This window comes from Ascaphus truei, chromosome 3, assembly GCF_040206685.1.
Source record: "Ascaphus truei isolate aAscTru1 chromosome 3, aAscTru1.hap1, whole genome shotgun sequence".
Taxonomy (NCBI): Eukaryota; Metazoa; Chordata; class Amphibia; order Anura; family Ascaphidae; genus Ascaphus; species Ascaphus truei.
Window position 1 is genome coordinate 237,907,849 of NC_134485.1, and position 59,654 is coordinate 237,967,502.

General features: G+C 42.7%; 1 protein-coding gene across 1 annotated transcript; it reads left to right on the forward strand.

Annotated features, from left to right (window-relative positions):
* Nucleotides 1-303: 303 nt before the first annotated feature.
* Nucleotides 304-51,030, forward strand: IL1RL1 (interleukin 1 receptor like 1). Its single transcript, XM_075593373.1, has 10 exons — nucleotides 304-352; nucleotides 8,558-8,786; nucleotides 9,902-10,079; nucleotides 10,355-10,520; nucleotides 12,338-12,403; nucleotides 13,627-13,747; nucleotides 13,856-14,004; nucleotides 29,018-29,161; nucleotides 47,393-47,557; nucleotides 50,524-51,030. The coding sequence occupies exons 1-10, from the start codon at nucleotides 307-309 to the stop codon at nucleotides 50,829-50,831; spliced, it is 1,572 nt and encodes a 523-aa protein (XP_075449488.1). The 5' UTR covers nucleotides 304-306; the 3' UTR covers nucleotides 50,832-51,030.
* Nucleotides 51,031-59,654: the final 8,624 nt, after the last annotated feature.

Here is a 59,654-nt window from a genome sequence, read left to right on the forward strand (position 1 = left end):
GGCATGTTTTGCAGCCAAACAATTTAAGACAACTTTCCTAACTACAATGTGATCATCATCTATCATCAACTTAATGTTCTAATTAACCGACAAATACACTTTACACACTGTTCACTGGCTAATCAGGAGATACACTTAACATTACATTTGCTTTGATGTAGTTACAGTACTGTAAAGTCTGCTCTTTCATCCCTGTACATTACTTACATAAAAAAACTAATATAAATCCCCTTTAATGTGTCATTTTTAATAACTTATTCTAATCGTAACAACTTATTTTTTTTATATTTCTTCTCTAGCTTTGCAATGGAAATTTTAAACAGGACTTTTCTTTTTGCCTTTTTACTTATATGTAAGTATGCATTTATGAAACTACACTTTGTTGTATAATATTAACTGGTAAGTGTTATCTTTTTCAACAAGACTGACCATATGCGTATGATTATTTTTCCAGACATGCAATAAGATGTAACCATAATAAAGAAAAGCCTAGCACGAGAGTTGATATGGCAAAATGTGAAAATGAACAGCTTAATTAATTATATTAAAGGAATGGCAGTGTGCTAATATAATCTTAGCTTGTTAGGTTCAAGAAACAGTATCCAATAATTCCCAAAATGTTAAAACTCTCTCTGGTATGTTCCCAATGGGACCGCACAAGAGGCTTTTGAAATCTCAGTCATTTGGAGGATGTAAGGCAGATGTGCTAATTTTTGATGAATGTTTCTATTTTTTTTTCCAAACTTAAATTTGATTGGTTTTTACAAATTATAATTAGGATGGGTGGTTGTAACGTGGGGGGAGGGGGGTACAGAGAAGGGAGAGACAGGGTGTGTGGTTTTTTTCATCCATTTAGTCTCCAAACAGGGAGCAGACTGTTCAACATTCAATAGCATTGCTTTAACAGTTTTTACCATTTTACTGACCCTTAACCATCTGTCAAGGGCAGCTGTCAGAAGTTAGGATTGACTTTGTTCCCATTAGGTCACCCATTGGTCCCATATCGTCTGGAATCTATAATATCTGTCCTAGACCAGACTGGAGAGTTTTTCCATAATCATTATATAATTTAGTTTATGTATTACTGCCGTAAGAGTTGGGGCAATGTCCAGAAGTCAGGGAGCGCAGACACCAGGATGAACATATGAGGAGAAAAAACAATAACACAAATGATAGTGCAATCCTGTAGGGTAAAAAAATATTCCAACTGGGAATGGGGACATGCACAGTGGATAGAAACAAAATATAGACAGATAGCCACTGCTATAGTCCTATGGGGTAAGAGGCTGGAATATGATCAGGTATACACATGACACAGTGGTTGAAATCAAGAATGGCCACACAAATGTGGAAAATGATAAAAAAAGGGTTTAGTAAAATGACATCAGGAGGCACACGGATGCAGTGGGAACTTACAATCAAGCCCCAGAAATCAGGCAATGGAAATAGAGCTTAATCTTTGTCCGTTGTGGGAGAGATAACCTGTATGCGTAGTAACTGCTGCAGGGGAGTCAGGCTGCGCCGGCGCTTCCTCCACTGTCAGCCTCCGCAGGACTTCCGGGTTAGATTCTCTCCACCAGTATTCGGCACCACGTGACTGCGTCACACTGTGTGCAAAGCAAGCTGCTATAAAACAGGAACCAGAGACTCAACGCAAGTAGACTTCTGCGTTTCGCTAACAGCTTCCTCAGGAGTCTGTGGTGCCTGTAAGTGGCTGGCCTGCTTGATATACAGAAGCACAGCCAATCGGGAGTCAAGTGTGATGTCATCCTTCCAATCATCTGCCTGCATCATTTCCACCAATGGTGGTATGGATTGCTCGATTCTGCACCTATCATCCTTCAGAGGGGCGGGACTAATGTCCGTGGGCAAAATAAACACTAACAACAATTTTAATGGGTGAAAAAACAGATATGTGTTCCCTTAAACTTTGGGGAACAGGCAGCAATAAAAAGCATTAAAACCTTTAAAGAACTGGCAGGATTCAAATACATTTTAAGGGTTAATTCCCACAGCATAGGCTTAAGTGCCAACTTGAAGGGGAAGTTTAAAACCTATCATGCTCCAAAGGTCAGAGCTTACATACGTCATAATTATGCATACATAATAATAATTTTAATAAAACACATAAGGAACACACTGCATGAAAAAATGGTCATTAAAAGGCTAGAGGAGTTAAAGGCCAGCAACAGTTAAAAGTTAAACATGGGGAAAAAAGTTAAACTAGGGGAAAAAAAGGGGGGTGGCAGTATGGACAAGGGGCGTGGTGACGTAAGAGTTGGGGGTCATTTTGCTTCTAGTGTCTAACAATCACTGCCTTGGCTGCCAATAGGATTTGTATTGTTAAAAGGTCCAAGTTCCTTTCCAAATCCTCCACTGACCTAAGAGTCAACACTATCTCTATGGTCCATGGCAGGGGTGCGCAAACTTACCTACATGCGCCCACCTGTCTCCTCTCCCCTCTGGCTCGGGTCCCTCCTCCTTGTACGGCTCCAGCATCAAATGACGCCGCTGGCCATGTTATGTCACGTTGCAATGGCAACATGACATCACATGACCCCGCATGTCATTTTATGTTAGTTGCCATGGAGACGCGTCGCTGGAACTCCAGGTAAGTGAAAAGCCACAAAGGCCTCATGCGGTCCCCGGCATTTATTTTAATTGCCTTCGGCAAAGCGCGGGGCCTTTGTAACAGCCGTGTTTCCCCCCAGAAAATCTTGCGCCCTCACTTTGCGCACCCCAGGTCCATGGTATATCTATTCCCGTGACTCTGCTGATTAATCTCCGGACCTTACCCCAGAATAAAATGATTTTGGAACATGACCACCAAATATGTTTAAATGTGCCTAATTGGCCATAGTTGTACCAGCATAAGGGTGAAGCTTTTGGGCAAAAGGAGTGTAGATGGGCTGGGGTATAATACCATCTGTGCAATATTTTAAGATTAGTTTTCCATTCTAGGATGTTTTTATTTGTTTGTACACTGGGCTGCAAAAGTAGGATCTGGTATAATGGATATATATATATATATATATATATAGTAGGATCTGGTATAATGGAGTGATTGTCCCTTTGTGGTACTCTCCTGTTAGATACTAATTCTCAAATGTGGTAAGGGGCCTGTTTATATTTTTGAGGGGATGCAATGTCTCAGTTGTAGGAATTGGTGCAGATGTGTGTTTGGGCTTCCATATGCCACTCTTGGTTCAGCGAACGTCTTATCAGCTTTCTGTATATCTTTTAGTTTTGTCAGCCCTTTACTATCCCAGTTCTTAAATATGTTTGATTGGTAAACTGGAGGTAAGTTGGGGTTGGACCTAATCGGTGTCATTGGAGAGGTAATAGACGAGACAGAATTATACTGTATCTGCAATGTTTGACCCATATTTTTAGAAAATGCGCTATGACTGGCTGTTTCCTGGATTGTGTAGTCCTAGAGTCTTTTTTCAGCTACAAAAAGTCACCATATCAGTGCTCTCCACTTCTGACCTTTCTATATCCATGGTTCGGATTTTACTTTCGCTGACCAATATATTAACGAGCTCAGCCTAGCTGCTTCATAGTATTTAACCAGGTCTGGTTGTGCTAGTTCTCCTAGGCTCAGTGGCAGCACCATTATTTGTTTCTTAATTCTAGATTTTCTGCCATTCCATATAAATTTAGTGATTCCCTTCTCCAGGTCGCTAATGTACTTGTATTGGAACTGTTATTGGTAGAACCTGGAACAGATATAGCAGTCTAGGGAGTAAGTTAATTTTAACCAATACTATACTCCCTGACCATGAGATCTGATATCCCTTCCAACTCTTTAGGTCTTTTTTCAGCTTTTTAACGAGTTCAGGGTAAGGTTTTTATGATATACACTCCCAGATATTTTAACCTGTCCCATTTCCATTCTATAGGGAACTCCTTTGTCATATCATTCTCAGCGTCTTGGGATATATGCAAGCGCAGAGCTTCTGGTTTGGCATGATTTATTTAGAAGTTTGGCAAGTTGCCAAATTCTTCAAGTGAGGCAAACAAATTCTGCAGGGATGATTTTGGGCTGGACAAAGACAATAAAACATCAGCAAACACAGATACTTTGTATTCTCTGCCCCAATGGGAACTTCCCTTATCCCAGGATTTAGTCATATTTTGGAGGCCAGTGCTTCAATGCATAGTACAAACAGCAGGAGGGACAACGGACATCCATGCCATGTGCCGTTTGTAATTTTGATTGATGCGGATGAAGTGGCTGATGGGTTAGAGTACAGGGCTTTTATACCATTAATGAATCTTTCATGGAGACCCATCCTGTTCAAAACACAAAACATAAAGGGCCACGCTACCCTGTCAAAAGCTTTTTCCACGCTCAAGCCTAAGATCAGAGTTGGTCTTAGATTTTAATTACTATGGTGTATGATATTGATGAACCTATGGATGTTGTGCGAGGCTTGGCGCTCTGTTGTAAATCCCACCTGGTCAGGGTGGACTAGGGAATTCAGGACTTTATTTAAATGAAAACCACCAAAGGAGAATATACACTCTCTAATATAACAAATAATCAACAGTGTTGGATATATAGTATATATATATTAACCTAAGTACCAATTTGGTACTGGGTGCAGTCTGAGTGCTGAACTGAAATCTATTTTCAAGGTTTAGAGGGAAGGCTGGTGTTAACAGTCAGTCTCTAAAAAAGAAGCACTCTAATGATGCACACCAAGGTTTATTTAAAACTTAACATTTAATATGTCTGCTATTAATACTTTAGAGCACATGTGAACAAATACATTTTTTAGTTTTATTTAATTTTCTTTAAAACATTTGTGAGGAGATAAGTGACGAAACGTAGTGTGCCTTTGGTGTGTCTGATATCAATTTTTTTTTAACACATAACACCAAACTTAATGATGTCTGATATCATAAACTTGTCCAGAGCTGGGTCTATGGCGCTGTTTTACTAGTAACCCACCAGCAAATGAATGAGATGTAATACCCACTATACCACTATGATGAGACCGAGATATGATTTCTAAATATAAACGCTGTGACTGACACAGCACAGCTCTAACATCACTGTATACTTTTACTTCTAATCTAGTGCCTAAGATACAGCATAATTGGTATGTGGGAGTAATGCAATTACTGGTGGGTTGTAGCAATGCTAAAGAATAAGGCTTATTGGCATGTAGATAGATAAGTGGTGTTATTATTAGAGTGTGAGTAGATGTCCTTGCATATGTGTGACACACTGTGTCCTATTGCAAAATTATACCATGCTTTTGTTACAAATACACCCTGCATTTGCTACAGTAAACTGACACAATGTTGTGTGGCAGAAACCAGGGGATGGTAATAAATTCCATATATAGGGCTTCCAGGATACTGAACAGTTTCTATCCTGTTTATGCTGGAAGTGCAGCCTCATAATACATGCACTCCATCCCACAGTTTGGCAAGTGCTGGAACTGAGGGATGAGGGATCCAAACCAGAGTTTGTCTGCTGTCTGATTTCTGTCACCTGTCCTGCTAATTTGAAATCAGGTATTTAAGACTGATTTCCTGGTTCCTCTTCCCTCTCCCCCAAGAGCCTGGAGGCAGGAAGTCTGCTGGAAGCAGAGAGGGGAAAAGTCTCTCCCCAAACAGGTTAAATCATTCAGCTCTTTTTTGTCTAAAGCTGCAAAGTTCCTTATTTTGTTGTTGGAAGTGGAAAAGCCACTTCAACCCTGAGTCAGGGAAAACCTTAGTTAAGTTATTGCTCAGGTGAGCAGGTTTGGATTTTGCTTGTGTTTCTATTGTATGCACTGTGGCAGTCTCAGTGCCTGGGACTGAATAAACCAGGCATAGCCTGTTTAAAGGAACAGCACGTGACGCCTCGTCATTTAACCTACCCTAAAAGACCGTGTCAGACGGCGGAGCCCCGGAGTAAGCCGTTTGTCACAGTTGCTATACACGTAATGCACTATTAAACCAATCTTAGGTAAACACTCTTACACATCATAGTGCCAATAGCACACCAAAACAGCCTTGCTTGCTAAATACTGTGTCCTATTACACTATCATACCATGCCTCTGAGCCAGAGATATGAGCTGAAATAACAGACTTATGCACAGTAACCTACAATGGCTATAATAGCTGGCACAATTGATACAAGCAAGCAATGCACTGCTACAAATCAAATGTAAATCTTGCACACAGCAGTGCTAGTAAAACGCTGATACAACCTTGCTGGAACACACGGCATACAGCTTACAGATCCTCCTCCTGAATTGACGTGATTATTTCAATGAATTGCAAGGGTTTGGGCAAACAGTTTGATGTCCATATTTATTAATGATATAGGCCTGTAACTTGGGCATAGTGAAGGGTCTTTTCCTTCTTTCGGGATTACTATTATCAAGACCTCTAACATTTCACAGACAAACGTTCACCTTTTATTATTCTGTTGAACCATCTAACAAAATACGGTTTTAATATTGAGTCAAATTTTTTATAATATTGATTTGAAAACCTGTCCGTGTCTGGGGCTTTGGATGTTTAAGTTTTTTAATAGTGTCTGAAACCTTCTCTGTCGTTATTGGGGTGCCTAGCATGTTGGCGGATGGGTTGTCAATCTTGGTTAGCTTACTTGTTTCTAGATATTCGTCTATATTTGTACCCAGGTCCAAGTCTTCTTGATCAGACTTGTTCTAATTGTATAGGCTGCTGCAGTAGTTCACAAACTCCCAATTTATTTCTGTTGGATTGTAGGTCAGGGCACCTTGAACTGTCTTAAAACTGTAAATATTTAGGCTAGACAATTTATTTCTTAATTTTGCAGCTAGATATCTGTCCGCATTGTTGACCTTTTCGTAATAAAGTTGGTCAGTCCAACGCATTGCATTTTCCGTGTCTTCTATCAGGATATTTTTAGTTTGATTCTATCTTTATCTATTTTGGATATCATCTGACGGGTTGTGATGAAATGCCTCTTTGTTTTCCTTGAGACTATTGTTTAGCCTATCTATTCTCTTATTATTCTCTTTCTTTCTACAGTATGTGAGTCTATGCTAATAATTTTGCTATGTTGGGTAGCTTTGTGGGCGGCCCACAGTGTATTTTCTGCTACTTGGCCATTGTTGTTTTCAAGACAGTATTCTCGCAGAGCTGCGCTAATAGCCTACTTAGTCTCTGGGATCCCCAGTAGAAGATAATTTATTATCCAAGATGTGTTAGTTGATCTCTGTTTTTTATCCCTCTCACCATTACAATCACTGGGGCGTGATCTGACCATGTGATATTATCTATCTCAGCTTTGATAACATTACTAGCCAGTTCTGTCGATAGAAGTATGTAGTCAATTCGTGTATATTGGTTATGGTGAGCCGAGTATCCTATAGTCATGGCGTTCATCATTCTCCATGCGTCAACCAGACACCTTTCATTTATATTGTTTTTCAGGGCCATAGTGTTTTTTTTTAACTTTGAATGGTGTTCTTTGTTAAGAGTTCTCGTCCTGTCCCTTGTACTGTCCATAATAGTATTTAGGTCCTTATCTATTATTACATGGCCTTTACTATGGTTAATTCTTCTGTACCAACCTTACCAACGATGATTATCATTCTACCCGACTTATCTTTTTTTATTTTTTCAATTGCGAAGGGAACGTTTGGTTTGATCAAAATTGCCACTCCTGATTTTTTGTTTTTCGCTGGTGAGTGATACATTTAATGGAAAATGTTGTCTTTTAATCTGGTTACATCCTCCCTATTTAAGTGTGTTTCCTGCATAATACATATAAACATCACCTAGCCTAGATTTAAAATCTCTAAGCATCATTCTTCTTTTCATAGGAGAGTTCAGGGCTTTAACATTCTGTGAGACTATTTTTAAGTTACTAGCCATTTTTTAATTGGTAGTTTAGATTGTTTAGCTCTGGCTTTGTTCGCTGGCATTTTGACCTCTTTGCGGCCTGCTCTGTGGAAGGGAGCTTAAGGCGCCCTGTGTAAAAATATTAATTATTTGTTTGAGCTGTAATGGATGCCTAATTACACACACCCTCCGGTGGACGCGGAACCCCTGATCGCGATGGCCATTTTTAAAATCGCGATACCGGTTATAACGCGGTCTCGTTTTCTGTGGCCCCCGAGCACCGCGTTATAATGGGGTTCAGGTGTATATAAATATACTGTGTTACATTCCCTGCTGCAGGAGAATGCCATGGGAAACTGACCATAACATTCGCAGCAGGGGGACAAAATCCACGGGCACACAATAAGCTAAATATGAGCTACTGAGTGTTTATCAGTACCTTATTTTTCCCTCAACGGCTGTATTTAGTAAACCGGTCCTTTAAAACTACCAATCTGATGAAACTTGGGAAAAAAATGAGACCCCAATTCTCCCCAAAACTGACATAATATTAGTCTGATCCCATTTATGAATCAAAGGTTTTAAGCACTTAAAAACAGGGCTTTAGCAGAAATGGTACTGCATAGGCTTGATTAGTATAGTCTGTCAAATTCATATCTCATTTGAGAGTGCCCTTTGTCGTTAGTGAAAATCTAACAAATTTGTACTATTTACTCTCAGTCTCAACCAGTCAAGAGTTACATTCCACAAAGAAGTTTGCAAGAGAAGGTGAGGCTTACATTATTAAATATCCACGTAAGTATGCAGCGAATGGCACCACGTGGTACCGATTACCCAACAATGAGAGCATTTCATCGGATAAAGAGAAGCGAGTACATGCCTTTGGAAGATATCTGTGGTTTTTGCCAACAGCAGAAAATGACACAGGGCTGTATAGCTCTGTTGCACAGTAAGTATCTTTATTCTTTACATGTGCAGTGTGTATGTACAAATGTAGCAAGACATACTGTTTTCAGCATCCCCCAGGACCGTGACCGCCTCAAAGCCAGAGGATTATTGCTGTGGGGGATCTGATCCAAAAGCATAGACCCCCCGCATTGGCACCATGGCAGCATTGTCTCCGAGAGGCATGGCGTTAAGCTTTTTCAGGCGCGGCATTTTCTAATTCAGTGCATGTGTTTTGGTAATATCTAAAAAGAAAAAAAGAGTAAAATAATACAAAGTTCCCCGATTATACAGTAGGTGTGTGTGTGTGTGTGTGATATGGAATGATACACAGAAGGCCAATTATTTATGGGTGTACTGTAACTAGAGATGTGCAAACTTTTTGACTCTTCGATGTGTCGGAAGTCACCATTTTCATTTGAACTTTGAATTTTGCCAGACAAATAAGTATGCTGAAATACAAGTATGGGTTTTGCTAATGAGGAGGGGTAGAGAGGGTCGGAGAGAGGGATTTCATCTGTACTCTGTCTCTGTCTGTGTGTCTCTTTGTATGTCTCTTTCTCTGTCTCTGCTGTAAAACGTATAATTTACGGTACTTTCTTGTCTGGCGACATTCAAAGTTCAATGAAAATGTTCTAATTTCTCTCTGAATATCAGCCAAATGTTTAAGGGTAAAGGTAGAGAGAGAATATTGTCAATTTTTCATACTTAAAAAAAAGTTTAACAGCAAAGAAAGGGGGGAGGGATGGGGAGTGATCAACTAAATTATACTGATTGTGATGTAAGTGCGTGATAAATATCGATAATTGTAAGGGACAATAGGTGCGACTGTGAATTGAAGTGAATCAGGGAAACAGAGGAGCACAAAATCGTTTGTGCTCCAAAAAGAAAATTCACGTATGTGCTCTTTTTGGAGCACAAACGATTTTGTGCTCCTCTGTTTCCCTTAAAAAAAAGTTTGATTGAAGTGAACTTTGGCAAATCCGCACATCTCTACCTGTAACAATAGTCCTATAACGTTCTGGAACAGTGATCCCTGAATGCTCATTTCTCATATCAATCAGTAGTATCAATGTAGTTTGTTGTAGCTCAATACTTATTTATTTTTATTTTTTTCAGAATTAACTCACGTTATAATAGGAAAACCGTAAATTTGACAATATATAAATCCCTACCAGGACACTGTTTTGGACAGCCCGTTAATATAGGGATTGACAGGGCGAAGCCTCCTACTGAAAAAATTGTTTGTCCTGAAATCGATTTATATCGAAAAAAAAGCAGACTTATTTGGTACAAGGTAAAAAAAACTACTAACAACAGTCCCCATATTATATTCCAAGAGACGAGCCTCTCATAGCCTAATATCTTTGATTTCCCTCATAGATGTTTTATTTGTTCTTGTATCATGTTACCTGTATTCTACATTGTTTCTATTATTTTTAATTAAATATTATGTGCAAAGTTTGTGTTACACGAGAATCAAAATACAAGTATACCAGTACTAGTACTGTAGTAATAAAATGTTTCCTTTATTAACACAAAAATAATAAGTTCTTAAACTATTTAACGTAGGATTGCAAACAGCTTCACGGATCAAAGTACCTAATGATGGGAGATGATCTCACCATCAGTGAAATTAATAAGACCGATGAAGGATACTACACCTGTAAATTTACATATACGCGTAATGGCAAAGAGTACAACGTCAGCCGGACAAAACAAATTAAAAAAGTCATAGGTAACCAATAAACTTTTTTTATGTTGCTGTGCATGTTAAATTAAACTGTTTCCCTTATACTAGTTGTGTTAGTGTATTAACAAAAACTGGAGAACCATGGGTTCCTGCTAAATCAATGGGCAAACATGAGCTGATACCTACCGTATTGTATTTGTCCTGCCTGCAACTTCACAATCAACGCGAGTATAGTATTAATTGCAGTAGTGGATACTATTGCTTTATACTGCAGAGCATAACTGTGATTTTCTCACTAGGGGCAGTCCAACCTAGCACCATGAACTAAAGACAGTGACAAGTTTAGTTGGTTAAATTTTCAAAAGCTAATTGACACCTTTAAAAAAAAATGTTTACAAATTACGGTCTTATGCCACTAAGTAGACCTCTGTCTGAATTGGTCACATGATGTATCTTTGCACACTTTTGCGTAGTTTGTGCATCACATTATGGGACTGAAAACTTTATCATGGTCACCTTGTTCTCTGTCATACAGTACTGGCTGCAGTTTCCAATTTTGTTTTGCTCTCGGGAGCCGCTGGCTGCTGCACTCTGTCTTTTTTCAGCTGTGGATGTGGTATTGTTATTGTCTGCACCATTTTCTGTAATGTCATTTAACATCTCATTTGATTTTGCAATTTGATCTCCAAATAGAGTAGAACTGCAAGCAGTGGCGTAACTACATTTTTTGGGCCCCCCTGCAAAGAATTTTCAATGGCCACCTAAATTTAAACAAAAAAAATGTTTCCGCCAGGGTTCATATGTTTGGCGGTCTTCAGATCATCTCCCCCTCTCAAACACGACCTTGCTCTCACATCCTAACTCCCTCAAGTATTTCTCTCCCTATCCCCATGTATTTCTGTCCCTCCCTCACACTTACCCCATGTATTTCTCTCCTTCCAGCCCATTTATTTATCTCCTGCCCCCCATGTATTTCACTCTCCCCCCATGTATTTCTCTCCTCCCTCATACTTCCACCCCATGTATTTCTCGCCCTCCCACACACTTCCCTCCATGTATTTCTCTCCCTCCTGCCTATTTATTTCTCGACCTCCCCCTATGTATTTCTCTCTTCTCCTTCCATGTATTTCTCTCCCCCCATGTATTTCTCTCCCACCCACAAACCATCCCCCCATGTATTTCTCTCCCACCCTCCCTCTTCGCCCCCATGTATTTCTCTCCCTCCCCTACACTTCCCCTTACACTTCCCCCACATGTATCTCTCCCTACCTCACACTTTCCTCCCATGTACTGTATTTCTCTCCCTCCTGTCTGCAAATAGCTATTTTTCATGTCCTTTAAGACAGACTTTATGTAAAACATATTATTAAGCAACAAAGCATTGTCATTAAATCCTACAGTCTGAAGCAATACATATTCTTGGCTAACAATCTGCATTATGTGTAAGAAACTTGATTAAGCTGTGGATGCACCTATATCCAGCAATAACGCAGAATGCTGTGGAGAGAAAACGATAAAGAATTTTAGTGTAACAAAGGCAATAGTCTGAGCCAATTTATGTCCAAGTATTCCATAACATGTGTCTGCGGCACCTATTATGTCAAATGGTGGTCAATGCAGGATTGCAGTACAATCAGCCGTATCGGACCATGGTAAATTCCGGTTTATGAGCTTTGCTGAGAGAATTGGTCTGGGTCCCACCTCTAGTTTATGATATTCTTATTTTTACACTTGTATTGGGAACATTGCAGAGTGTGGCATATTGCAAGTGTATGATGCCTACTGAGATTTTGCATTACATCAATATACTGTAGAAATAAATATCGTGCTCAGTAACATTTCATTTATTTTAATAAATGTAGAGGTGTCTTTAGCCAAGTTCCCCATTATTGAAACCCCCAGAAATGGCTCCATGGAAGTGGCACTTGGTGAGTAAAATCTGTTATTGAAATGTTTTTACAGTTGATGCTGCAAATTCAAATATCATATGCCTAACACCAATAATAAGAATAAGAATTCACATGCATGAACATACGTATACCTTTTACTGGCTTTTCTGTGGGTATTTTTTGGATTGCTCAAGAAATAATGAATCAAAGGATAGTTATGTGAAACGTGCATTACAACAAAGTAAAATCCAGTGGACATGCTATAAAGTGAAAACACTCCGCAGAAGAACAGAAACTCTGCAGGGAGCCGTGACTTTTACTGTACCTGGAGCCGCGGTGCTTTGATCTTCTTCCCGCGGCTCCGAGGACAGTAAGTCTGGCTACATCTGTATTTAGGCTACAGAAAGAGCTATAGACTTACAGTACTGTTAGTCATCCTGTGTTTCCCTAGTGTAGTCCATCTCCTGCGCATATACAGTATGTTCAGGTCTGTCCCAGGTCACTTCAAGAATATTTAAGAAATGATTTAATTTGTCTGTGCTGTATGCTGTACGCTGGAGGGATTTTCTCACTTTTTTTTACCCACCATAACTTATTTAATGTGTGGTTGAAACCCATCACTGCTTCAAATAGCAAAGCTAGAATAACCAGCCTCACACTGATGAGACCCAAGAGATTGAAACAGCTGTCTGTGAGTAGGTTTACTGGCTATGGCACTTCTTTAGCCCTGTATTTGCTGAAAAGCTGTCTAATGCAGCAGACATGAGCTTATAGGGTTCTATTTTACAAATTGATTTAAAGCAAAAGGTGACACACGGGTGTGCTCATTTACATGTAATTTCCCAGAATCCCTAGCAGTGGAAGTATTGTATGCCAAGCGATACAGGTGAAAAGCAGGGTTGCAGACTTGTCTGAGAAATGTTCATATGCTCAAAAGCTATATTTTTATTTACTTAAGAAATGAGAAAAATTGTAAATGTTTAAGTAATGGGGTATATGTTCTGCAGATATAGAATTCAGTACTTCTCAAATAACGCTGGTATTAATGTGCTCTGTAAGGAAGATATTTACAGTTAGTAATCTCTGGCGTGATTTCATATCTTTGCAAGTTTTCTTACTAGCAGCGAATGTCCAGAATGAATTACATTTGTGAACTTGTTTGTGAATACATTTCAGAGTTTCAGCATTTGCTGTTGAAGCTTAAAAAGTTAGATTTGTTTCTGTTTAATCTTTCTGTATTGCTATTCCGTATTATTTTCCAGGTGCATCAATAAATATTACTTGTTCTGCCTTTCTTGGGTACAACGACCAGAGTTTTCACTCTGTCAATTGGGAAATAAATAAAACTCACATCGCTTCATCTCGATTCCAACAGTATAAAAGGTAAAGCTATCCACTTAATCTTTGACATTGTTCAAGTGCACTATTTTCTCTGATTAGGTGTAAATAGCTAAACACAACTAATAATTTATTTTATCATTTTATATGTAGCATCTTACATAAGCCTACCACTGAAACGTATGGTGTCTCTATTTTGACAATATTTAAAGTGAACAAAGAAGATTATAACTCTATTTTTACATGCTCTGCAACAAATTCTAAAGGATGGCAAGAATCTATAATAACCTTAAAACCTCCAGGTAAGATTAAAGTTATAACACAAATGTAAAATGCATGTACAGTATTTTTAGATGTACTTCATTTTACAAAACAAACATGCTCAACAAAATCTATCAAATTTGCACTTAAAATTGTTACATAAATATCCAATTCAATATGAAGCTGGTTTGTTTCTACATCATTTATATTTTACACCAGGCCTAATAAAATGTTTTGGTACATTTAAAGGTGCAGTCCCTCCAAAGACAAAAGTGTACTAATTGCAGTGACATGTTTAATCTGTTGAGAGCCCTTAAATGCCCCCCCCTCACCCTTTTCTTTAAAGTAAGAATAATTCCATTATTTGTATGGTTTTGTACTATTTTCTTCTTGTTATTCGTAAAAATCCTAAATTTTTTATTGAACGTTACAAGAACCAGAATGCATTGCAACCATGTGACCGCTACCTACACAGCTGCCACGCCCCTTCCAGAACTGTAGAGATTAAGGGGTTAAATCTGGATGATGCATTTTGCTCAAATCCAATACCTATTTTGTAATTCTTTTTTAAAAGTCAGTTTGTAAACCTGGAGAGCTAAGACTAGGGAGGGGTTTGATTTCCACTGGTTGTTTCCTTTTGTCTGGTGTCACTGTATGTAAGGACCTTTTTCTTCCCCCCAACCCCCTTTATCATTTAGGGATCTATGATGGGGACAAGGTGGAATAATGGCAGAGTAAACTTCAAACAGTCTCCCCTTCAAATGCCCCTAGGATGTGCAATTATAATTAATTTTTAAAGAAACAAAAGTATCCACACATTTGCTTTTAACACAGTTACATTTGTTTACGAAGCCTATTAGATTGGTTAAGTTCTTTACAAAAGGTTGTTTTTTGGCTGACTATGTAGGATTGATCCTTAAAAAAAAAAAATCTCCTTACTCTGCACTTTTTTTTGTCTGCTCAATCCCTCAGTTATAAATAAACATTAAAGTAGAATGTCATTAAAAAAAATAATTAAATAGAAGTAGCCATGTTAGTCCAGTAGAAATAATGCAGAGTAAATGAGTACTTCAGTATTCGGTAATATCAATTGTTAGTCCAAATAAAAAATGGTTTTATAAGACAAGCATTCTAGAGTTCTCTCTTTTCCTCAGGTCGACAATACTGATTTACAGAGATTCCAGGAGTTTAAAACAGATGTACAAACCAAGATAACAATGTCTTTTCTGCATCCTATGCTTATGGCTGCCTGCGCTGCACACGCCGAGTCCCCCGGTCTGCAGAGGGGGGGGGGAGGGCATGACGGGGGTGCGGCCGTGACATCCCCCGGCAGGTTCGCCTTCATTGGCTGAACCGCAGGGGGTGTGGCCTAGCGCTCCGTCGCGACTCCTGCTCTGAATTTTCTTGAGGGCAGGAGTTTCTATCAGCGCAGCAGCTGCACCTCGCAGCAGGCCCGGCCCCATTGTGGGGCCGCTCTTGTCCCTGCAGCGTCCGCCACAGCGGGTGCTGCAGTAGCCAGCGGGACATGGCCTTAGCGTATCTTGGATTTTACATCTGAGTTAAACTCATGCAATCTCTGTAAATCCGAATTGCTAACCTGCGGTAGAGTGAGAACTCTTGAAAATTATCTTATAATATCTATTGTTAGTCCAAATAAAAAAAGGTATCACCTACTATAATACTGAACTACTCATTTACTCTGCATAAAAAAAAGCGTCAATATCAAGTTAATATACATTCATCAAACCTTATCATTGATGTAAAGTTGTTATTTAAATTATTATTTTTTTTATAATCCCAACCATCTGCTCAAATCTGTGTTGTATGATTATGGAGGTACTGTACCTTCAGTATTGACAAATGAAATAATGATCATAATCATTACATTGCAATGCAAAAGACATTAAACATTTGCTTAGTAAAATGACCATCACTTTCCTGAGTGTGTTTGATTTTAGAAAATACCAGTGAAAATAAAACGGAATAATAAAAGGAAAGACTAATAAATCGTTGGTAGCATATAAACTTTAAAACCTCACCGAATTATTCATTTTATGTACTGCATACAGTTATCATTTCTGAAAATCATAGTCATTTGTTTTCTGGAATCAGTACAATTTACGAGTTTTACATGTATAAATAGTTAAGTCCAAAATGCAGTATTGGTTGTGTACGTGTGTGATGTCTGTTGCTTGTGCACTTTAATATTGCAATGCCACTAGAGGGCAATATTGTTTTTTGCTCCAATAAAAACAACTACTGTATATAAAGCTCTAGTTTAGTGTAATGCAATGCAGTAGGACAGGGGGGCGCAAACTTTTTTCCCTGCGCCTCCCTGCAGGCGGTTCCCCTCTCTCCGCTTACCTCGGCTCTGGAGTTATGACATAGCAACGTGACATAGCAACGTGACATAGCAACGTGACGTCACATGACCTCGCAGCGTCATTTGACGCCGCTTTGCCATGGCGACGCGTCTAAGAAGCTGCCGGAGCCAAGGTAAGTAAGGTTTACAGATGCCCTGCAGCTCCCCCGGCATTTCATTTAAGTGCCTTTGGGAAGCGCGCAGGGCCTCTGTAAACCCCGCCCCTCCGCAGTCAGTTTCGCGCCCCCCCTTGGGGTCACGTCCCCCAGTTTGCACACCGCTGCAGTAGAACAATGTAGATGTTGTATGGTGGGCTCCTAAAATATGACTGCTTATCTCATACTGGGGCTTATGCAGAGAGGTACGGAGCAGAAAGGCTTAAATTCACCGCAGGTTTGGCATTTAATTGTGTCCTATGCAGGGTACTCCGGTAGCGCGGTGTGCAGGAAATTACTAATTAGGCGAGTTTCACTTGGCGTGAAACTCGCCATTCTGAGGCGCGCGGTATCTGGCCACAATACAGCCAACTTTATTTGGCGGGCAAAATTTCCCCTGAACGCGCCATTTAGTAGCTCCGATTGGCGTGTTCATGCGCATCGGAGCTACTGGAATCGTGCGTGTTTCCGCATTGGCGAAATCACGCTTCTCGCCACACGTCTGGTTTCAGTTGAACGGCAATCTTACTTGGTTTCCACAACCAAATAGGACAAAAAGAAACCAGAAAAATAAATATAAAAAAAAAACAATTGCAAGTGACTGTAAAAGAAAATAAAGTGCACTACAAACGGAGGGTTTAAATCTATTGGGAGGGATACCGAGCAAAGCACCCTGCCAGGCGCAAACACTCGAACCAACCCAGTGGACTCGTCATACGGGTACTCTGCCCAGACACAAGCGCTCACCAGTGCCTGGAACATTGCTACAATATCCATTGGGATCTCCCCCTTCAAACGCTTCTTTGTGGTCTTATAAATGGCTAGCTTAGTCAATGCCAAGAGCAGGTTGAGGAGGGGATCCTTAAGCTTATTGTCCTTGGACACTGGGTGCTTAATAATAGATGTGGGGGAAAAGTACAGCCAGAACTGCAGGAGAAGGCCCCTCAAGGTGGATGAGGGGCTGCTGTCTGGAGAAACTAAAATAAATATGGTACACGTACTTCCGCAGACCCTATGAAATGGGCCAGGTACTCTCCCTATGACAGGGGGAAGATGGAGTTAAACTGATTTGCTACGCATTACTGTGTTTGCCCTGTCCCAGACTGTTTTGTCCCCCATTGGCAAGCCATTCCCTGCTTGCTATATTAAAAGTCAATATGCATTGCTTGCCATACCCTCTAACCGACACATGATGGCGGTCTAGATGCCGGCATTTCAATTAGACATGCTATCTCTAGAACAAAAGCACCCAGAAACCTGATTTTTGAGGTGCAAGTACAGTAACACACCACATGCACATACATATAAAAATTACAGTTATAACACAAACGGAACATCTTGTTTTAATAAAGTGTGTAAAAACTGCAGATCTTAAATGTAAGGCAGGATGTATGTTGGTAAGACGGAAAAGAATTCCTAGGACATACAGCTGTGAGATGGGTGAATGGGCTGGGGGTATTTTTATGACCGAGCCTCAAAGGAGTCTCACTGATTTAGAGTCCCCCTGTCTAAAAGAGTGTTAGTCATGAAAAGACCCAGAAAACCCACAGAATATACAAAACTGGCATACTGATGCACAACAGACACTAAGCTATGGACACCTCTGGGTCAAAAATCAGACGCAGCGGCTCCAAAGTATGGGTGTATCCCAGGTATGCTAAGCGGCATGGGTGTCAACCTCCCCAGGCGCTTTGCATACCTTTTTGATCGGTCTTATGAACTGTGGGCAACCTGGCTATTGGTGGTTTTTTTTTGTTCCCACGAGGTGATTGGATCCACATGTTAAAGATAGCTTTGGCCAGTCTAACTGTGGCTTCCCAGGTATCCCCAGTGTGATTCCTGAATTTTGATCCATGATGTATAGATGCAAGACATTGTTCCAGCACAGCGGCAACTGGTCCAGGAGTGATGGGGTTAATAAAAACGCAACCAAGGATTTGCCCCAAACTTCGGAATTCGTTAGCCCTGGTGACTCTGGAACTAATTCTAACGAAGTTCCACTAAATACTTTGAGGCGGCTGAGATATCAGATCGGCAACTTGTGATCTGGCCACAGAACCTTTAAACCAAGGCTGCATTTCTTGTACTTGCAAGCAAAGGACAATGTATTTCGTTCCCTTATCCCAGTAAGCGTTGTTTTGAGTGTATTCTGCAGATGTCGTGTGTTTGTCTATTAAGGAAATAAATCACAATTTATTTTGCAACTTGTTCTGTTCAATCAAGTACCCAGAAATATAAATGTGTTGATAAAGTTGGTGTCCATCGTGACACTCCCGCACTCAGTGCACCATGGAGAACTCATACCAGGGATATGTCCTTCCACCGGATGAGGTTGGGGACTAGAGAAGACTGAGGGGGTTTCTGTGGTTTAGGTTCCACACAAGGATCCGGAGAGAGCTGGGACAGAAAGGTGGGCACAGCTCTTTGACTGGACCTTGGTAGAGGCAGAGGCGCTCGCTCAACGTGTGGGTCTGTCTATGGCCCTCGTCCCTCACCATCTGATCCTGGAGTTTAAAGATGCAATTTCCACAGACTCAGACACCTTCATCGAGGGGGTATTACAGACCGGAGAGCTCTGCCCACCTTTCCCTGGATGTTTGCATGGACCTAAACCATAGCAGTCTTCTCTAGTCCCCAATCTCGACTGGTTAGAGGACACATCCCTGGCATGTTTCCATGGCATGAAGTGAAAACAAAAAACTTAAAAAACATAAAAACAAAGAAAAGACAGCGCAAAAAAAACCATTGTGTAGTATATTAAAAATATTATTTATAATGTGAGGGTGAGTATTGCACGTACATCAAAAAAAAGGGTTAATAGCATGACATGTTAGGGACATGTTACCACTCGGCAGGCACAGCAGGACACGAACACAGGTTACTTAGACGTCCTCCTTCAAGCTGCTGGTATCCAGAATCGGCATATACAGCTCAGCATTGGGGAACCTTCCCGCGTGTTCAAGGAGCTCCCAGCGGTGGTTCAGAAGGGTTGATCGCCGCGTTACTTCCTGGTTAGTCCACGCTAGCGTGTGACGTCATCCGGCGGCGTCTCTCGGCCGGTCGCGTCTTTGGTGCGTCACTCCTTGGCAATATGCGATCGAGTGGTAAAACGAGTCCCAGACAAGTCCCACAATAAAACAAATGTTCAAATATAAAGCCGCAATGGGGATATATGTAAAAGATGAAGGAACGCGCCCTCTCCTACGCGTTTCGTACTTTCGTACTTCGTCAGGGAATGATAGAGGAAGTTCCAGGGGCGGTTCTTATACTCTCAGCTTCACTGTTATTGGCCAAACTGATTTAATTCAACTCCCCCCACCTGGAGAGATGATTACTCATCCCGTGGAGGGGCTCAGTCAGCACAATCAATCTAATATATAAACATACATGGGGTAAAAAACACTTATAATAATAATTAGCTTTAATAGCATACAGTGATGCGGAAAGAACTCTAAAAAATAAAGAGACAAAAATTAATCACATAATAAAATCACATATCAAAAGATGTAAAGTGCTATATCCCAATGGTTAAAAATACCATAGATTTATATATGACTTCTAGCGAGTATATATAGGTTCATATAAAAAAACATATATACTGTATGATAATGTAATGGTCTAGGAATAGATCTTTAGGAATGGACATTAGTCTAATTTGTTCAGAGAGAAAGGTATTTAAAAAAAAATATTATAATTAAGAATGAGATCACTGGTATTAATCAAATATCTAATTAAAAATCTAATTAAAAGAGAGACCATACGTCAATCTCCTCATTTAGACCTAGTGGAGACAGTCTGGAGTTTGTAAATCCACAGACTTTCTTGTTTAGATAGTTTTTTATCTCTGTCTCCACCACGTCTTCCTGATTGTACAGTCTGGATACCTATATATGTCAGGAATGAAGGGTCACAGTCATGTGTGGTTTTAAAATGTCTAGACACGCTATGTTGTTCAAATCCTAATCTAATATTTCTAGCGTGTTCTAGAATCCTGACTCTTAAAAATCTTTTTGTTCGCCCAACATATTGATATCCACAAGGACATTGCAATAAATAAACCACATACGTGGATTTGCAAGATATACAATCTTTCACTATAAACTTTTCTTTTGTTGTATTAGATATAAAAGTTTTACGATTAGAATTTAGCATTTTGCAGGCTTTGCACTTCCCACAGCAGTAGTTGCCGTTTGGTTTACTTAGCATCCATGATGGTTCCAGGGATGTATTTATTGGTGAACCAATATCACTAGGCGCCAGGAAATGCTTTAGGGTCTTTGCCCGACGATAAATGAAACTCGGATTTTTATGGAGAAAGGGGCCCAAGATTGGATCATTACAGAGAATACCCCAGTTTTTATTAATTATTTTTTGCACACTAGTGCTAACTGAGCTAAACTCTGTGATGAATGGAACTTTAATTTTATCATCTACCTCTTCATTTGCTATTCTTTTTTTCTGAATCAGTAGAGAGTCCCTTTCCATTCTGTCCACTTTTTCTAGTGAGCTGAGCAAAAGGGCCTTGTCATACCCACGTTCTATGAATCTCTCCAAAAGAGAGACTGATTGAACTTCAAAGTCAGCTTGGAGACTGCAGTTGCGTTTGATGTGCATGAACTGACTTTGGGGTATGTTGTCAATCCAAGATCTTTTGTGGTTGCTAGAAGACAAAAGGAAGCTGTTAGTATCCACTTTTTTGAAATAAGTTTTAGTATTAATATTTTCACCAACTCTTGACATTAAGCTTAGGTCTAAAAAGTCTATCTGACTGATATTTGACTCAGAAGTTAATTTCAAATTATAGTCATTTGTATTCAGATAGACCTTAAAGAGCTCCAGGGTGTCCTCACCTCCCTCCCAGCCACACAAGACGTCATCAATATATCTTTGCCATACAATAACTCTATTAGCAAATGGGTTATTGTGCCATATAAAGTTATCTTCCCATATCCCCATGTATATGTTCGCATAACTGGGAGCAAATCGCGTCCCCATGGCAGTGCCACACAACTGTAAATAGAACTGATTTAAAAATAGAAAATAGTTATGTGACAATATAAAGGTAATGGCATCGATAATAAATTCACAATTTAAAGGGTGAAGATCCATATCTTTAGATAACGTCTCCTTTATTGCCCCAATCCCTTTATCATGGGGAATACATGTGTAAAGGGATTGAACGTCAAACGTTGCCCATCTATATCCTTCCTGCCATTGAATAGTCTTAACTAGATTTAAAACGGCAGTAGTGTCTTTAATATATGATGGCAGTATTTTCACATATTTTTACAGAAAAAAATCCACATACTGCGACAAGTTTGACGTTAAAGATCCAATTCCGGAGATTATAGGTCTACCCGGTGGATCGATAGAGGCCTTGTGTATCTTGGGAAGGTGATAATACACTGGTATAGTGGGGAATGAAACATTCAAAAATTGATATTCTGATTTGGATAATACTGTAGGTGCAACAGCCTCATCGAGAAGGCCCTGTAGCTCAGAGACAAAATTCTTTGTCGGGTCCTGACTGAGTTTGCTATAGTTACCAGGCTCGTTCAAAATGCGCATGGCCTCCTTTTCATAACTTTCACGGTTTTGGATAACAACTCCTCCACCTTTATCTGCCTGCCTTATGATCAGATCTTTCCTGTCTTGAAGTTCTTTTAATGCTAGATGTTCTTGATAACTGAGGTTATGTGGTATGTCAGATGTTTTAATTTTTTTTAACAGTGATGTAAATTCATTATTTACTATATTAAAAAACGAATCAATAAAACTCCCTTTACTTTGAGCCGGATAAAACCTTGATGGTGGTTTAAAGTCACTATGTTGACATAATGTCAAAATTGGGTCTATATCAGTGGGATCTGCACTAACAGTCATATTACTTGGGTCAATTCCTGTCTCTTTTTTAAGGAAATGCCTCTTCAATGTCAAGTTCCTAGTGAACTTATGCAGATCAGAAAATAACTGAAAACCATTGGGACCACTTGATTGTGAAAATTTAAGCCCTTTACTAAGAACCAATTTTTGACACAAAGTGAGATCAACATTGGATAGATTAAAAATACCCTTAAAGGATTCGTTATTGGTTAATTCGACTCCCTTCTTTGTTTTGGTCTTACACCCTGCTCTTGTTCCTCTTCTGGTGAGTGGTGTCTTTTTTGTGACCTGGGAGTCTCTACATTTTTCTTCTCTTTCTCTCTTACTGTATTCCCCTTTTCCTTCGAACCCAAATATCTCTGTTTGAGTTCCTCCAGAAAAAGGGATTTCTTAGGGGATAGTCGCACAGTCTTTCCTAGGGGGTGTATTCGCCCTCTGGTGGTCATACTGTTTTTCTTTCTGATGAGTATCTTTCTTTTGAGGTTCTTTGTGTACATACTCTGACCTATTGTTAGAACTATCCCTCCTTTTATTGTAACTATTATGTCGCCTATCTTGTGACTTTTTTCGATAACTTTTAAAGGGTTTATGGTTATCTTTAGGTTGTTCCTTATGTACCCGTTCACCCTCAAAATGGAGACTATTCTCCCTTTTTTTCTTTTGGTAATTATTCCCATGATATTTATTGGGGGGATTTTGACCATTAGAAACAATACCTTTTTCCCTTTTGGATCTATTCCAATCCTTTTGTCGACCATTATCATAATCATGTTTATCACGATAAAAAAAATTCTGCTTATTAAGCATAATCTCCTCCGTCGTTGACTCTAGAGTAATTTTGAGTTCGCATTCCAATTTGGAACAGTCAGTATTTATGACTAACGGTTCCAAAACTAAAATTTTTTTACAGATATCTTTTTCTAAAGCTGCAATTGTTCTACTGCGTTCAAAGATGATCAATCTCATTAGTTCTCTTGAGCATTCCTCCTGAATTCTATCCCATTCTTTCATAAATTGGATATTATCCCTTCCAAAAGTGGGATTCTTTTGGAAACGTAACCCGCGGGGTACTCTCCCGCAATCCAAATTTCTTTGGATGGTGTTACGTTCTAACCATTGTTTAGTCTCGGTTAGTAGCAGATTTTCTAATTGCTTGAAATGGGTTTCAGCAGGAATGTCAATTATATATTCATCCTCAAAGACATGTGTCTCATCTTTAAACATTGAATCAAATAGTGCAGCCCTTTTTTCCCTACAGCTTGATAAAGACCAAGCCATAGCGATGTAATGCAACAGCTAAATCACTAAGTAAGTATAAATTCAGTGGAATAAAGAATTAATTATATATAAAAAAAACACTGTAATTTTAAACAGTAATGTGATTATTACACAAACAGACCTAACTGTGCAGCAAAAGTGAGCAAAAAGCATGAAGTGAAAACAAAAAACTTGCGCTCATATGTGATCTGTGATATAAAATAGTGACTTAAATATGGGTTATACAATACAACCTGATAGGTGAGGTTTTGTGCTGCTGGTCAATGGGAATGGCTCAAACACCAGGCTACATAAAAACAAAGAAAAGACAGCGCAAAAAAACCATTGTGTAGTATATTAAAAATATTATTTATAACTAGCTGAGAGCCCCGGCGTTGCCCGGGATGTTTGTGATTTGGGTGGGGAGTGGTCCACGCGGCCCATGTGCGGTGGTAGTGCTGCTGTGGCTGTACTGATGGTGATTGTATTGGTGTGCTGATTTGGGAGGGTTTGGTGCTGATGTGGGGGTGCGGATGTGGGTGTGCCGATGGGGGAGGTGCAAAGGTGGCGATGTGTGGGTGCTGATGGTGTTGATGGGGGCTGGGAATGGTGGGGAGCCGAGAATGCCAGTGTGCTGGGGGGGCATGGGATACCGGTGTGCTGATGTGGTGGTGCTGGGGTGTGTGTGTGTATACATGTTTGTGTGTATACATTGTATGTGTGTGTGTGTATACATGTGTGTGTGTGTGTGTATGTGTACGTGTGTGTGTATACACGTGTGTGTGTATGTGTATAAACGTGTGTGTGTGTATACACGTATGTGTGTGTATACACGTATGTGTGTGTATACACATGTGTGTGTATACACGTGTGTGTATACACGTGTGTGTGTATATACGTGTGTGTGTATATACGTGTGTGTATACACGTGTGTGTGTATACACGTGTGTGTATACACGTGTGTGTGTATACATTGTGTGTATGTATATATTGTGTGTGTGTATACGTGTGTGTGTATACACATGTGTGTATACATGTTTGTTTGTATACATTGTATGTGTGTGTGTGTATAAGTGTGTGTGTATAAGTGTGTGTGTATAAGTGTGTGTGTGTGTATGTGTGTGTGTATACATGTGTGTGTGTGTATACATGTGTGTGTGTGTATACATGTGTATGTGTGTATACATGTGTGTGTGTGTATACATGTGTGTGTATATACATGTGTGTGTATATACATGTGTGTGTATACACATGTGTGTGTACACATGTGTGTGTGTGTACACATGTGTGTGTATACACGTGTGTGTGTATACACATGTGTGTGTGTATACACACGTGTGTGTGTGTGTATACACACGTGTGTGTGTATACACACACGTGTGTGTGTGTATACACATGTGTGTGTGTGTATACACGTGTGTGTGTGTATACACATGTGTGTGTGTGTATACACATGTGTGTGTGTATACACATGTGTGTGTGTGTATACACGTGTGTGTGTGTATACATGTGTGTGTGTGTATACATTATGTGTATGTATACCTGTGTGTATACGTGTGTGAGTGTATACGTGTGTGTGTATGTGTACATGTGTGTGTGTGTATGTCTCCATGTGTGTGTGTGTGTGTATGTCTCCATGTGTGTGTGTGTATGTCTCCATGTGTGTGTACGTGTACATGTGTGTGAGTATACGTGTACATGTGTGTGTGTGTGTACGTGTCTACGTGTACATGTGTGTGTGTGTCTACGTGTCTACGCGTACATGTGTGTGTGTGTCTACGTGTACATGTGTGTGTGTCTACGTGTACATGTGTGTGTGTCTACGTGTACGTGTGTGTGTGTCTACGTGCGTGTGTGTACGTGTGTGTGTGTGTGTACGTGTGTGTGTACGTGTGTGTCTATGTGTGTGTGTGTCTACGTGTGTGTGTTTGTGTATACGTGTGTGTGTTTGTGTCTACGTGTGTGTGTTTGTGTATAAGTGTGTGTGTGTATACGTGTGTGTGTGTGTATACGTGTGTGTGTGTCTACGTCTGTGTGTGTGTGTGTGTCTACGTGTGTGTGTGTGTGTCTGTGTCCCTGTGTGTCCTTTGGCCAGTGACTCCGCCTCAGGGAAGGGGGGGGGTGGGGGAGGTGGTGGGAAGGAGGGGGGTGGGGGGGAAGGGGAGGTGGGGGGGAGGTGGTGGGAAGGGGGGGGGGGAAGGGGTGGGAGGTGGTGGGAAGGGGGGGGGGGGTGGGGGGGAGGTGGTGGGAAGGGGGGGAGGTGGTGGGAAGGGGGGGGAGGTGGTGGGGAGTTGGGAAGGGGGGTGGAGGTGGTGAGGAGGTGGTGGGAGGTTGTAAGGGGGGAGTGAAGGGAAGGTGAAGGGGGGGTGAAGGTGGGGGTGGAGGGGAGGTGAAGGGTGGGGGTGGAGGGGAGGTGAAGGGGGGGGTGGAGGGGAGGTGAAGGGGGGGGTGAAGGGGAGGTGAAGGGGGGGGGTGGAGGGGAGGTGAAGGGGGGTGGAGGGGGGGGGGTGGAGGGGAGGTGGGGGGGGGGTGGAGGGGAGGTGAAGGGGGGGGTGGAGGGGAGGTGAAGGGGGGGTGGAGGGGAGGTGAAGGGGGGGGTGAAGGGGAGGTGGGGGGTGAAGGGGAGGTGGGGGGGTGAAGGGGAGGTGGGGGGGGTGAAGGGGAGGTGAAGGGGGTGGAGGGGAGGTGGAAGGGAAGGGAAGGGAAGTGGAGTGAGGGGAGGTGAAGGGGGGTGAGGGGAGGTGAAGGCCGCTCCCTCACCCATCCGGCCGCTCACTCACCCGTCCGGCCGCTCACTCACCCGTCCGGCAGCTCCCTCACCCGTCCGGCCGCTCCCATGTGGATGTGAGGCGGGAGGCAGCTTGTTGTGGCCGCTCCCCAGCTGTGTCCCGGGCGCTCGCTCGCTCCGCTGACTGTAGCGGCGCCGGGGGGGGAGGGGGATGGTGGAGGGGAGGTGATTTGAAGGGGGGTGAGGGGTGGGTGAAGGCCGCTCACTCACCCGTCCGGCCACTCCCACGTGGAACTGAGGCGGGAGGCAGCTTGTTGTGGCCGCTCCCCCGCTGTGACCCGGGCGCTCGCTCCTCCGCTGACTGTAGCGGCGCCGGGGGGGGGGGGGGTTTGAAAGCGCGGGAGACACGGGGAGAGGAGGAGGTTGATTTCGGGGAGGAAGAGGCGGAGGCTCCGGCGGGTATGTGAGGCCCCCCCCCCCCCGGGTTATACATGCTGCTAATGTACACCCCCCCTACTGTGTGTGTGTGTGTGTCCGTGTGTGTGTGTGTCCGTGTGTGTGTGTGTCCGTGTGTGTGTGTGTGTGTGTGTGTGTGTGTATGTGTGTGTGTGTGTGTGTGTGTGTGTGTGTGTGTCCCTGTGTGTGTGTGTGTGTGTGTCCCTGTGTGTGTGTGTGTGTGTGTGTGTCCCTGTGTGTGTTTGTGTCCCTGTGTGTCCTTTGGGCCGTCACTCCGCCTCAGGCCAATGAGAGGTGTGCGGGGGCGGCCCAAGGGACCAATGAGATTTCCCCTAGGGACACCGGACATCCAGCAGGCTGGCATGCATGCATGCAGGCAGGCAGGCAGGCATACAGTGCTTTCACTAATATAGTATAAGATGTGAGGGTGAGTATTGCACGTACATCAAAAAAAAGGGTTAATAGCATGACATGTTAGGGACATGTTACCACTCGGCAGGCACAGCAGGACACGAACATACTCTCAGCTTCACTGTTATTGGCAAACTGATTTAATTCAACTCCCCCCACCTGGAGAGATGATTACTCATCCACTCGATCGCATAATGCCAATGAGTGACGCACCAAAGACGCGACCGGCCGAGAGACGCCGCCGGATGACGTCACACGCTAGCGTGGACTAACCAGGAAGTAACGCGGCAATCAACCCTTCTGAACCACCGCTGGGAGCTCCTTGAACACGCGGGAAGGTTCCCCAATGTTGAGCTGTATATGCCGATTCTGGATACCAGCAGCTTGAAGGAGGACGTCTAAGTAACCTGTGTTCGTGTCCTGCTGTGCCTGCCGAGTGGTAACATGTCCCTAACATGTCATGCTATTAACCCTTTTTTTTGATGTACGTGTAATACTCACCCTCACATTATAAATAATATTTTTAATATACTACACAATGGTTTTTTTGCGCTGTCTTTTCTTTGTTTTTATGTTTCCATGGCATGCTGAGGAAAGGCTCTCTCATTCTCCCTATAGTGCTCCACCTTGCCCTCATCGCCCACCCCAATACCTTCTGGAGGTAGGTACTAGCAGCAAACAAGGGTGAGAGGTTGGTTCCCTGCCCCACTGTGGATCTGAGTTGGAGAGCCCTCCATGGCGCACTGAGTGCGGGAGAGTACCTAGCACATGTTATAGACTCCCCCACCACTGTGTGGCCTGCAGACGTCCATGTACCATATTTATTTTAATTGTACCAGACTGCAGCCCCTCTTCTCCACCTTGAAGTGCCTTCTGCTGCATTTCTGATTGCATTTTCCCACCCATCTTTTAATTTTTTTGGGCACCCTGTGTCCTGGGACAATAAGCCTGGGAATCTCCTCATCAACCTGCTCCTGGCATTGGTTAAGCTAGCTATTTAGGGGACCAGGTGTTTGGAGGGGGACATCCCAATAAACATTGTGTCAATGTTCCGTGCACTCCCATATCCGGGCAGAGTACACGTACACTGAGTGCACTGGGTTGACTCCAGAGTTTGCTTACCAGAGGGTGCCAGATGGGGGTTTTCTGCTCGGTATCTCCCCATATGGATTTCTTTATATAACCCTCCATTTTTAGTGCACTTTATTTTCTTTATCAGTACACTTGCTATTCGGTTTATTTTGATATTTGTTTGTCTGGTTCCTTTTTGTCCTGTTTGGTTGTGGAAACCAAGTAGGATTGCAGTTCAATTGATTGGCCAGCGAAGCTAAACCAAGATAGACCTCCTCCTCCTCTCGCACGTTCAGGTCATTCTGCTTGTAAGGCAACTACAAATTAGTGCGGTATGTCTTTTGTTTAACAAAGAGTATTTAAAATGCGATATATCTTACTGAAAACCATTTGTTCACATATGTGATACAGTTAGGTAGTAATATGAAAACATGTTCAATGTCGCAGTGATACTATTGAAGCTACCTGAATAGGCCCCTTAGTCTAGGTAAAACACATATTTAAATATTTATTAGCAATGATTACACAAGGTTATATGAATAATACAATATTTTAGCGCAAATTGATTTCTAATTTTGTATAGTTTTTAGCTGGAGAAGTGAATCACTTAATGGCTATCAAGTTTCTTAATATTACAATCTGGTGCAAAATCTATGATCCGATTGCTGAACTATTAAAACTCAGTCTATAAAGAGAATAACTGACTGATTTTATTCCCCCTTATTTCACAGGGCTGGGTCACAGGAGTGACATTGTTGTGATATTTGTTCTTCTGGGAACTGTAACTGGTGTTGTGTATATATTACACGCATTTTTCAGAGTCGATATCGTTCTACTTTATCATGAGATATGCAAACCTTCCAGATCAAGAGATGGTGAGTTCAAATAGATTCCGACACGTATTTACAAAGCTGTGCCATTCCATAAGACACCTTTAAGGGTCTGGATAAATGTTACTACTCATTCACTTGAATGCCCTTAACGTGTCTTATGACTAGAGATGGGCGAACCAATCCAAATCCATTCCCCAGATTTTTCTGAATTTGCCATTCAAAATGTGTTCTGCCGTCTAAAATCCTCTGACGGATTGTTAGTTTCAATCCACGCAGATTAATCCCAAACCACCATTGTTTAAAATCTGCTGGTGGATTTTAACAATCCATCCACAGATTCTGCAATCCACTGATAGATTTTAAGACTCCAATCAGCATGGATTGCCCGTGTAAAAAAAAAAAAGAAAATCTGTGAAAGGCTAACTGTTATTTTTCAGACTGATCCGCTGAAATCTGCAGACCAAAGGAACTGGATTCAAATCCATCAAGAAAAAATCGCCCATCTCTACATATGTCATAGCACTGCTTAGTAAAATTTGGGCCTAAATGGGTTGCAGGTCCATCTAGCACTCAAGCAGCTAAAGAAGCAACTCACATTGATCAATAATATTTAAAAATGTATTATTAAAAATATATACATCTCGTCTGAGGAGTTCCTTGGAACATGCTTATCTCAGACTAATCTTCAGGAGACACCCAGTTCATAAAAAAATACTTTTTTGGACACTGCATTGTGGGATAAAAACTATAATTTTGTCATCAGCAAGCAGTCTAATCAGTCACACCTGTGACTCCCTTTGAAAGGGGTAGCCTTGGCTAGGACAAGAGTTAACTAAAGGCAGTGGCATGTTTGCTAGGTTAAATGTAGTGTATTTCTAACATTGTTTTCAAATGGGACAAGGATAAGTATTTTAAAATATATTTATAAATTAGCTGAGAGACCCGGCGTTGCCCGGGATGTTTTAGTTTGCCTACGTGTAAGATACACATTTAGATGTACACAGCGCACTACACATGCACTATACACAGCGCTCTGCACATGCACTATACACAGCGCTCTGCACATGCACTATACACAGCGCTCTGCACATGCACTATACACAGCGCTCTGCACATGCACTATACACAGCGCTCTGCACATGCACTATACACAGCGCTCTGCACATGCACTATACACAGCGCTCTGCACATGCACTATACACAGAGCTCTGCACTATAAAAAGTCCTGTATATAACACATAAAATATGCTACTTTGTATACAGGCACATCATACTGTATACACAGAGGCATACTCTATATACAGAACTATTTCTCTGCATACAGATGCAATTTGCTCTGTCTATATAGAATGTGTCCTGCCGATGTATATAGATCGCACTGCGGAGCTCCCCGGCAGTGGAAGGGTTACAGGGCCCTGGTGTGAGCAGGGAGAGGGGTTAAGGGGGTGCACATGTGTAAACTCACTGAGGGGAAGTGAGTGAGGGGAGGTGAAGGCCGCTCACTCACCCGTCAGGCAGCTCCCTCACCCGTCCGGCAGCTCCCTCACCCGTCCGGCAGCTCCCTCACCCGTCTGGCAGCTCCCTCACCCGTCCGGCAGCTCGCACGTGGATGGGGGGGGGGGGGTGAATGCGCGGGAAACAAGGAGAGGCGGAGCCTCCGGGACCGGTGGGGAAGAGAGCAGGAGATGACATCTTGGGACAGGGGGGAGCCGGGACCGGAGGGGCATCCCCCCTCCCATCTCCTGTCCTGCGGCCTGTCACGCGGTGACAGGGGGGAGCCGGGACCGGAGGGGCATCCCCCCTCCCATCTCCTGTCCCGCGGCCTGTCACGCGGTGACAGGGGGGAGCCGGGACCGGAGGGGCATCCCCCCTCCCATCTCCTGTCGCGCGGCCTGTCACGCGGTGACAGGGGGGAGCCGGGACCGGAGGGGCATCCCCCCTCCCATCTCGCGCGGCCTGTCACGCGCGGCGCCGGGGTGTGAGCTTGGGGGGGGGGTGAGCTTGGGGGGGGGGTGAGCTTGGGGGAGGGGATGAGCTTGGGGGGGGGGGGGTGAGGTGTGTGTGTGTGTGTGTGACACTGTGTGTCCTTTGGTCCGTCACTCCGCCTCAGGCCAATGAGAGGTGTGCGGGGGCGGCTCAAGGGACCAATGAGATTTCCCCTAGGGACATTGAACATCCAGGCAACAGCCAGCCAGCATGCATGCATGCAGGCATACAGTGCTTTCAATTATATAGTATAAGATGTGTAACATTTCCATGGTAAACAAATGCTTTTTTTTTTGTCAATTTTTTACTATTGTCTTTTACAGATGAGATTAGCCTTTTTCATCTTTTTGCAAAAGAACTAAGGTTACATGATTAGTCAAACAGATAGACATAAGTAGCTATTATGCTTGAATCCAGTGTTTCCAACAAGATACAATTAAGTAAGAATACATAAGGTGATTGACTCTTTCTTTAGAAACCAAATACACTGCTAAGTTGTTCAATTTTGTTACCCACCATTTTGAACTGCCCACTTGACCTCTGCCTTTTTGAGTGCCTCATTGTGCTCCTTACGCCTTTATGCCATATTTCATTCCGTAAGAAATACTCCTCAAGACCAAATGTGTCTTTCAGGTTCAAAAGTGCTATACTGTAGGTGAACCAAACATAATTTAAAGCAAACGGCACAAATACCTCAAGACATATATAGCAGGTTCCCCCCCTGGACCCCCTTACCTCTGGGAGTGTGCAGTGGCGACGAGTCGCCTGTGGCTCCCCTTGCAGGCTGCCGCCATGTATAGAGTGTGTGCATGCACAATGTGATCGTGCATGCGCAGAATAGGGGGCCATCCCAGGGAAGGTATCCGTGGGGACTACAGCCCCCAGCATGCCCAGGGGCAGACCATGTGAACCAGCACAGCCAATGGGGCTACAACTTTCCCCCTGCACACAGATAGATACTATTTGCGCGCTCGCAGCACGCCAGTCAGAGCTGGGACGAGGAAGGGGTAGGGTGTGCATGTGTAGGGAGTCAGTGACCACTACACTAGCCCAGAGACCCCTTAGGCTCCAGCTAGGCCACAACTCCCACATAGATTGTGGCTGCCCTTAGATAGGGACATTGCCCGTTTAGCATCTCAGTTAGGGATACAGTTAGGAAGCGGCTGCGGACTGAGAGACACTATCGAAGGTGGGGACCTTCTTACCGGACACCACCCAATGTGGAGGCGGACTCGTTGCTGACGGCGTGGGACCGAAGGCATCTATCTACCGATGGCTTAACTGGGTGTCGGTGCACCCGGCAGATACAACAAATGCACCAACTGTTCACACATTAGTGGGGCAGCGCTGCCTCACACATTTGGGCGGGAGTTGCTTCTTGTGGACACCGGGGTGGTTGGGTGCCTAAGGGCCCTCAGGACTGTGGAGGAAAGTGGGAGGACTGTATCTCCAGTGTGTGGACACCGATTGGTGGTTGTTGGAGGGCACAGTTGTGCGTGACCTGGTGGATGGAACTGTGTATATATATATATGCTCAGTATTCTTTTGCCTGCAGTAAAACTGTTATACGTATAAGCGTGTGTTTTATTGCATGGGGTTCCTGTAGCAGGGGTATCCCACATACAGGTGAGCCGACAAGTATTCTAAAACTTATCTGGGGCAATCACCAACAAGACTCTGGTACATGCTGGGTACATGCTGCAACATTTCAGTGAAATTTCTGCAGACAGACTAATGGCCCATTGGATTAACACAGCGGGGGTCCCTGGCAGTCCCATTCAAACTGAATGGGACTGCCAGGGACTCCTGCTGTGTTAATCAGTAGTATCCTAATGTACTAATGTTAATTAGTAGTATCCCGTACAGGTGGAGGCGCTACCAAGTGATAAATTAGGTACACCCCAGGGTCCCAGCAGTGGAGGCTCAGGCCTCCTGTGAGCCACAGGTAAAGCAGCACATACGCAGTAGCCGCCACATCTCCCATGGGATAGGGGACCATGAACTACAATTGGAGACGCTGCTGAGATCTCAGACCTGGGGCGCCCTATTTAGCAGTCTAAATTGTGAACCAATCCAACCACCATGTTTACGCACTCGCAGCAACAGGTCCACGACTGGGCCTTAGAGCTCCGAAAACCTCTGTTACACGTGGTCGCTGTGGGAGGAGTCCCATCCCTCACCTCAATGTTTACTGTCCGCGACCAATTGAAAAGGTCTCCTTGTATGAGTGACATCTGGATCTTTAGTAGGAAATATGACCCCGTTTGTCAGGGAAGTGCTGTGGTATTGGTCACCGGGTAAGAGATATGACCAGAAGATGCCCCACAGGTTCTATACCTGCCAGAGACTTTGCCCACAGGGTGCCCACTCATATTCCCAGGACTAGCATCCCCCAAAGCTACTTCCCCTTCTTGGCCCTCCACTTGGGTCCCTCTGCCGAGTGTGGCCTCCACATCCTCTTTTATCCCCTGGGAGTGGAGGACCATAAACGTATCAATCATTACTCCAGTGAGGCCTGATAACGTTCACCCCAAGCACCCCGCAAGGAGCCATCAGCTGGGCCGGAAGCCCCCCACAGTCGCCTCACGGTAGCCGGGCCTGGAAATGATAGTCGCTTATCAAGTGGCGGCTCAGTACTAAAGGTAACCTTACCGCAGTTAGTGGAGACCCTGACCATGTCTTAACAAGTGCAAAATTACAGGAAGCTCAAGGCCTTTTCCCGGGATCACCCCAACCCCCGCAGGTGAAGAAGGGATCGAGTCCTAGCGGGAACATATCCTCAAGGTACTTGATGAATGGCCCTGCTCTAAGGCGGTGAAACGTCAGCGAATAATGGAGAGCCTCCGACCTCAAGCATCCATTAGTGATTTGTATGCATCGCGATCAAGACGCCGGCATCTCAGCTCACCAGTGGATCTACTGGTGCGCATCTACGTAAAGGATGAAGATGAAAGCTAGTTGTAGTCCAAATATTATGGCCTCAGACAAAACGACGGGGAAGACCTGTCTTTCTTCATTCAATGGATCCAGCTGGTCCTCTGGAAGCTTTGGAGTCATGACATCATCCCCGCCTACACGGTGGATGAGAACCGTCACAAGCAATTTCTTAGAGGGGCCATTCCCACCCATCACATAGTGATCATGATTAGGTGCTCTCTACTGCAAGGACCTCCCCCCACCTTCAAGGACTTACTAGGGACAGTAAAAGGACATGAGTCGTATACTCGCTTACACGCTTCCAAGAAAGACAAAGAGCCCCTCAAGGGTGAATCCAAGGGAGCATAAGCTCCAAAGGTCAAAGAAACATACAGCACTGAGGAGGATCCTCCTCCCCAGTCACCTACCACCAAGTTCAGAACGTCTGAGAGAGTATCCCCCACCCATCGGGCCCGACTGGACCCGAGTGTCATAATCTGCTTCAGCTGCGGCCAGAAGGGTCAATTTTCGCGGGACTGCCCCGAGAAAAAAAAAAACTCCAGCTAGAACGTTCCATCCCAAGGCCATGATTTGCAGTGTTCAGACCGCAGAAACAATCTCCCCACCCGCAGAGAGTGCACCAACACCAACACCACCTCATCATCGGACGCTTACCGTCACGTAGGACCTATGGGAGGATGTGCAACACGGCAGCTATCATAGAAGATAAAGTGGCTTTCTCAGAACTGAGGGTCATGGATTTCTTTGAATGCCAATCCAAGGCCATCCCCGCTGCCTACTGTGACTCCAGATAAGATCATTGCGTGGAAGGATATGGTACAATATCAAATACGAGATCCAGTGGCTGGCATCATTTGGTGAAAGAAATAATCAAACAGCGTGATAAAAAGTGATAAAAAATTAGTGAGTCGGTGACAATAATGATGATTAAGGGAAAATAAAATAAATAATTATGCAGCTGGCATCATCTGCCAGGCCGTCCAACAAAACAAGCCTGAAATTCTAAAACGTGCTCCCAGCGACATGGTCGTGATACTCATGCGAGAAGTGGACAAATTTGACATCAATAATGGTCTACTGTATCGGGTTGCGCAGTGCCATAATCACCAGGATAGGAAGAAACTGGTCCTGCCCAGGAACCTGCAACATACTGTTTGAAATCACTGCATGACGAACATGGCTATCTCGGCATACAGAAGACCTTTGAATTGATACGAGACCAATTCTTTTGGCCAAGGATGTGAGAGTCAGTAGAGCAACACTGCCGCCGATACTCCAGGTGCATCCCAATGCAAGACCCTCCCTACCAGAGCCGCACCAATGGATCACCTGAAACTCTGGTCCCATGGACCTGGTGTGCATGGATTTCCTGTGCATTGAACCCGACGCCCGAAGCATCGGTAATGTGAGGGTCATCACGGATCATTACACGTGCTAAGCCCAAGCCTTCCCTACCAAAGACCATCAGGCCATCACGGTGGCGAAGATCCTGTGGGAAAGATACTTTGTGTGCTATGGCCTGCCAAATCACCTACATTCCGACCAAGGGCAGGACTTTGAGAGTAAGCTCATCAGGGAATTACTCAAAATCCTCAACATCACGAAGTCCCGAACGACCCCTTACCATCCAGAGGGAGATGCTCTGCCGAAGCGATTTAATAGGACTCTCCTCGATATGCTCTGTACCCTGAAAGGCGCTCAGAAAAGTGAATGCAGCAAGCATGTGGAAACATTGGTACATGCATATAATTGTACCCGCCACGAGTCCACAGGATTCTCTCCATGCTTTCTCATCTTCGGTCGAGAATCCCGGGTGCCGGTAGATGTGCTTCTGAGAGTGTCAACTGATTGGTTTACCCAATACGACACACTTCTGATATGTGCAATGGCTCCAGGAAAGCCTGCAACAGGCTTATCAGCTAACAGAAAAGTCCCCTTCCCAGCTAAATACTAACAATAAAAGACGATATGACCACAAGGTAAGACATTGTGAGATTCGTCCAGCAGACGCTGTGCTTTTCTGCAACCTCGGAATCCGCCGTGAAAAATAAATCGGCTGACCGTTGGCGAGATGGAGTGTTTGAGGTGAGTCGCAGAAGCCAGGCCTGTCGGTCTACTGAAGAAAAGACACAGATGGCCGGGTAAGGGTCTGGCATCGGAACCATCTTCTACCTATCCCACAAGTGGGAGAGGACAAGCCAGAGATACAAGCTACACAACTGGACGGTTGAGCCGCAAAGATCGGAAGATAACGAGGTAACCATAAACGTGACCACCAAGAATCCTAGTGCCAGTTAAGAGACAGTCAACGAAACAGCAGAGGATCCTATGGAGGGACCCTCTCAAAGGGCACCCGGGAATCAAGGGGCACCTCCTGAAGGAGCTACGAGTATGGGGCCTAGATGACAAACGCCTATTCCGGTGACTCCAATGAACCAACCTCTGACCCTAGAAGTCCTTGTTTAATACCACAAAGAGACATTACAGAGACACTAGTACCCCCAATGGGAGAGGCTGAGCCTCAGGACTATGTACATTACTCCCCAGAGGGAGTGGTAAAAGGGCTTCACAGAAGCCAGCGGGCAAGGTACCGTCCAAACTGGGTAACCTACGATACACTATGAGGCTCAGCAGTGGACTCGTAGTAAGATTAAGTCGGTCATAGTCATGTTTACAGAGATGTATAATTTCATTTAAATCCAACTAATGTGATAAGTTGTACCCATGAAACTGCATTTTTATTATATAACGCCTTGTGCAGTTATAATGTTATGTTTTACACTGTTCCTAAGCGGGATTGTTGGGGATTTCACCAGGGGGAGAGTATACCAGGGTCCCCCCCTGGGCCCCCTTACCTCTACGGAGACGACCGAGTCACAGGTGGCTCTCCTTGAAGGGCGCCGCCATGTATAGAGTGTGAGCACATGCGCAGTGTGATTGCACATGTGCAGAATAGACAGCCATCCCAGGGAAGGTACCTGTGGGGACTACAGCCCCCAGCATGCTCAGGGACAGAGACCATGTGAACCAGCACAGCCAATGGGGCTACAACCTTCCCCCTGGACACAGACACTATTCGCGTGGTTAGAGCACGCCAGTCAGAGCTGGGACAAGGAAGGGGTAGGGTGTGCATGTGCAGGGAGTCAGTGACCCCTGCACTAGGCAAGAGACCCATAGGCCCCAGCTAGGCCCCGACACCCACATAGACTTGCCCTTAGATAGGGACATTGCCCACGTAGCATCTCAGTTAGAGATACAGTCAGGACATGGGTGCAGACTGATGCTGTGGTGGTCTGGGACCAGGCCACCATACTGAGAGACACAATCCAAGGTGGGTCCCCACCAATGCGGAGGCGGACTCTTCGCTGACGGCGTGTGCCCAAAGGCCTCTATCTACCATCGACTTCACCAGGTTTTGGAGCACCCAGCAGGTACAACAAGTGCACCAACTGTACACACATTAGTGGGGCAGCGCTGTCTCACACATTTGAGTGGGAGTTGCTTCTTGTGAACACCACGGTGGTTGGGTGCCGCCCCTCAGTACTGTGGAGGAAAGTGGGAGGACTGTATCTCAAGTGTGTGGACACCAGGTTGGTGGTTGTTGGAAGGCTACGTACAAGCATGTGTTTTATTGCTTGGGGTTCCTGTAACAGGGTTATCCCACATAGTAGGATCCCGTACAGGTGGAGGCGCTACCAAGTGATTACTCAGGTACTCCCCAGGCTCCCAGCAGCAGAGACTCAGTCCTCCTATATGCTACAGGTAAAGCAGCACATACGCAATAGCCGCCATATCTCCCAAGGGGTGGGGGAACATGCACTATGCACTACTATCATATCAACAAGTTTACAGCAAGAAGACAGATTGCCTTAAAATGATTTTCTTCTTGTGTAACTTTGGCTGCCTCAGACAAATTTCTCCTTCTCATCCAAAACACAATAGTGTTTGAATGGGACTTTTAAAAACTTTTTTTTTTTTTTACAAAATGCTCAAACCACATACTGTATGCCTCATTTCTTCAAAGATGGTCCTAGCTATACTGTATCAGCTTAGTAAGGTCCCTTTTCAGGAGGACATTGTCATGGGAGACCAGTACTTTTAACACCGAAACCTTTTGGGTTCACTATCACTAAGTACAGGACAAAGTAATTTAACAAATGGAGTTAATACTGGGTAAAGCAGCAAATACACAAACACACAATATAACATACATTTACCACACTGGGGACCTGGGGGGAAGTCTCTAGTCTCACTAGGTGCAAGGACCGCTTCTCTACTTCAGGATATCAGAGTGCTGAACACACCGCAGCCACTCTGACATGTATCTCCAGCAGGTCATAGTCTAACTCCACACTCCTTCTCAGAGTGGCTCTCAGATGGACTAGTGATCTGATCAGCAGTGTCCCTTATATATCCCTGGGTGGCTATCCTTTAACATTGAGGAAGGGCAGCCAGCCAAGAAAAACAATGCCTGGGGCTCAGACCTGGTAACTGATTCTATTAACTAGCCCCCTACATGTGTCCTGATCATATCTTTTCTATGGAACAGCTCAGCGAAATGAATTACAGAAACTCCATCCATAGAAATGATAGGAACAGGCACATACAGTAACACCATTTGCATTTGCAGGGCTGGCATGTTAATTTCATCACCACACAATACCAAGTATCTAAGATGGGGGGGAATTGCTAACACAGGAATAAATACAGAGATAAGGTATTTATGTAAAAGACAGGACTTAGAATTACACACAGCTAGCCCACATTCCCTGTACTTCCCCAAACATTACATACATTGGGCTGAAATATATATTACTTAGCCAGCCAAATTATACATTTTTTAGGGTTAACTAGCTAGGATTTCTTTTTATTAGGTCAGCCAGCTACCCCTACAGTCACAGACATCATCATTTCTAAAAAGGTTTCTTCCTTCTTTAGAGAAGAGAAAAGACAACCTAGAGCATGAAAATTGTATCTGAACTATATAATAACCGAGGTTCCTAATATATACCAATATTGCTTCATTATATATTCAGATTACATTTTCATGCGCTGGGGTGTCTTTTCTCTTCTCTTGCACATTTTCAGGGCTTTGAGAATCCCCTTTTTCTCACATAGGCTGCAGAAAATCTAATATATCACACTTATTTTACTAAGAACATTCACTTAATTTCAACACTGTAGTTAATTATTATTAGCGCCTTAAAATTCTTTCTTTCTTCCTTCTTTAGAATGGTTGTATCAAAATACCTACAGTATGCCAATATGTTGAAAATAGCATTCATGTTTTACATGCCATTAGATGAGTGGAAATAAAGAATATCTACTTTACAAAATGCAATTGCCTACAATTTCTTAACATCCTATCACTATATATTCTGAAGGATTTAGGTGATATAACTGGTGTGCTTTGATAATGTTCATGGAAGGAACACAAATATATGTTGCCACAAATGTAGTTCAATATTTTAAAGTGAAAATAGCACTGACATGGCCTTCCTGATGTGCAGTTTAATGCATCAATGCATAAACATTTCAGTGCACACCATGGATATTCAACAAGATATTGATGCACTAAATAAACTGTTGAAGAAAACTATGGGGGTCATGCACTAAGCTCCGATAAGTCACTTTTAGAGCGCAAAGTGCTCTTAGAACGCGATTTTTTGCTCAACCCGATGCACTCAGCAACGCAAACAGGCACTTTGCGCTCTAAAATGACTTTTTTCCGAAATTTTTTCTAAGTCCTGCTTTGCTCGTTCGTAACCCTGTTTGCGTTAAATTTTGCCTTTAAGCGGGATGCACTAAGCAACGCAACCTTAGCAAACACAAAAGCTGCGTTGATCAGAACACGTCAGGTCAGAGTAGACGCAAAGAAATCTGGACTTAGAAAAAATTATTGCTTTTCATTTTTGCATGCACAACACCCATACAACAGGCAGGCGGGTGTCCCCGGCTGACCCCGCGGCGGGTCCCCGAGGGAGCGCGGGTGTCCCGGGCTGACCCAGCGGGGGTCCAGAGGGCCCCTGCTCACCAAGCGGGGGAAGCGCGGGAGTGCAAGGGTCCCTGCGGGAGTCCGGGAATCCCCGCGGCCGTCCTGGGGTCCCCGAGGGAGTCCCGGGGTACCCGCGGGCCTGCGGTACCAATGTTGCACCTCCAAAAATAATAAACAATATTTGTAACTAAATACACCCCCCTAACACATACAATACAGTAATGGGCAAAATTACTATTATCCACATATGGATAATAATGCATTTGCCCATTTTAAATACATATATATTACAATAAATACAGTACAAACATATTACACTTACCTTTTACAGGCACCCACGATGAAGGCCGTCTTCATTCTCATCTTCATCCTGCCCATGCCCCTCCGGTGCTGCAAAAATGCACAACAATCACAATAGCCAATGTAATGTCCCCTAACTCCTTAATCACCATAGCGGTTACTAACCGCTACAGTCATTAAGGGGTTAACCCACTCTCACCCACCACTCGGGAGGCCTACATAGCCTCCCCCACTAACCCCCCCACCCTGTGAGGCCTAACCACCCTCACCCACTACCCAGCCGGGAGGCCTACCCACATACCCTTGGGGCCAATACCCCCTCCCCCACCCCCAGTACCCACAATAATAACAATACACTGCCCCACAATAAACATCATTCTATTTATTAAATACATAACCCACGCCCTGTGCCCCCCCATAAATACATGATTTATTCTTTTACATACAGGGTTCATAACCCAGGCCCACGTGAGTCCCAAGTGGGCCTGACGGGTCACCTCACAGACCTACAGGTTACCAGTAACTTGTTTTACACAGGGTCTGGAGGCCTGTTGGTGGGTCCCACCAGGCACCATGGTCCACCAGGTGGTCTCTGTGGGTCACCGTGGGCCACAATTTGGTCCCCACGGTAGGCCCACGGATGTCTAGGAGCCCCGGGTCAGACCCACAGGTGTCTGAGGGGCCTCGGGTGGTTCCCATGGGGGTCTGGGGACCCACGGGTTGGCACTACGGGTCAGCGGTGCCCCCACAGATGTGGGGCCACCGGTTCTTCCCCGCAGGTGTCCCCCGTGGACCACACAGCCTGGTACCCGTGAGATACCCGAGGATACCTCAGGTGGTCACCAGAGGTCTCACGCAGACCAACGGATCCAACCCTGAATGTAAAATAACTAAACCTGACCTATACATTCAATACATACATCCCCCCCCCCCACCACATACAGTACAATAATGTGCCAAATAACTATTATCCAGATATGGATAATATATTATTTGCCCATTATGAAACACATAAAACATGCATAAATCAAAACATGAATGTTTAATCTTAAAATCACCACATTGCATGTTACAAGAAATCCAGCATCGATTGTAAATATAAACCAACAAATCAGCAGCTACACAAATGTATATGAAATGTCACACAATTGCATTGAGTGTGTACATGATGCAATTAAACTGTGCATCATGTAACACTATGCAAAATATATGTAACAATAAAACACACTATGAACAATGTCCCCTAACCACCAATGCCATTATGAAAATCAAATAGAAACTAAGCAACATCAATACAATTAGCATCAATCAATTAATCCATTTCCTCAAACAATTACAATACAATACAAATCAATTATACAATTCCCTATTCAATTCCTAAAGCCAAACCATTGCCAAAACAATTCTAATTTAAAGTAACCACCATCATTCTAATCTAACTACCATAAAGAAGCCATTACAAATAACCTGTAACTAAATACAATATACATTATTCACAACAATAACAAAATAAAGCTGATAAATACATTAGCCATACATGAAAAGAACATAAACATTAGCAAAACAATCAATTATTATCCCTGTATGTCTATCCATATAGATAGATATATAGAACATACAGGGGCAATAATAGAGCATAAAAAAACAATGCATTTACAAACAAAAATCACATAGAATACACCCATTCAGTGTCCGTGAATGTATGTATATACATAGGTACATAGCTACATTCACGGGCATTAAATGGGACTGAAAAAATAAAAGACATGAATCAAAAATCAAAAAAACCTGTAAAAGTAAAAATAATACACTTGTCTTTTGTTTACTCACCATTAGATGTCCACTCACCGAAATCCAAGCAACCCGGAAGCACAGGAACCAATCCACAGGTAAACCATAAAAAAATAAACCCTTACAAAAAAAAATGATGACGTCATTTAAAGGCAATGAAAGCACAGCCAATCAGAATGGCTGTGCTTCAATTGCCTTTAAGATGACGTCAGGAAAAGAAACATGGCCGGCCTCATATGGTATGGTAGCCAATCAGAGGGTGCGAACTCCATCCCAACTCTGATTGGCTCTAGTAGACCATGTGACAGAGGCTTGGGGGAGAACGGATGTGACGTCATTGAAAGCCTATGACATGGTACTAGAACCAATCAGAGTTGGGATGTATTTCCCATGCTCTGATTGGCTACCATACCATGTGAGGCCGGCCATGTTTCTTTTCATGACGTCATCTTAAAGGCAATTGAAACACAGCCATTCTGATTAGCTGTAAATGACGTCATCATTTTTTTTTGTTCGGCCAAATCACATGTTTTTCACGGCCCAATCAGGACCGTGGGAAACATTTGACTAAAATGTGACATCATAGGCCTATAAAAGCTAGTCACCGAGGAGGGAACATCTCCCCTCCTAAGAAGAGAAGAAGGGCGTGGCGGAAAAAGACGGAAGAAGACGGAGAAGACCCCAAAGAAGAAAAGAAGACCCCAAGACAGACGGGAAGGATTACAAATAGAAGAAAAAAGACACCGTTATGGATTGTAAGGGTTTATTTTTTTATGGTAGAAAGGGGGGGGTGATAGACAGCACTCTGACACAATGACTCAGCAAGGTTGCAGGGTGCACGGAACAGGAAGGGACCCTAATACCCTTCAGAAGTATTAACAAACCAAAAGATAGTACCAGCACTCTCTGTCTCACAGCTACAGATATAAGCGAATACCAGTGTAGGGAATATGAATAATTTAATGACACTAATAATAAACTGAAAATATAGCAACAATAGCCAATACGCCAATGCAAGAATAAATATCACCATAGAGAAAATCAAATAATAAAAAGGGGTAGAGGGGAAAGAAGGAGAAGGGGAAAAAAACATGAAAGAAATGGAAAAAATCACAAAAATGGAAAAAGAAAAGCAAACAAGGGGGGCGACGTTTTGAGGGGTGACCTGTCAAGCACTCGACAGGGCACCCAGGAGCTGTTGATAGAGGGGTTGCTTATACTTGTTCACTGATTGACATCTGATATCTGCATATGTTCTGTGTCTTTTACAATATTCTTGTATTTACAATAATTGTTTGATATTCGCTATCTGCTTATGTGATTTGCCCTCTTTAGACTTTAGATTTATATCATTAGCTGTGTGGGATTATTTGACAGTGGGGAGGGAAGGCTTAGGGAAGTACCTCTGGGACCCTTTGGAACCAGGGAGAATGGGCCAGATGAAGAGGTCACCCCTCGAAACGTCGCCCCCCCCCCCTAGTTTGCTTTCCTTTTTCCATTTTTGTGATTTTTTCCTTTTCTTTCATGTTTTTTCCCCTTCTCCTTCTTTCCCCTCTACCCCCTTTTAGTTTTTGATTTTCTCTATGGTGATATTTATTCTCGCATTGGCGTATTGGCTATTGTTGCTATATTTTCAGTTTATTATTAGTGTCATTAAATTATTCATATTCCCTACACTGGTATTCGCTTATATCTGTAGCTGTGAGACAGAAAGTTCTGGTACTATCTTTTTTTTTTTTTTTTTTTTTATGGTTTACTTGTGGATTGGTTCCTGTGCTTCCGGGTCGCTTGGATTTTGGTGAGTGGACATCTAATGGTGAGTAAACAAAAGAAAAGTTTATTATTTTTACTTTTACAGGTTTTTTTGATTTTTGATTCATGTCTTTTATTTTTTCAGTCCCATTTAATGCCCGTGAATGTAGCTATGTACCTATGTATATACATACATTCACGCACACTGAATGGGTCTATTCTATGTGATTTTTGTATGTAAATGCATTGTTTTTTATGCTCTATTATTGCCCCTGTATGTTCTATATATCTATCTATATGGATAGACATACAGGGATAATAATTGATTGTTTTGCTAATGTTTATGTTCTTTTCATGTATGGCTAATGTATTTATCAGCTTTATTTTGTCATTGTTGTGAATAATGTATATTGTATTTAGTTACAGGTTATTTGTAATGGCTTCTTTATGGTAGTTAGATTAGAATGATGGTGGTTACTTTAAATTAGAATTGTTTTGACAATGGTTTCGCTTTAGGAATTGAATAGGGAATTGTATAATTGATTTGTATTGTATTGTAATTGTTTGAGGAAATTGATTAATTGATTGATGCTAATTGTATTGATGTTGCTTAGTTTCTATTTGATTTTTATGATGGCATTGGTGGTTAGGGGACATTGTTAATAGTGTGTTTTATTGTTACATATATTTTGCATAGTGTTACATGATGCACAGATTAATTGCATCATGTACAGACTCAACGCAATTGTGTGACATTTCATAAACATTTGTCTAGCTGCTGATTTGTTGGTTTATATTTACAATCGATGCTGGATTTATTGTAACATGCAATGTGGTGATTTTAAGATTAAAAATTCATGTTTTGATTTATGCATGTTTTATGTGTTTCATAATGGGCAAATAATATATTATCCATATCTGGATAATAGTTATTTGGCACATTATTGTACTGTATGTGTTGGGGGGGGGGGATTGATGTATTGAATGTATAGGTCAGGTTTATTTATTTTACATTCAGGGTTTGTTCCTTTGGTCTGCATGAGACCTCAGGAGACCACCTGAGGTATCCTCGGGTATCTCACGGGTACCAGGCTACACGGTCCACGGGGGACACCTGCGGGGAAGAACCAGTGGCCCCACATCTGTGGGGGTACCGCGGACCCGTAGTGCCAACCCGTGGGTTCCCAGACCCCCATGGGAACCACCCGAGGCCCCTCAGACACCTGTGGGTCTGACCCAGGGCTCCCAGACATCCGTGGGCCTACCGTAGGGACCCAATTGTGGCCCGCGAAGACTACCTGGTGGGCCATAGTGCAGCGGGACCCACCAACAGTTCTCCAGACCCTGTGTAAAACAAGTGCTGGTAACCTGTAGGTCTGTGAGATGACCCGTCAGGCCCACCAAGGACTCACGTGGGCCTGGGGTATGAACCCTGTATGAAAAGAATATCATGTATTTATGGGGGGGCACGGGGGGGTTATGTATTTAATAAATAGAATGATGTTTATTGTGGGGCAGTGTATTGTTTTTATTGTGGGTACTGGGGGTGTGGGGGAGAGGGTATTATCCCCAAGGGTATGTGGGTAGGCCTCCCGGCTGGGTAGTGGGTGAGGGTGGTTAGGCCTCACAGGGTGGGGGGTTAGTGGGGGAGGGTATGTAGGCCTCCTGAGTGGTGGGTGAGGGTGTGTTAACCCATTAATGACTGTAGCGGTTAATAACCGCTATGGTGATTAAGGGGTTAGGGTACATTACATTGGCTATTGTGATTGTTGTGCCTGTTTTGCAGCACCGGAGGAGGATGAAGACGGCCTTCATTGTGGGTGCCTGTAAAAGGTAAGTGTCATGTATATTGACTGTATTTATTGTAATTTATATGTATTTAACATGGGCAAATGCATTACTATCCAATGTGGATAATAGTAATTTAGCCCATTACAGTACTGTATGTGTTAGGGGGCGGGGGGGGGGGATGTGTGTTGTTTATTGGGGGCAATTGTCCCCAATAAACATGCTAATGTGCCTTAACCCCTTCATTGCCTTAGCGGCTATCCGCTAAGGTAATGAAGCTGCATTAATGTAAATTTTAATAATAATGTGCGGGAGCAGGGGGTCCCCTGAGCTGAACCGCATTGATTTCTGCCTCAGAGACCCCCTGCTTCCCGAGTTACAGGCCCCGGTTTGGGGCATCGGTGCCAGTGTGGACGCCATCTTTATAGAGCCCACGTCGCGTCTTGGCGCTATAAAGAAGGCGGCGACACTGGCACTCGATGCCCCATACCGGGGCCTGTAACTCGGGAAGCAGGGGGTCTCTGAGGCAGAAATCAATGCGGTTCAGCTCAGGGGACCCCCTGCTCCCGCACACTATTATTAAAAATACATTAAAGCAGCTTCATTATCAATGCGGCTCTCTGCTATGCTAATGAATTATTGTTTATTGTTATGTGTGTTTTAATACTAGTGTAGATGTGCAGGGGGTCTCCTGAGCTGAACCGCATTGGTTTCAGCCTCGGGGACCCCCTACTTCAGGAGATATAGGCCCCTTTATGGGGTGCCGGTATTCCCTGCAGAATTTAAATGTCACGTTCACGTGACGGGGGAGCTTTAAAGTGAAGGGGATACCAGCACCCCATAACGGGGCCTATATCTCCTGAAGTAGGGGGTCCTCGGACATGAAACCAATGTGCTTCAGGTCCTGAGACCCCCTGCTCATGTACACTATTATTAAAATGTATTTATTTAGTGTACGATCGCCTGTAACAGTCTTGCATGGAGATACAGAATCTCCATGCAAATGTTAAAAGCGGTTTTTTTTCTATCAGCTAGCGTACATAAAGGTTAAGAACGCTAGCAGGGGGGAAAAAAGCAAACCGTACGCTGTGGCTGTTCTGAGCTATTTTGAGCAGGTACGTTAAAAAATGAGTTCAAGGCCTTAGTGAATAGCATCCCCGGCTTCACTTTTCAACAAACCTGTTTTTTTGCCAAATCAGAACGCAAAGCCATTGAGCTTAGTGCATAGCCCCTTATATGTTTGATGCTTTCATTTTAAAATTGTGTCTTGATAAAAACAAAATACTGTAGCTCAATAAACACAGTATACAATGTCTCATTATATAAATATATCAGTGGGAAACAACAAATGCCATCATCAAATCACTTACAAGCACCCTGGTTGCTGGTAAAAAGTTGCTCAGTCATTGACTACTGTACTGTGCTCTGAGTAAAGGTGAGTGTGGCAGCACATGTCTTGTGCAAGTGACTGTTGGCAACATGCATATTTCATTATTTCTGGTAACACAACAGTGTTTGTGCATATGATAAATAATTGACTGAATGTAATTCAAACTAGGCAAACGTGTTTGTGTGTGTGTGAGAGGAATACCTCTTTTAAAGCATATAATTTACACCAGGTTTGTTCTCTGGGGAATTGGGTCCATAAAAACTTCGTCATATAGGGAAGACACAGACAAATATTGTAACTCTCAATGGGATCAGCCAATGTTTTCTATTTTCAGATGGAAAAGTTTATGATGCATATGTGATCTATCCAAGAAGTTGTCCTGAAAGTGTCAGGGATGATTCAGCAGAATATTTCGTGAACCACATTTTGCTCGATATTCTGGAAAATAAATGTGGCTATAACCTTTATGTCCCAGGGAGAAACGCTATACCTGGTGAAGGTAAGGATCCATCACAGAAGAGTATAAACTGTATGCTTATAAATACTGTGGATGTTCAAATTGTTCCTTATACAGTATTTCCTGATTTTGGATTATGTTCCAAGTGAATGAGCAGTAAGGTACTTTACAGCCTAGTGCAAAATAGCAAACATGTCCCCATATCCTTCAGTTCCCAATGGGCCAGCACATCAAAGTTGTAATTAGTTACCCTGATTAGTTTATTTGGTTGATATGACACTGCAACAACTGAAACAAGAAATTAACAGAATAATTAAAATAATAATTATCTCTTGTGCTTTACATAGGATCAAACACACACAATCTCTGCAAGCTCAGAACCCAACACCCACCACACACACACATATATACATATTAAATATATATTTGTGTCAAAAGGAGTGCTATTGGATGTGGGTAAATGTACTGTATACAACAAAAAAGAAAAAGCCACAATGCAACATGTAAATGGCAAAGTATATTGTTAACTTCTTATCTGTGTGTCTTCTTATAAGTATGGGTCATTTAGTTAAACTCTTTGACAACAGCATTATAAGCCTGCAGCCACATCATGACATGACCACCATCACAGGTTGCCCTTCCCACTGTAAGTAGCGGTTTTTTTCATGCCCTTGTGTAAGACTGGTCTATTAAGACATTTCTTCCTCCATTACAGAGGTAAATGAGAATTTTCACAGTTAGTGATAGGACTTACAGAGTGGTCATGCTGTGATGTGGCTGCAGGTTTATAATGCTTTGGCCAAAGAGTTTAACTAAGTGACCAATAGTTATGAGAAGACAGATACATATTTAACTATATACTTTGTCAGTTGGATGTTGTATTGGGGCTTTTTGTTGTACTGTATACTGCACATTTGGTCACACTCCTTTTGATAGATACACATACAGTACGGTGGGTGTTGGATTCTCAACTTGCAAGGATTGTGCGTGTTTACATAAGATCAGTAAAGCATTCACTTGAGTTAATTTCTACATGTTTATTGTCACAAAATCCTTGTGCAACGTGAATATACATAAATAGTGAAATAGGTATTTTCAGAATTTAATAGCTGTGTACAGTTGACTCTTCAATATTGTGCAGCTTCATTTTTAATTACTGTTTCACTTTTATTCTGTATTATAGGCTAAAGCAGTAAAATTCAGGGCATTATTGAAAACCCTGCTCTCTGATTGGTTAAAATTCCAGGCATTATCCAATCAGTAATGCCCGGAATTTAAGCAGCAGAATGTGTAGTTTTCAATGTGTTTATTTCCAGCCAATCAGCTTTCAGAACAGCTGAGACAGGGCAGCGGATTCGTCTGATTGAAGTAACAGCTCTGAGACAGGGCAGGGGATTGGTCAGGACGTATCAGCCACGGTTTGACTCCTCCCCCTCCCGAGCTGACTGTTTTTTTCTGAGCAGATTCAGTTGAATTGGGGAGGGGGGGGGGGGGGGAGAGAGTCTGCAAAGCAAATAAGTAAGTGGATATCTGCAGTTTCTTTGTGGCTGCAGTTTGTGTGTCAGTAGCAGTGTAGCGCTATGTATATTTACTGTGAAGCGCTATGTACATTTATGGCGCTATATAAATAAAGACATACAATACAATACAGTGTGTGTGCTGTGCTGTTGTATATCTGTGTAGAGGTGCTGTGTGTGTGTGTATAGAGCTCCAGTGTGTGTATGTCTGTAGCAGTGTTTATGGGTGTAGCATGTGTGTTTAGCAGCAGTTTGTTAGTGTGTGTGTATGTGTAGAGGTGCTGTGTTGTGTATAGAGGTGCAGTGTTGTGTGTATGTTGTGTGTGTAGAGGTGCTGTGTTGTGTGAAGAAATGGGGGGGGGAGTGCAAAGTTTAGTAAGTGGCTGCTTTTTTTTGTTGTGGCTGCAGTGTGTGTGTGTGTGTGTGTGTGTGTGTGTGTGTGTGTGTGTGTGTGTATGTTGTGTTGTGCTGCTGTATGTGTAGCAGCAGTTTGTGTGTGTGTGGAGCTGATGTGTGTGTATAGAACTCCAGTGTGTGTGTATAGAACTCCAGTGTGTGTGTGTGTCAGTGTCAGCAGCAGTGTTTATGGATGTAGCATGTGAGTGTAGCAGCAGAGTTTGTGTGTGTAGAGCTGCTTTGTTGTGTGTGTGTGTGTGTGTGTGTGTGTGTGTGTGTGTGGTTGTGTGTGGTTGTGTGTGTGTGTGTAGAGCTGCTGTGTTGTGTGTGTGTGTAGAGCTGCGGTGTTGTGTGTGTGTGTGTAGAGCTGCTGTGTTGTGTGTGTGTGTATAGAGGTGCTGTGTTGTGTGTGTAGATGTGCTCTGTTGTGAGTGTAGAGGAGGTGCTGTGTTGTGTGTCTAGAGCTCCAGTGTGTGTGTGTGTGTGTGTGTAGAGAGCTGCTGTGTGTGTAGAGTGCTGTGTTGTGTGTGGTGTGCTGTTGTGTGTATGTGTGTGTAGCAGCTGTGTGTGTGTGTGTGTGTGTGTACACACAGAGGGGCGGCAGTGTGTGATATAGATATCTGCAGTGTAAGCGTATATAGAGGTGGTTTCATGTATTTACCATTTTATTTTAATAAAAAAATCTATTTAACTATACAAAAGTGTCAATTATTTATGAAAAAGTCTACATTTAGCCTATAATAGTAATAATCCCCTCAGAAAAGGGCATTACTGGCCAATAATGCCCTGGCTGGGTTAAAGTCCCTCAGCTTCGCCTCGAGCCTTCAACTCTTCCAGCCAGGGCATTATTGGCCAGTAATGTCCTGTTCTGAGGGGATTATTACTTACTGTAAGTACAGTATGTTGCTGAAATGACTGATAGTATGGTCTACGTAACATTGTTGTAGTATTACCTAAAATCTGTCTTACAAATTTGAATGAACTAGAGAAACTATGGAATTAGATATTCATTTAAAATAGGATCAGTAACACACATGATACTGTAGATGAAGCCTTTGACATCACACAAGTCTTAATTCTTTTTCATGCACCTAGATCTTGCCAGTTCATCAGCAATAAACATCGAGAAGAGCAGAAGACTCATCATTGTTCTTACTTCCAGCATTACATGCATGGAATCTTTCTATGACCAACATATCGGCTTCTACACTGCACTTATTAGTAATACTGTAAAAGTTATCATTATCACAATGGACAATAATATTGAACTTAAGGAAACGCAGGAGTCTCTCCGCTATATTTTAAAACAAAAAGGTGCTATCAAATGGAAAAATAACTCCAGCAATAAGTTGTCACCGAAAAGCAAATTCTGGAAGCTTGTTCGATATCGCATGCTCAGGTAACTCAGAACACCTCTTCCCCATCCAGTTGCTTGAAGCATACAGTAATGGAATTGATTCTGACAAGTAACAATTTAATTCTGTACAGTTATTATCTTCCATTTTATACTCATACTGATTAAAAAGTGTCGTAGAGCACTCCAATGTGTATGCAAAAAGAAAATTATTTTCAAATGTTTAAACTGTAGTGCCTAATCAATAAAGTAACAATTTGTAAGGTCTTGTTTTGTTCATGATCAAAGAGATTTCTTTCCCATGTTGTCTATGGAAGTTGGATGCCCAATTTGTTAATTGTACATTTATTTTAAATGTTTTCATCATATTTCTGTATTTCTGGCTGTCAATACCTTTTATTGACAGCCAGGAACACATATTCACATACTGTATAAAATAAAGCATTTTAATACATTTACAATTAACAAACTGGGCACCCAACTTCCATAGGCATAAACATGGGACTTGTGCTATCCTCTTCAATGTCCTCTTCAATGTCCTCTTTATTGTCTGCCTTGTCATCTGTAAAGGCAATAGTAGGACACAGTCCCTGTTTTCTTACGAAGTAATATAGTAGTATGCAGTTAGTGTATATTCTAGCCATTACTGTAGTGCCAACGAGTATTCTAAAACAAATCTGGGGCAATCACCAACAAGACCTAGGTACATGCTGGGTATATCCTGGGTACATGCTGGGTAGATGCTGCAACATTTCAGTGACATTTCTGCAGACAGACTAATGGCCCATCTGATTAACCGCGGGGGTCCCTGGCAGTCCCATTCAAACTGAATGGGAGTGCCAGGGACCCCTGCTGTCTTAATCCGAGGGGCCATTAGTCTCTGCAGAAATGTTACTGAAATGTTTGCAGCATGTACCCAGCATGTACCTGGATCATGTTGGTGATAGCCCCAGATTTTCCAAGGCAAGTTTAAGGCAAGTTTTAAAATACTCGTCGGCGCATCTGTGTGTTACATATCCCAATGGACACAAACAGAGAAGACAGACCAAACGGTGAAATCAATTTTAAAGGTTTTGATAATAAGGTATGTGACAAAAATATTTTAAAACAATATGTATGGTCTTCCACCATTTGACTTAGGGCTCTATTCAATTCATTGTGATAAAGCAGCTTTGGCATCGCAAACAAAATTGCTGCTCTCCCTGTCTTACACTTTTCATCTACAGCAGTGATTTAAAGAAACAATAAAAAACAGTGTTCCAGAGATTAAAATTATGATGGGTACAGATTGAATATTTAATTTTAGGCACTAAAAATATACACTAGTTTCAGTTTAAAGCAGGACTCTGCGCTTGTTTTTTTTCTTTATTATTTAAAGCTTGGTGGCTCCGGCGGTCCTGCAGAGCTCACCCACAGTCCAACAGAGATCCCCTGGCTGCTGGTATTTTTTTCTTTAAATCTCCTATAAACGTTAAACAATATGCTTGTAAGAGTCAGCCCTGACTCCTGCGGCCAATAGAAAGTCACAACGTCATCACATGATTATGGTGTGGCTTTTTGTATTTCATCTCACCGACCATACTTGAAGTTAATATTTGCCAGGACCTGGGAAAAATTAAAAGTTACATTACAGCATATTGAGTTTCCCCAGAGCAGGGAGTATCATGCTTAAGGTGGTCTGTGGGGATTGCTGCTTTGACACAAGGAGGTGTACTCTGTAGCTGCTACAGATATACAGTAGCAAGGCTTACTGTTCCTGTGACCATGCAAAACCACTAGCAATCCCCTGGCCCTTTATTGCATGTCGCGGCCCCGTAGCCATGGCTGCCAAATGGTGTTGTGCAGCTGCCTTAGTACTTTGTCGTAATGATAGGTGGTGCTAGTGTGTCTTTAAGCTAAATTCAATGTACTATATGGCGAGACTATTGCTACAGTAATGCACGTGTTGTACTTTTCTGTGAAATGTAACCCATCCCTTATACCTATACACTCCTTCAATGCTCAGAAACTTTAAATAACAGACACTGTCAGGCTTTATAAATGAGGACATATTTATTAAAATAAATTTGAGACACACGTATTTAAATCAATGTAAGATTTATGAAAATATTTATTGCTTTATACAGTTGCAGAAATAACAAAGACGTGGGGAAAACAACACATCTTCTGCCACCAATATGCCCTGTCTGTTTCTTGTACAGTTTTAACTGTAAGATAATCTAGATATAGATGCATTAATTGAACATTGGGTTGCGCTGTCGGAACACAATGCTGCTCATGCACACACTATGTGTACTGTATGGAACGCATATGCGTTCAATTGAATTGGTACATATGTGTGGTTCTGTATCTGCCAATTGAATAGAATGCATATGCATATGAGTGCATTAAACTCTATTCCTACTGGATGGAATGTATACTGTATGTGTTTCATCTAATTCAAGTGCATGCGTGCAGGAGCTACAACGCAAATAGATTCCAAAAAGGCAGCTGCTACCTTAATTATTCAACACTGATAATCTATGTTGCTGGATTTGGTTTCTATACGATCAAGGTGCTGACGTGAAGAATCGTAAAATACAGATGAAAACAATGGCATCAGTAGAGCATTGTATGAAATCAACAACCGCGTTACTTAAAAAAGAGCATACCCAAACTTCTCCACTTCAACACTACTGACTAGCAACCTACCAACATAATGAAACAATAACCTTTCTTTAAAATGTAATGTTTGCGTCTGTTTCTGTCCTCAAATGCTGTAATACAGTATAGTCCATTAATTGTGTCTTTCACATAATTGAATTCTGCAGTACTCTATTTATACTGCTTCCCAAGAACATCTTAAATAGCACTCTTCTTACCACGTGAGCCATCAAAGTTCACATTGCTGGCCCATAGTTCAAAAGTCACACGACATTGGAATATTAATTGGGCAAATTGATGTGGATGTCCCTTGCAGCATGCAGCATGCAGCATGCAGCATATCTTTCCAAAATTTCACTGGGTTTTATGGAAAGAGGGATGTCAGGTACTGGATCCCTTGTGAAAAGAATACAGGTGTGCTTTGGAAGATAGGCACAGGTAACTTCTCTGGCGTGCCACATTCTTGTAGTTTCCTCTCAGTAGTATGGGGGGTGGGGTGGGTGGGGTCATAGGCACAATATCATCATTGCTGAAGGAGCAAAACAGAGGACATCCACTCTGAATCCTCCTCCCATCCAACACCTCTTCCTAACTCTCCTCGTGACTTCCCCAACTCTTTTTTTTGCTGTCACAGAGGAGGATGTATCATTACTGATCTCCTCTTCGACCTCTACCACTTGCCCTCTTGATACCATTGTCATGATCGGGGTATGAGGGGTTAATGGGATCTGAGTATATGTTGATCTGCATCCCCCTGCTTCAGCAGAATTGCCCCAGGTCTGAGCTGTATTCCCCCAGCAGTCTGTGTTATATTCCTGTATGTATAGAAATCATGTCGGGAGGGAAAGGGTTAACCATATTGTGTATATGTTGATCTGCATCCCCCTGCTTCAGTAGAATTAATTGCTATGTTATGTATTAACATAGAGATAGAGTTAACTGTGTATTTGTCATAATGTAAACCCCATAGAACCATATCTCTGTATGTGTTTGTGCTACAAGGCTGAAATTTGGATATGCTTTCCTATGCAATGAACACAGGTTGCATAGATATTGTTAATCTGATTTAAAATATGGGAGAAATAGTTATGTTATCACTGTTTTTACTATAACTTTGGATATAAGTTTGGAGGCTCGCCAAATGGCCCCTTTGATATGTAATTGTACAATCAAAGGAGGCCACTTGAAAGGCTTCATTGCATATGCAGCCAGGTCCCACAACTAGGTGATAACCATTTCACCTGTCAAAAGTGACACCCTACATGAAAGATCCCTGCCCAATAAGCATTTTTGCTAGACAGGATGGCAACGAAGGCATCATGTCATAGTTTTTTATAAATAGGCTGGCCCAAATAGCTACAGGGGAGGGTTGTATTAATGAGGGGCTGGGTAAACCCAGCTTTTTGCGTTACCTGGCAACCTGTGATTGGGTCAAGATTTGTCTTCACCAATAACTGAACTGCCATGGTAGGAATGGGGGTCTGCGTCTATATAGTTGCGTGCACCCCTTATTCCTGGGTTGGTTGCTGTTTGCTGTCGTTTTGTCGTGCTTGTTGTGACCTATAACAACTAAGGAGCTGCTATTCGGCTGAATATCTCCTTGTCCAACCTCAGTAAGTGTAAATATTTCTGTAATGTTATTTGCTTGATGTATTGTCTGTTCTGCTCATAGGAAATAAACTCATTCAGTTTACTATATCCTAGTCTTGTTCAATCTGGCCTGGTTATTGTATATATGTGCTGTTCTCTCGTGACAAGCATTCCCTCCCATCTCCTAAAACCTCTTGCTCCTACTCTAATCCTTGCACTCACACATATTTTAAACTCCTCCCTCTACTCTGGTACTTATCCCTTCTCCTTCAAACATGCAACAGTTATACCATTACTCAAAAACAGCAAACTTGACACTACCTGTCTTTCTAACTATCATCCTGTCTCCCCCCTGCCTTTTGCCTCTAAACTCCTGGAATACCTTGAATTCTCTCGCTTGTTCCATTTTCTCACCACCTGTTGTCTCCTAGACCCTCTACAATTTGACTTCCACACTGCTCACTACACTGAAACAACCCTCACTAAAATGACTAATGACCTCCATGCTGCCAAAGACAAAGGTCATTACACACTGCTCATATTACTTAACCTTTCTGCAGCATTTGATACTGTGGACCACTCTCTTCTCCTTCACATTCTCATACTCTTGATATCTGTAACAAAGCTCAATCCTGGATCTCCTCACCTCTCCCATGGTACTTTTAGTGTCTCTGATGCTAATACCTCTTCTATCGATCTCTCTGTGGGGTACCCCAGGGCTTTGTCCTGGGACCTCTTCTCTTTTCTCTTTACCCACTCTCTCAAGGTGACCTTATAACATCTCTTAGGTTCAACTATCACCTCTATGCTGATGACACACAAATGTATTTTTCAACCCCTGACCTTACACGTGCTGAACAAACCAAAGTTTCTGAATGTCGCTCCGCTATATCATCTTAGACGGGCCTCCGCCGACTTAAACTTAACATTTCAAAAACAGAGCTCCTCATATTTCCTCCCAAACTAGCCCTACTACCTCCTTCTACATTACTGTTGGGAGAATTATCATACACCCAGTAGCGCAAGCATGCAGTCTAGGGGTCCCACTCGACTGTAGTTTTTTCCTTCGCAATAATACAAATATACACCCTTTGCTCTGTTCCTTGACTGCTAAAACCCTTACACAGGCCCTCATTCTCTCCTGTCTCGACTACTGTAACCTCCTGCTGTCCGGCCTCCTCTTACCTGTTTCCCCTACAATCTATCTTAAATGCTGCTGCCGAATCACTTAACTCTTTCCTAAATCTTTCTCAGCATCTCCCCTGCTGAAATCCCTCTCCTGGCTTCCTATCAAATCCCGTATCACACACTCAATTCTCCTCCTAACTTTTAAGGCTTTAAGGCTTCCCCTCCTTACATCTCAGCCCTAATTTCTCGCTATACACCATCCCGACTCTGCTCAAGGATGTCTTCTCTCTTCCCCTTTTGTGTCCAAAGCCCACTCCCGCTTTAAACCTTTTTCACTGACTGTTCCACACCTCTGGAATGCCCTTCCCCTCAATATCTGAGTAGCAACCACTCTAGCCATCTTTAAGACCCATCTTAAAACCCACCTCCTTAACAAAGCAAATGAGTAGCTCCGTGGCATATTCTATACCCCTCATACTGTACATCGACATTGGCTCCTTGCAGATGCACTTACCAGAACACCTTCCCACTGTCTCTGTATGTTCTTCCTATTTACTAATTACATTGTAAGCTCTTCAGGGCAGGGACTCCTTTTCCTAAATGTTACTTTTATGTCTGAAGTACTTCTTCCCAGTATGTGTTATTTGTATAATTTGCTTAGTGCTTAGAGGCATATGGGGAAGGGTGGGAGGGAATGGCTTTCTCCAGATTTCGTGGTCTCTCTACCAGCAGTCTATCCACATGTGAATAGAGACCATGCATGTGCCTTGCAATATGGTCCATCCTCTAACATGATGTCATTTTTTTAATCCATTCTGTCCAGTCTGATCCTGCTCAGGTACCTGTGTGTGATCAGGGGCAGGTCTGGTCACAGGTGTGCAAGATGTACCAGCATTACAATTGTCTAAAAATACACTTGACAATGCCATGCTATCCCTAAACAAGACATCAGTTAAATGTAGGCTGCATCTTGGTCCTTGTTGGGGTGCACTGGCCCTGAATTGGGGAAACCTGGGTCCAAGTTTGGTTGCACTGAGGTGAGCTGGGTCTGGAGTGGGGTGGGATTGGTCCGAGTTGGGGTAAGCTGGGTGCAAGGGTGCTTGAAGTTGATAATCGGTGAGGTGAGCTGGGTCTGGCATGTATTGTGGTGGGTCTGTGTTCGGTCCCTGGTCCCTTACCAGGTGAAAAACCAGCTTTCCAGAGATGTTCAATCACTACAGTATGGTTCTCACTAGCTTCTTCCAGATTGGTCCTACAGTCTTACCCTTTGGAGTTTTGAATGCTTCCACTGGGTTTTCTTTTCCCAATTATTCTTTGCACAAATGGTTTTAGGGGTCACGGGTTCTCTGGTATTATCGACAAGTATCCTGCCCCGGCTTAGGGTCCTTAGTGGTGTAACTGGTACATCACTAAGCGGATTCTGGTATCTGTAGAAGCTGGATTGATCTATCCTTGAAGCCAAAGATGGAGAAGAGCGATGCGGCAGGAGTTCTCGTCTAGATCAGCCTTTTCTATCTGTTTATATGACAATCCAATTTCTGCGTGACTTTATATACAGTATAGAAGTCGCCTACTTTATTCTGTTAAAGTGTAAAAAGTTGGTCACTTCTCATTGGCTTGGGCAACATTCATACACTACGTACAATACAAGGTATTAATGTTGGGTAGGGCTGAGTTGGTGATTGAGTGTCTATGGTGGCAAGGTGTTCAAAGTAGGACTAGACCTGTAGCTTTACTGCTACAGCACACAGCACACTACAATTGTATACAACTTGGATAACAAAGCTGCATTAATCATTCAATAGTACATTCTGAATAGCAACAATGACCACAACAATTAACAAACAAGATATTATTAAAATAATGCACATGTACAAGAAGGGATTCACAACCACGAGACTCCAACGGTGGCTGCAGCAAGGGGCATCGAGGTGACACTATGCTGCACTAGGTATCATACTCGAGGTAAGACAAAGGTTTGTACGATGATCCGCGGGATCAGAACCAAGTACACTACTGTATACAGAGCACTGTTTCTCCTCTCGTGTCTTTTTCATACAGTATGTAGTGTACAAAATGCCTCAGTACTTTTTTTCATCTTTCAAAGTTTGTCTTTTCACAGTGAAGTGATTTGGCTGGAGGATGAGATCAGCATCGAAATCTATGAACTACAGTATCTGCTGCAGAGGTTATGAATATTCTCTATCACAAGCATGATATTCAAGTGTCTGGGTCCAGCATCAGACTGAGATGGGATTTGGGCTGGACCTCTGAAGGTCTGAGGTAAAGTACTGTACAGGTTGTTTCTGCAAATGCCAAGTTCTAAACGCCTTTTATTTTTTTTATTGTGAGTGGATCCAATGAAAATGGGATCAATTTTAAGCATGTTCATGGATTGAGAGTGTAGAATTTTTTTTAAATGTTATATTTTCTGATGATATATCTGTTGCCCCTGAACAATTTTCTCCCATGGCATTCATTAAAAAAATTGTCTATCCCGGAAACCTAAAACTAATCATCCACTCAAGATTCACGTGTGGGGGGCAATCTCTAAACGTGGACCAGGATTGACAGTTCCATTTTAAGGTAAGCCCACTTTGGTTTCAGTGTTGTGCACATCAACTTTATGTTAACGGGACCCTGTCCCTTTTCCCATCAACTAAAACAATGTGACATTCTTATTGTATCTCGTGGCATCATGGATAAAACCTTCTTCCAGGAGATCATTATTGCTCAGGCGCTAAAACCAAAAATGTTTAATACTTCATATCTGGTCACTGGTTCTTCCAAGACAACAACCCAAAACACAGTGCACCTGTGACATTCATTAAGGACAGTGGAATCAACTGGATGAAAACCCCTCCAGAGTAAGTTACTGTATTGTGTAGTAGTATACATTTACTGTATAAAACAGTACTGTGCTGTTGTGTGCATTTTTTATTTATTTATAAATAATATAAATAAATAAATACAGTTTTAAATGAGATTCACAATGCGCAAGCAACGTTAAAAAAAAAAAGCAATATTAGAGTTCCATCGAACTTCCTCTTTATCATTTGCCGCTTGATGTCAAAGTTTATTTTCTGGGAAAAAAAATGATGCTATTACAGTATTTCCGGTATTACGCATGCGTCAAGTCGTGTGGTTGTGTGCATGAGTACAAGCATTGATACTGTATGGAAAGTATACTGTAAACTACTATAGTGTCATTGGGAATAATACAGCAATTCAAGCAATATCCTACATGTGTGTTTTAAAAAAAAAAAAAAAAATCAGTTCTGTACGATGAGAACAAACTTCTGATAGGCTCTGGCTCTTGAGCCCCGCCCTTTCCTTAGCAGTCCACAAATTGTATCTACTGTAGTAACTGCTCAGGCAATCATATTGCAGGACTACATTTTCAATAATGCTGTGCAAGAATTGAATTAAATAACCCTGAGCAAAGCGATTGATTACAAGAGAACGGACCGATCTGCAGCTTACTGTAGCTAATCACTTGTCTGTGTGCATA

Coding starts and splice junctions, on each gene's coding strand:
- IL1RL1 (XM_075593373.1), top strand. CDS start 307: ATGGAAATTTTAAACAGGACTTTTCTTTTTGCCTTTTTACTTATAT. Junction 10,080..10,354: donor GCAGACTTATTTGGTACAAG/GTAAAAAAAACT, acceptor TATTTAACGTAG/GATTGCAAACAGCTTCACGG. Junction 29,162..47,392: donor ACCTTCCAGATCAAGAGATG/GTGAGTTCAAAT, acceptor TTCTATTTTCAG/ATGGAAAAGTTTATGATGCA.